Here is a 69,523-nt window from a genome sequence, read left to right as displayed (position 1 = left end):
AAGTTAGAACAGAAGTTATAACAGGAGGACTGCTGTTCTAACACCTTTTTAAACTGAGTCCTTGCTGTTATATAATCATTTCTATTACTAGGTGTTGGGGAGGATTTAAACTTAGCATAAGTCACAGTTAACTTCTCCTGAGACTGCAAGTATAATGCCGAAATATCTTTTTTGAATTTAGAGACATAAGAAATAATCTCCCCCCTCAGGACAGATATATGACCTTAATTGTTATGTACATGATCTTGTCATTTCGCCTCTATCATATTTCTAAATGCAATGGAGGAAGAAAGATATGATGGGAAACTCCATTGGGGCCAGTGTCCCATGTCCACAGACAAAACTATGGTGCCCCACACTAGAGCATGATCAGATAAACTTATTGGAGCATCCCAGTATCCACAACTTTAGAGAATAGGATTGAGGTTGAGAAGATATAAACAATACAGGATAAGGTACTATGAGTTGTAGACAGACAAGTAAAATCTCTATCGGTGGGGTGATGCACCCTCCAACTGTCTACCAAGCCTAATTGGGAAATAAAAAAAATGTAAGCCCAGTTTGGGTGGAGTTGGTGTACGTTTAGGATTATAAGATATATCCATAGAGGGCATTGCAGTCAAATTTAAATTTTCCCACAACCATTAGTTGAGTCCATATAAGTGTTCAACTTAGTCATCAATCCCTGGAGGAAGACTTTAGAATAGGTTGTAGGGGCATAGATATTGCACAACACAAAAATCTCAGACTTCACTGATACCATGCAAATAACATATCTCCCATCAGGGTCAACAACAGTGGACTGAATTTTTGGATTTAAACGCTTTTTTATCAGCATTGCTATACCTCTGACCTTGGAGGAATAAAAGGCATGTGCCACTACAGAAAATCCCAATATGATAACTTAGCTGTTTCTGCATCTGTCAACTGTGTTTCTTGTAACATTGCTATATCGTCTTGCATTTTTTTAGGGGAATTAATTCTGCCAACGTTCCAGTAACACACTTTTAATTCAGGCATAAATCAAGGAATTGAGAATGGAAGTCAAAGTGAAAATATATACTTTTCTAATCCAACATATAAAGCAAAGACTTATGGCCTGCCGCACTAAGTTTACCAACTCCACCTCAGAAAGACAATTGTAAATAACATAAAGAAATAAACAAAAAATACTAGAAAAGTTCACAAAAATGTAAAAAAATCAACACAAATAAAACAAATCATACAGCAGAAAAACTTGAGCATCTAGTGGACACGGTTATAAAACAATTAAATACAGTAATGACAAATAGACCATAAAAAATCTTAGATATACGGCTTATATAATAGGCTATAAAATACTAGAAGAAGTGCAAGCATCAATATGTTAGCCAGACAAATAACTCATAAGTATAGTGTTATATACTAACTCGCTGTCTGTTAATTAGTTCTGGTATAGGCATGCACCTAAAGATAACATATATATTGACAGCCATGCTACATCACCCTTAAACATAACGGTAACTACAGTATAATTATAATAATAAGAAAACAAGGAGATTCCTTATTCCGTTAATAACTTAAGAAAATTAAGTCATTCTTGCAATGTCTCTGAGAACATCAAACCTAGTAAAAAAAACTAAAATGTCATTGATATGGTTATAAGAGAAATGTACAGAAAATACATTGCGAGTTCTCATCTGGGTTATGATGTAGCCACTCCCAGGAGAATACTATGATGACCATAACAAGGATAATTCAACTTTTATCTAAGAAGTATGCAATTATCAAATGAGCATCAAAAATAAATGAGACAATGGGCAACAAAAGAACAGTAGAGATAGTACAAAAAATATACTTAATTATTCTGATCCATGTCAGAAAGTCAGTCTGTTCTTGAAGATAGGCTTGTGCATCGGCTACAGTGGTAAAGTCTCTGGGACCTTGTGATGTGAATAACCTCAGCTGAGCAGGATAGAAGAGGGCCAGCCTGCAAAAGCTTAGAGCAGACTGGAGTCATCTCTCTGCGGGCTCTGGATACTTCCAAAGAATAATCCCTATCAATGGAAATACGTTTACCATCCCAGGAGAGCGAGACTTGTTTCCTGACAGTAGACCAAATGAGTTCCTTATGGCGGAAATCTAGAAACTTAAATATAACTGCACGAGGTTTGGTATGATGAGAATCGTGAAAAGTTCGTAATCGGTGTGCCCGTTTAATTTCCATGAACCTTAATTCCTCTGAGAGGCCAAGAAGCTCAGGAAGATCAGATAATAGAAATTTGGTAATATCGGTGCCCTTGATAGATTTGCTTAGTCCCAACAGGCGGAGATTGTTGCGTCTCGACCGATTTTCGATGTCATCAAACTTGGAGAGTAGCTGTTGTTGTGTGGTAGTTAGCGAAGACACTTATTGTTTCAGAAACTTGTGAAAAAATCCCGCACCAGTGTCCAGAAAACTAGATATATATGATATTATCTTGTATTACCTTAGGTTCAGAACCTCATAAATTCCATTCATCTTCATATAAATGGGTAATTAATTGCCTCCAATATAAATTTCTATATTACTCTTTTCAAATTTTTGAGGGTGCTACCTTGATGCTATGTAACATAGACACATTTTTCAAGAAGAAAGAAAGCATCCTATACAGTGCACTCAGAACCAACTTATTCTAAAACTTATACTTTTATTGGTATATAATAAAATAACATATGAGAATTGGTGAAATATTAAAATAAGATAGAAGTCTAAGGAAAAATAGTGTGTTTATTATTTATCTGCTGCTATTTGAAAACATGTGATTCTGTTGTATCTTTTATTCTAGGCTCAAGTGCCCTATTACCTGCACTGATAATTGAAATGTTGAATTATCACAATAGGATACTGTGTTTAATGACAAGTTGTTTCAAAATACGCTGATACAAAACTAACTAAATTAGGTTGTATCCTATGATCTACATAGAAGATATATCACTTTTTCATTGTGTCCCTCAATATCTCTAGCATGTATAAATAATTTATTTAGGTACACCTAGCATATAACTGATGTTCATTAATATATATAGCGTCACTTAATAATGACTGATATCCTATGAGCTGTAACCTAATACATATGTTTGAAATAACGGGAGACAGGTTAAATATTTCGATTACAGGCTTTATTTTTCTGATACATTGGGCAGCTCATCCGCAGCTGTTCCCTAATTTTAATTAATGCCTGTCACGGTAATTAATCCTTAACCGTTATTAGGACTGAAAGCACATACGAACATAGGATATAGGGAAAACAAAATTAATTAATATTCCGCTTGCAGCCTCTTATTTAGTGCTATAATGCAGCGGTTGTTCCTTTATTTAGATCATTAACCATTGAAACAGCAAAGCTCCGCTTACTGTTACTGATTTTATAAAATACAATACTGCAGAGTAAATGGTCTCCAGTTATCACGGCAATAAACGCCGCTTATAACATATGCTTAGGAGGCAATACTATAATGCAGCTTCTCATCGGTTGTTCCGCTGTTTAGATCATTGGCCTTCGTACCAGCAGTAACGCCGCTTGCTGCCACTATATGTATAAATTACAACGCTGCTACTCAGCGAATGGTCTCATATTATGGCTGTTAATTGTCACGGCAATAGGCACCAGATTATAACTATTATTAAGGAAACAAGATAGAGAATCCCGCTTGCAGCCCGTATTCTACTAATATAAGATGACGCTGCTCGGCGGTTCTCTCATGTTAACTTGTCCTAATCACAGCGCTGAATACCGAGTTTCAATGGGACACAACACATTTCAACACTTTCAAGCCTATGGTGAAATGGCCGTTGGCGTCCTAAACGGCTGCTATAAACTATGTGATCTTGTACTGCATCATACTGCATTTAATATGAAAGTGTTGTAATGTGTTGTGTCCCATTGAAACTCGGTATTCAGCGCTGTGATGTTTTCAAATAGCAGCCGATAAATATTACACACTATATTTCCTTACACTTCTATCTTATTTTAATATTTCACCGATTCTCATATGTTATTTTATTATATACCAATAAAAGTACAAGTTTTAGAATAAGTTGGTTCTGAGTGCACCATGTAGGATGCTTTCTTTCTTCTTGAAAAATTTGTCACACTTATTTTTTCAATTCAGTGATATCATGAAAATTAGGCCCAATATGGTTCTCATTTTCAGAGACTTGATGTGATATACCAGACAACTGTGATTTTATGTATGCTATTGCGCCCATATATTTGTCAGCCTGTAATTGCAGTAACAGTTCAACAGTTTCTTGAATAGCTCTTACTATCTCCGTGTTTGATAAAGAAACCGGAGAAGCTGACTTGGCCACTGGAGCTACAAATTAATCCATCTTCATATAAGAAGTAATAAGTGTTCAGGGGCGCAATTTAAAAAAAAGAGTTTCAAAGAAGTGTGGTCTTGCAGAGCCAACTATGGCCACTAGATGGCAGACAAATCACCCTACATAGAAAATCGTAGCTGTAGAAAGGAGATAAATCCCGCCCCCAAAAAAATTTGAAAAATTCAATAAAAGTTCAATCTTAAATTCTCGTGGCTCAGGAGAGGAATTCTAGTAGTACAGAAGGATGATGACCCGAACAGCAGTGTCACCAATCTGCTGCAGCTAATAGGTAATAAATGCTGTGAGACAAATTCTGTCTTGAAGTGTCAGCCAAAGCCATGGAGCTGAGGGGAGGTAAGCTAGTAATACCTTTGTAGCAAGCTGAGAGAATGACCCAGGCAGAGGCTGCAGTCTCAGGAGACAGGAGATTTGTTGCTGTGTCCGTTATGGTGCTGCCTGGTCGTCAACAGTGGGACTGTCAGAATGCTGCAGATGAGACTGCCCCAGCAAACATGTCATCCACCACCACGCACTCCAGCGGGATCCAGCGTGTCTCCAACAGCACCGGCAGTGGACACTCCGCAAGGCAGGAGAGAGCGGGGCTACAAAGGTCAGACCACAGGTGGGTCCAGCAGCACTACACTGCTTCATGTGCCGGGAGGAAGCAAGACCATTGCCACAGCATGGAGCACAGGCCCAGACACCGGGAGCACACAGTAGGTGGCCGAAACCTATGCGAAGGGAGGCCCAGGTGCAGCGGAGGTGCCCGGAGGTAAGTGCAATGCTGCGGGTGATATATGGGGTGAGAAATTAGAGCAATTAAGGCAGTTTGCTGGGAACTCCACAGAAGTGTGCCCAACCTTGTCGACAGCTAAGCCACACACCCCCATCGAGCCAAAAACATTTTTATCTGAATTTGCACAGGCTTCTCAAGTGCAAAATGACTATATATATATAAATATATAGAAACAATATATGCATATATTACATTGCAAAACCCAAATATAAACAGTTATACATGTATGCATATAGAACTACATAGCTATATATATATATATATATATATATATATATATATATATCTCAAGATCTATTTTACTGGAAAATCCAACTATATATTTAGCAGTAATTGGGCAGCTTATCTTGACTCATGAAGTTGCAGTATATATGTCAATATAGCAGATGTAGTGCACCAAGACAAATACTACATATCATAGAGTTGCTGCTCATGTTACTTGCAACCTTTCAGGTTGTTACTGTAGCTTAGGTAGCAACGGATTTTGGATCTACAAGATAAGATTTGTTTGACTAAAGTGAACTTAGACTGTACTGTGAGAGCGATTGACCCTTGAATTGAATTTTGTGGTTTGCATTAAAAAAATAGAAAACCGTTGATTCTTATTGTTTACAAAGATATTTTAAGATCAATGTCTACAATATAAAGTATACATCTCAATATTAGATGCCACTACTCTCTTTGTAAAATTAGTTCTGCTGAGCAATAACAGACATCCATGCAAGCGAAGTTGCGGGCAAATGCTAGTACACCAATAAAATAATGTAAAAGCATCCTGCAATATAATAGAAAATTTAATGTTATAGCAGGAAAACCAAACTGACAAATTAAAAAAAAATAAAACAAGGCCCCTCCAAAGTGTAACTAGGATTAGTACTCATATCCTAGGATGGAATGTGCAAAATTAGAAGACAACTAGCAGCACTAGGCTTTCACAGGCTGGGCTGCTGAAGCCATAGCAGGGGAACTTGCAGCATGTGGTGACCCTTCCATAATGTCCTCCGGCCTTAGCTTGGTCAGCACAGGGCTGAATTCCCCTATGAAAAACCAGCCCTATGCTGTCAACTCTATGAATCTTACTACAGCTATAGGTGTAAGTTAAAAAATTTCATAAAGAGAAATAAAGGTGTTTTGGGCTGAACTACTGGTCCCAGCAATACCTGGCATCCAAGACACTCTGGGATCTGTAGTCAACCTGTAAAAAACACACAGTGACAAAGAAACATTTAGTTTTTTAAAAAAGACATCCCTACCCACTTACTGTACACCCCTATCCACTTACACAATTATCCAATTTAATGCTCACCTAGCTCCAGGTATATATGTGTGTGGGGGGTTCTCTTCTTTCTTCCCTATTCAAAATCCACTTGGCAAATAAAAAACCATATACATGATGCTTACACATACATGATGCTGGACTGTTCCGTGAATGAACCTTATCACAGAATGGCATGCTCTGAGCCTTTCATTCTAAACAGAGTGGCTTCTCTTTGATTGGTGAAAGTGTGGGAAAAAAACCCATTCTGATTGGTTAGTACCCCACATAGCTATAGTTTCCTGTAACCACTGGTGTAAGCGTGTGATTTTTTTTAATTGTATATTTTTACAGGTTGAACACAGGTCCCAGCAGGATCTGGATGCCAGGGCATGCTGGTACTTGCAGTTCTTTCCTTGCTATAATGGCTGTCATGTGTATGCTGGCACTAATACTTTTGCTGGTTACTGGAGCTGGAGGAGGAGTACCAATTTTTCCTTTACATTTTTTTTCCCCCCAACAAGCCATTCCCAGCGATTTGTGGCTTTTAAACTTGAAGTAGTTTTCACGCAGTTTGGGGTCATCATTTATATCTCTGGGATTTAGTTCCAATGATATGGGTGGCAAAATTGATATAAAATTGCTGCAAAAAGTTGCTGCAAAATCATTTCCTATTACATTTTACCCCCATTATATATTACATGTTCCCTCCTCTATCATCACTATTTAACTACTTTAATGTCAATATTTTTTATTATTGTGCTGATATATCTCCTCTCACCATAGGGGAGATGTATCAATCCTCGGAGACAGATAAAGTGGAGTATTTGCTTCTAACTGTCATGTCATAGACTGTGCTAGATACATGGCAGATGCTGATTGGTAGCTTTGGGCAATTTCTCCACTCTATCTATCACCAAGGATTGATACATCTCACCCTATAGACATGTACATTCTTGTTTGTTTTACCAGTGTATGGAATATATGTCTGTATTGTATTTTTTTATAGGTAGAGTGTTTAGTCCTTTCATACCAACAAAACATTTGTAGCTTGAAATATTGTCTAAGGACTGAGTTATTGTCTAAGGACTGAGTTATTGTCTAAGGTCTGAGTTATTGTCTAATGACTGCGTTATTGTCTAAGGACTGAGTTATTGTCTAAGGACTGAGTTATTGTCTAAGGACTTAGTTATTGTCTAATGACTGCGTTATTGTCTAAGGACTGAGTTATTGTCTAAGGACTGAGTTATTATCTAAGGACTGAGTTATTGTCTAATGACTGCGTTATTGTCTAAGGACTGAGTTATTGTCTAAGGACTGACTTAAAGGCCTGTAGAACTGGACTGCACATAATGGGACTGATGTAGATATGGATGAAATTGCACTCCTGAGTGCAGGCGAAGATTGTGTTCAACAAAAAAGTTGCAGATATATTTTCTAAACACTTTTGATATTTCCTGCTATAAAGTTTATACCGTGTGTATTATTATATAATGATACAATTTTTCCACTCAGTAAATTGAAAGCACAGAATAATATTTCATGCTAACATATATTTTCACAAAGCTTCTGCCATAAACAATATGTAAAGCCATAATAACAAAGCCAATATGTACTTACAGATCCTACACGTTTCAAACCTTTCTGAGATGGACTGAGGATAGAAATGAGAGGCTGTAATATCCCTGTGATTAATCTCCAGTAACTTCAGAGAAGTGGTTACAATTTCCTCACACTGGATAAGTATCTTCTTCTTATATTAACACTATCATAAAGTTAGACCTGTATTAAACATTAAGTGCTTATTTACAAGATGAGCAGACCTGTTTTAGTACATATATACGTGTGATTTGCTATGTATATTTAGATTGATCTTTAATTCAATTTGATAAACTTTTCTTCTAAGAAACAAGTTTACTTGTATATTTTATGACATCAGAGTTTCCCGGTAGCCATTTTGTTTTGCATAGTGATCAGCAAGTGTGACATTTTGACTAAACTGACTTCTATGTCGCTCATCATAATGACGTGGTTTATGTGATTGATAATGAGATACAGATGGCCCTACTAACACTGGCTGCACCCGCAGTTTCCTGTGTAACTAAACATATTAACGGCAAAATCATTAATCCATAAAAACTAATTACAAGTCCTGTAATTTATGTACGGGTGCAGTATTACATTTTGAACGTGTTGACATTTAACCATGTTCATCATAATAGATGTCTACAAATATTCGAATGCTTGAATAAGCCTGAAAAGATATAAGCACACTGTTTTTTATTTGGTACAGTACTAGTTAGAGCTGGTTTTTTGTTGATAGTTTATAATTGGTAGAGGTCTGTTGCCAATCATTATCTGTTAGCCTATTAGCTGCCCCGTCGAGTCGGGGTTTAGCAATAGTATATTAAGGCTGGAGGAGGTGTCAACTTCCTCTTTCCAGTTTGTGATCCCACCCACCCACCATATTGAGAAATTGGTTTGTACCTATATTTATTCGTTGTGAGTACTTGGTTTCTACCAGTATCTATTCGTTGTGAGTAATTGGTTTGTACCAATATGTTTTCGTTGGAATTTATTTTGTTTCTCTTTCCAACAGATGGGGCGCAGCGGGCGGAAAGCAGTGCTCCTTGGCAGCTCAATTTAGCGCAGCAGAGCTTGGCTAGCATTCCCCCTTTGAGAGAGGAGAGTCAGTTACTACTTTAGGTGAGAACCAGGTCTTCATCCTAGGGAGGGACCAGCACTGTACTAGTTAAGGGGAGGAGGTACTACCCATGATGGCTTGCACACAGGGTGTAAAATCTCCACCCCATTTTTGGTAAAGCAAACAATTAATTACGAGCTGTAGACTGAGGTAGCACTGCTTTTTCACACCAGGACTAATTAATTCAATTCTAATTTGATATAAATAAATTTGGCTGTGACCTCTTTTTCCAATTCTATATAGTTGTCTGTGTCTTATTTATTAGTTAAGTTAAGCTTAAGAGTGGTGTTAAAATAATAAAACTATGGGTGACTTAATACTTATTGTCGCCCTAATGACATTCTAACTGTCAACATTCAAAACCTGTCAAAATTTCTGATGTCGACCTTCTGAATATCAACAAGTCGATCGGATACCTTATGTACATGCTGTTTGTACACCTTAACCATTGTTAGCTAATTAAATTCCCCACATGTCTTAATATTTAAACTGCAGCCATCAAGATTGTAGAGTGCATTGCTGGGAAAGGAGCCTTTTTGAAAAAAAATATTTATTTTAACAGACGCTGCTTGCAATAATTTATTTCATAGAGTAAATGATCCAAATATGTAGAGATGTTTCTGAATAATTTAGACTATTTAATATTTACAAATCTAAACATTGGTTCCCAACCACGGACTTCCCTCTCATCCCTCTCTGAACCTCTGCTCTCCTGACCTTCGTTGTCAGTTATAACTGTGTTCCATTATTTGCACCTTTCTTAATTCCCCTGTTTGCTGAACTTGCCAAATATAGGAGATGAAGGGTGAGTTATACCCCTTTCACACTTACTGCAACAACCCATGTTACTGTGCAGTGTGAAAGGGTAAATTTGAAAGTAGACTGAGCATTTCTACCCTGGTAATGAGCAAGCTTGAACACAGGTTCAACCCAACTCATGATGCAGTGTGAACGAGTAACCCAGGTCGATGCGACTCGTGTCCCGTTCACAGCATAGGAAGAGTCGGCGTTTGGAGGTGATCTCATCCCTAATCTCCAACTCAACATGCGTTGGGCTGCCAGTCTGAAAGGCATCTCAGCTGATTCGCACCCAGGATGAACACGTGAACAAAATCCAATATGCAACATGGCATTACGATATGAAAGGGGTATTACAGAGATGATGAGAGAGGGTGAGACACAAACCAGAAAAGTGTTTACAAATGGGTATAGTTGTGTGAGAGGTAGTATTATTAAATCTTTGCTTGCAGAAGGCTACTTTGGATGTGTGACTGTGCCACATGTATTTACAATCACCGACAAGTCATCTGTCTACATGCCCTTGTTTTCGTGATATGTTACTTTTGTCCAGGTTACTTGCACTTGACACTCCCTACAGCAGGGGGACTTGGGTTGGTGTTGGAGAGGGCATGTAGTTTTGGCCAAAGTACTGTACAATAAGGATATGTTATGGCTGTGTTGATGTAAATTGTCACTAAAAAGTTACAAATCTAACTGCTTGGAAGTTCTAGACTTGTGGGTACTCAAACCCTGGTGCAAGTTGTGGGTTGATTATAGTGATGATGCCATTTCTGATTGCTTGAATGTGTCTAAATCACCCAAAAATGCAAATAATGTTAAAATGTTGCAATTGTGATTCATATATTTGCTTAACTTTTATAGATATCTAATCAGTGATTAAACAATCTCACATTTAGACTTACAGCTTGTAATAAGTAAAATGGGGTGCATGTAAAAAAAATAATAATCACAGAACACCAGGGACCATGCTATAATAAATACAGGTTTTTATTCTTTTGTATTATTCTTTTGTAAAAGATGTCTAATATTTTATAACGGAGTATTCCGTTTCCTCAGTCTTCCTTGGCTGCCTCAGGACTTGACTTGGTGGATGTATTTCAACTGAAGTATATAAAATATCATCTGACTCCTCATTCTGGTTCCCCTATAAAATGAAGAACAAATGGTGGGCTATGAATCTCTTTGAAATACATCAATTATATTATTTATTTTTGTGACAGATTAAATCTATACCTTTAATCCAACTTGATACCTGTGATGATGGGAGTAGGTGAATGAATATCCCTTGGTTTGCTTGAGGTATTAGGCCAATATTGTGTTTTGCAAATAATCCATTCAGACATTAGTGATTCAAAAGAAAACTAACCTACAATAGCACAGTACAATTTATACACTAGATCACTTGTGTCTTTTTTTTAGATGTAGGAGGGTTACAATCACACAAACACGCACACATGCTCAAATAAATAAATATATATATATGACAAAAATAGACACCATATACTGTAAATTTAGCTTAATATTAAATGTCATGCCACACATTTATTATTGCATGTTAGATGTGTGTCTTCATCCTAATGTAACTTAAAAGCATACTATAATGGTGACACATACAGTTGGTGACTGAATCGGAGTACATCATTTTAATGGATGGGGTCTCCAATGAGTTCAATGGCTATTTAAAAGCATAAGGTCATAGGCCAATAAGTTTTACACAGGTCAAAAAAATCAGAAGGGATAATTGATAGTCCATAAAAACTTGCAGTAAGAGTTTATTGTTTCTTATAAAACACAATTATTCCTAATGAACACTGTAATGATGACATCATCACTGCCAAATAATAATCAGTGACATCAGGTCTCATCATTTATACAGATATTATTGGCAAGAGTGTATCTGTATAAATAAGCACCAGAGGAGGGCGCTGTTGTGTATTGCCACATGTTATCAGTAAGATTATGCTTTTAAACCAGCAGATATTTAATTGACTATATGGAGAGAAAACGTCATTTGATGAACACTAATAATAATAATAATAATAATAATAATAATAATATTTATAATATCACAATAAAGCAGTTTCTCTTGAAATAAGGAGTTTACAGGTGTGTAAAACCTAGAAGTGTTTCAAAACAGCACCGATAATGACCAAAGTGATGCTTACCGTGGTCAGGTTGGTATTTGTGTCTTGTTCTTTTGTATTATAACAGTTTTCCCTATAACATATAAATGTTACACATTTAAAGGACAATACTTTCAGATCTATTCAATTTTAACAATTATCATTGTAGCACCCACCTTATTTGATTACAACTATTGAGCAGTAAAATTCTGGGCACCTAGCAGAGGCTGCATTTCTATACATCACTGAATGGGAGCTATCTGCAATGACCTGTACAACATCTTACTGGTCTAACACCAGCTCTATGGCAGGTACCGCAGCAATATGTTCAAATTCAGGGATCCAGCACAAATAATATTGCTATGTCAGCTATTAGGCATAATGCAATTGTTTATGCAAAACTAAACCATATATTATAGCAAGTAAAAAGTGCTGAACAATGCTTGTGTGCACCTACAGAATGCTGAGCCTCATCTGGTGCCAAATATAGAAAGTTCAGTTAAATCTTGTATTGTCCAATATGCTGAGCCATATCTATCATTAGGCCTATTATACAAAGCCGTATATGGGCCATGTATAATATGCTAAATTGTATTTGCTTTCCCGTTAAAAATGTCTATGATCAATATGATATCCAGTCCTGTATATGGTGCTCACTCTGATGTGAAGGCCCATATCTAGTGTTCAGTGTACTATGGAGCCCAAATCAATGGCGATTTTAATATACAGATTCATAGGTTGTCCTCAGTTGAGTATACACACTCCTATTTGTTGTCTATCATTATATGCACACCTTTATGAGACAATCAGCCTAATATGTAGGTCCATGTCTCTGGTGCCCATTCTAATTTACAGACCCACATCTGGTGGCCAGATGATATACAGGCCCATATCTGCTGCTCTGCTTAAATGTAGATCCAAATTTAGAATCATTTAAAATAAGAAGCATATACTGACGTCCGCTACCTCCCTTGTTTAAGCTCATTGAGAAATTAGCCAATTAGCTTTTTTTCATTCATACACCAAATTCTGTCAGCCAATCATAGTGCACATGAGCTTGACCATCAATTGCCAGTGATGGAACTTGTTGTTTTGAGAGGGTGAGAGAGATTGGTGGAAGAGTAATTATTACTGTCACCATGAAGGATTAATGATGGAAGAGCAGGATTAAAATTTCTAAAATGCTGAATTGCTATTTTATATTCTTCTCCCTTTCTTGAGGACCTGTGACCCACTTTGGAAAGCTGAGAGGACAACCAGCATCTAAAAGACAATACAACATTGCTTTGCCGACCACTGGTGGAAAACTCTGCAATATTGTCCAAGGTCAAAAAATTTGGAGAAGGCGAGTTTGATACTGCTCAATATTACGTATATATATCATCATCCATACACAGTGTGTATATTGACCTGTATTGGTATCTCATAATTGAAGCTACCCATTAAACACAAGAAAGATATTTCCCAAAGTTTGACGAGAGATATAATTATCTTTGTTCACTATAAAGAATCTCAGTAGATGACAACCCTCCAATTTCAGTGTTCCAAAATTGAAAAGATCCAAATGTTCAGCCCCTCAGACCAAGCAGTAGTATCATTCATGGCATAAGCAGGGTCTGGTTTTAGGGTCAGGAGATGACCCCACACACATGCAGAAAGATAAGACTTGTAATTATCTCCCAACTCCAATTAAAAGCAGAATAGATTACGGTCCCCCTATTTTAATTGGATTATTTTTGGGGGTATTGCAGATATGTTTGGGCAGTACGTGTTGCAGTACAAGTACATATTCCTGCTTAATGACCCCTTTAAGCAATATTGATAGAGGGACAAGCGCTCTACAGCCAGAGTGAATAAGATGTAGGGTGCAAAGAAGAAGAAAAATGAGAAACAAAGGGCAGCCTGGTGGCGTGAGTGGTCCTCTAGCTCACGTAATGCTATTGCGGGTAATATATAGGTGCATATGTGGGAACCCTATAGGTAGACACAGATGTACATACCACCGGCACACCCACCCTCATATATATGTATAGGAGTGGGAAAAGGGAAGAAAGAAGCTGCAAACTAGCTGATTGTGTTATGAATATATAGAAATACCCAGAGTATGTTAAATTCAAATTGCAATAATGGGAATGGATCAATGTTTGTAGAAGTATTGACACTCTTTATTTATATTGGAATGGAGTCACAGGGCACCGGACTCTTTGTGCAAATAAGCACATAGAAAATATCAGATGAGCTAATGATGGACCTGTATTGGTCAATGGAGATCTGTGAAAACTTGGGGTAAAGTCACTTAATAGGGGATGAGAATGGAGTGGTGAAGTCTAGTTGTTAAAGTCTGGTACTACGTGAGGTTAGTGGGTAGTGTCTGGTGGGGCGGCATCCCGTGTCCCCCAGGTTCACTGAACTCACCCTCACGTCCTTTATGTCCACCTCCTGGTGGACTCCGGATGCCTGAAGGTGACCTTAGATCCCAATGTCTTGTGTACAGGTCCATCAGTAGCTTATCTGATATTTTCTATGTGCTTATTTGCACAAAGAGGACATGATTCAGAGCAGCTCGCTCTGAATCAGGGCCGGTCTTTTTTTATTTTAGAACGGCCTCCTGGCCGCTCGCATAGCTGTTGGTGACCACCCACAGCTATAGCGAATGGCCATGATGATGGTCGCAATGGTCAAGACCATCACGACCATCAGGCTTGCGATGAGACCCTTGTGGTAGGGTCTCGTTGCCGCAAGCCACAGAGAGATTTCGGCTCTAACAGAGCCACTTGTGATGTTGGTGGGGCCGGCCCCAAACGGCAGGCGTTTTCATGGGAACGCCTACGTTTGGGCAGCCACCCCCCCAGCCTGCCCACCAAAGGGGGCATGCTGTCACTCAACATTGACAGCACGCCCCCTTTGGTGCGAGACCCGGAGCGACGGATTGCCTGTCGCTATCCGGGTCTCGCGCATGTGCACGATGAAGCCGGCTCCATCGTGCGCATACGCTCTGGGCCACCATCGACTCAGTTGCGAGCGCTCATCGCTTGTGACCGGGTCAGAATCAGGCCCAGAGTCCGGTGCCCTGTGACTCCATTCCAATATAAATAAAGAGTGTCAATACTTTTACAAACATTGATCCATTCCCATTATTGCAATTTGAGTTTAACATACTGGGTATTTCTATATATTCATAACACAATCAGCTAGTTTGCAGCTTCTTTCTTCCCTTTTCCCACTCCTATACATATATATGAGGGTGGGTGGGCCGGTGGTATGTACATCTGTGTCTACCTATAGGGTTCCCACATATACACCTATATATTACCCTTTAAGCAATAGTTATGTTTTCATTGCTATATAGGGAAAGCCACAGGTGATTCTTTATTTGGGATATTTAAAATAAAAGCTGGGCAAAGTTTTATTAAAATATTTTGTGATAACAATCCATTAATGGAATCTAATTCCCATATGCTATTTAGTATCTTTCCTCACCACCCACAAAAATGTAAAAGATGGGGGGATAGAGAGAGTGTGAGCGAATGAGAGAGGAGCAATGCCGCACATCCACTAGCAGACCAAAAAACGACTGCACAATTACGACATTGTAATCGTGCAGACGTTTCACAGTCTGTGCTGTGCCTACACTGTATGATCAGTCATTCAGCGTAGGCACCCTCCATCATTTTGGACATGCCCAATCTGTCATTCGCGACAGACTGATCGCCATGTTCACCCGATGATTGATGTCGGAAACGACCAGCAGGAGTGCGCATCGCTGGTCGTTTCCGACATAGAAGTGCACGATTTGTGCACAATTACTGAGCAATTGCACGATTACGACGTCATAATTGTGCAATCGCTCAGTAATATCGACATGTGGATGTGCGCCTTAAAGGTTACGATGAGCTCATCTTAATCTAGTAAAGAGATGGAGACGTCAAGCACAGTCTTCCGTGAATAAGCAATGCAGAAAGAGAAGACAACATTGTATTTTGTGAGAACTTACTGTGATCTGGTGGAACGTTCTTCTGGTTTGTCCTTCTGTACAGACACGTTCGCGTACATTTGCTCCTCCATTAGTATCTCCTCCTGGACCAGCGAATTGTGCAATCATTAAAAATAATAACAGTAAATAACATTGTTCAGTCTGTTTCACCAATTAAAAAATATTACTATGTTGCAAACACATTGTGCTATTTACAATACAGTCCTGCATTATTCATCCTTTACAGTATACAAGCATTAGTCGATTCTGTTAGTTTTGAGCAGAGGTTCCAAACTGCTAATATAAAAAATATCAATTTAGAACATGTATGACTCATTCTTCCACACCAACAGCGGTAGTGAGCCCTTGTTCTAATATTCTGGTACGTATGGCCCAAAAGGAGTGCAACGTTATTTAATAAACCATTGATTGTATCATTATCAGGTACTGTATATTTGTAAATACAATTGGCAGTTTGCAACAATCAACATGTGCACACCAATCACATTAATAGGAATCAGTGTAAGGTGGCAGAGATTCTGCTGCTGAGAACTGAGAGGAAAATTGCTGGATCTAATCAATTTGGATCAGAGGTGGTTCAGCCCTTGTATACAGCTGCCAAAATATAATTATAACACACATTGCTTGTGCCAATATTTAAATCAGATTAACAATATGCTGGATACATGGAATAGTAAAAAATGTTTTACTGCAAGATTTGTAGAATAAAATTATACTACTGTGAACCTATCTATGATTTAAAGATTGAAAAGAATAATGCAGGTAAAATAATTACCTTAATATTTTCCTCAGTTCTGGTCTCTTTTGATACAGATGACTTATCTTTCTTTCTGGAAGAGCGAAAAATATATATATTTTTTATTAGAATTTTAATTAAGTTATTCAGGCCCAGCCCCAAATCCACCCCTGCTGGCTGTTGATGAAGGAAGGCGAGAGGCAGCTGGAGCGACACAGGGAGGTAAGTTTCTGGGGGAAGGGAGGCATAATGTGTATAAGAGGTACTACTGTGTGGCATAAAATGAAGGGGCTCTGTGTGACATAAGAAGAATAGACTCTGTGTGGGGGCAAATGTACGTGTTTTTTTTACCTCTGGGGGAGTCTGACTTATATATGGTCACTTTTAAAAGGAGTAATTTTGGTTTTAATACGAACTTCCATAGCCATAAAGTGGAAGTGAAAATTGGCAGTCTGCCAAAAACCTGTGTGAAAGTTACAAAAGTAATCACTTGCTCAGACTGTGGTAGGGTTAAGAGATGACCCCACACACAGGCAGAAAGATGAGACTTGCAATCATCTCCCAACCCCAATTATACACAGAATATGGTCCCCCCTATTTCAATCGGATTATTTTTGGATATTGCAGATATTTTTGAGCAGCACGTATTGCAGTACATCTTTCTGCTAAATGAACACTTCAAGCAATTACTATATTTACATTGCTATATAGAGAAGCCACATATAGGGAAAGTCACAGATGAGTCTTTATTTGGGATTTTTAAAATAAAAGCTGAGCAGAGTTTTATTAATATTTCTTGTAGCAACAATCCATAAATGAAACCTGATTCCCATTATGCGATTTACTATATTTCCTTATCATCAATAATAAAAGGAGGTCAAAAGGATACTTTTGTAGTTTTCACACAGGTATTTGGCAGACTGCCAATTTCCACTGGAGTCAGTCCCAGAACCTGTGTAAGTTAAGAGTGTCCCCATTTTTGGGGATAGTGTGATAGTGCATGGCCTTGACGAAGTTCAAACATAGACAAAAACTTAATCGTGGTCAAATTACACCAAAAATAAAGAAGAGAAAAAGGAGTTGTCTTGTTTGAGGCGCACAATACATTGGTGTATAAATATTAAAGATGAACTTTTATTATTTGCAAATAAAAATAAAATAGAAACAGCTAAATATTAAAACTTCATATGTATATACGAACATAAATTGTGAATACAATAATATTAAATTAAATATGGTTAAAACAATTCTCGTTCTGTGTTTCTTTCCCCTATTCCAGTGAATCAGTATAAATTGTTTATTTGTACAACAGTTTAGTTCCTATACTTTCCTAATAATAGGGTTCATTGAAGTAACATCATAGGGAAGTCATGTGAATAAATATAAGCCCTATGGTGAATAAGGAACTTACCTACACAAATCAAATATTGTCAACCTTTATTGGCTGAGATATGTATAACTGCTGATTCTGTGGTCATGTAAATATAATAAATGTATTATCTTTGCATTATAATGACACCTTTCTATCATCCAGTTAAGGAGTATAAATATCACATGACCTTGTTATCAATCTGTATATATAGTACCTTATTCTATCTAATATTGTATCCACCTACAGATGTTGCTTAGGAATTAAGATACTATGTTTCTCATGTTGGTAACAAAATACTCGCAGTATGTTGCTATTAATGGCATGTCAAATAGCAGTATGACTTCCTGGTGCTAGCACTGGCTGGCTTATAATTACTTAATACTTAATTCTGTCTCAGTAAAATATAATATATTGATAATAAGTATAATATTATTGTGAAGACATGTATACGTGCCACTGGTATAATTCATCAGTGCACAACAATTGATCCCCTCTAAAATATATGCGGTGACAAAAACTAGCTATTTTTTATGCTGGGTCCGTCACCTGCTTCTGATAGTTATAAAAAGAATATAATATACGGCTTGCGGGTGTATCCTGTTATTGTTACCTAGCATGCCTTTGCATACTATGCATGCTGTCAATATTACAATACACTTCAATTAATTCCCTTTAAAGTTGGTGAGGTAATAATACCCTGCTGTTGGTCCATCACCAATGTATACTGTGCATGCCATCAATCTTATGTCTAAACTAATTCGTGTAAAGTGTATATTAGTCAAATAAATCTACAAAATCATATTAATACAAATCATATAGTGTTTATATATACTCAGTAGGTGAGCTATAATTAATTAAATAACTATATCAATAAATGGATAACCATCCATCATATACCCCTAATCTAAACTAATATCCTTGTCAATAAATACATATTGTGATATCTCAATATCCATTCACAAACTATTGAAAAGAATCAACCAGATTTGTTGGAACCTTCAATAATAATTGGAAGGAAATCAATCAAATCCTCCAAAAACATTGGCAGATTCTACACACAGACAATGACCTGGCCAAAATATTACCAATTAAGGTACAAACAAGTTGGAGGTCACAAAATTATCGGGAAACTAGCAATTCATTCATGCCAACACTATATACAATATCCTTTTCTTCAAGTATAATGATTCATTAGGGAATGACAGTTATGCTGTTAAACGGATTACTTCCACATGTTATGACTGACTGATTAGTCAAAAACATGACGGGAGATATACGAATGGCTCAGGTAATGAATCTGCCCTCCATACCACATGATCTGTAGTGAACGACATGATAGGTGGAGGAATGGAATAAAGAGGCACAGATTGAGGCAATCAGGTTAAGCCTTGAAAAAGCATTAACCTAGCGAAGCACGCGTCAGCGTTCCTCTCGCTGTGTTTTCTATCCCCCATGTGTTATGCAATTCAATATGTGTTTATTTGTTAGTGTGTCATGTTTGTGCTAGTGTACATATGGCAATAGCGGACTATACCCGCAAGCTATATATGCATAGTGGCTGTTTTCATTGTAACTGGTGACAGACCCAGCATCAGTGTTTGTTGGGCATTATCTCCTCTATGTGCATAAGATTGATGGCATGCACGGTATACATTGGTGATGGACCAACAGCGGGGTATTATTACCTCACCAACTTTAAAGGGGATTCATTGAAGTGTATTGTAATATTGACAGCATGCATATTATGCAAAGGCATGCTAGGTAACAATAACAGGATACACCCGCAAGCCGTATATTATATTCTTTTTATAACTATCAGAAGCAGGTGACAGACCCAGCATAAAAAAAAGTTGGTTTTTGTCTCCGCATATATTTTAGAGGGGATCAATTGTTGTGCACTGACGAATTATACCAGTGGCACGTATACATGTCTTCACAATAATATTATACTTATTATCAATATATTATATTTTTCTGAGACAAGTAATTATAAGCCAGCCAGCGCTAGCACCAGGAAGTCATACTACTATTTGACATGCACTAATAGCAACATACTGTACTGCAAGTATTTTGTTACCAACATGAGAAACATAGTATCTTAATTCCTAAGCTACATCTGTAGGTGGATACAATATTACATAGAATAAGGTACTATATATACAGATTGATAACAAGGTCATGTGATATTTATACTCCTTAACTGGATGATAGAAAGGTGTCATTATAATGCAAAGATAATACATTTATTATATTTACATGACCACAGAATCAGCAGTTATACATATCTCAGCCAATAAAGGTTGACAATATTTGATTTGTGTAGGTAAGTTCCTTATTCACCATAGGGCTTATATTTATTCACATGACTTCCCTATGATGTTACTTCAATGAACCCTATTATTAGGAAAGTATAGGAACTAAACTGTTGTATAAATAAACAATTTATACTGTTTCACTGGAATAGGAGAAAGAAACACAGAACGAGAATAGTTTTAGCCATATTTAGTTTAATATTATTGTCTTCACAATTTATGTTCGTATATACATATGAAGTTTTAATATTTCGCTGTTTCTATTTTATTTTTATATGCAAATAATAAAAGTTAATTTTTAATATTTATACACCAATGTATTGTGCACCCCAAACAAGACAACTCCTTTTTCTCTTCTCTTTTTTTTGAATATCGTTGCTAGTTGTCCGGAGGGCTGCACCCCCGCAGTATAGTACTTATGTGTGACATGAGAGAAATATATACATGAGTTGAAATCAGGGGTTCTTCTGGTCCTCTTACCAGATTTATAAATAATATAAGTACTGGTGCAGTGGATATTTTGGTTTTGTCAAACTACACCACCCTGCCACATTTGGTGAAGTTCGGTCCAAAACTCTTCTCATGCATAAAGGAAAAACAGATAGACAGACAGACACATTCTGGCTTATTATATTTTCATCGATCCATTTCACTGACAATGTGTCTATGAAGGCCACATCGGGATCCTGTGTTCTGGCTCCATAAATTGGAAGATTATTGTTATGTCTTGAGGCCATGAGATGCACTTCCGGTAGACCCCATTTGTCCACTAGAAGCTGAAAGACTTCTGGATGTAGAGACCATTCTCCTGCATGCACGTCGTGATGGTTGAAGAAATCCATTTCCCAATTGAAAATTCCCAGGAGGAACACTGTGGAGATGGCTGGGAGATTGTGTTCGGCCCATGTGAGAATGCGGGACACTTCTGTCATTGCTGACTGATTTCGAGTGACCCCTTGGTGACTGAGGTAGGCCACAGCCGTGGCATTGTCAGAATGTATTGTACTGGCCCATTTTACAGAATATTCTGAGCTAGAGTGAGAGCTTTGTAGATGGCTTGAAGTTCCAGGATGTTTATTGGTAACACTGCCTCAACTGGCAACCATTGGCCCTGGAAGGAGTGTTGGCCAGTTACTGCGCCCCATCCTTGGAGGCTTGCATCCATTGTGAGAAAAGCCCACTCCGGGATCCAAATGGGATGATCCTTGTTCAAATGGGAAGTCTGAAGCCACCAGTCTAGGGACAGGTAAACCTCTGGGGCTAAGCCCATCATCTGAGATTTGAGCAGATGGGGTAGCCCGTTCCACCTGGAAAGTATCAGGTGTTGTAGTGAAACTGGGTGAACTTCGCCATTTCAAAGGTGGACACCATTTATCCCAAGGCCTGCTTTGCAGAGTGAATTGACACTTGGCAATTGTGGAGCAGTATGTGTAGTTTGTGCTGGATTGCTGAAATCTTGTTCGCCATTAGATTGAATCTCTGAACTCAGGAGTCAAGGAGGGCTCCCAAGTGTAGCATCCTTTGAGAGGGAGTTAGTGAAAATTTTTCCCAGTTGATCAGCCAACCATGCATTTGAAGAAAGGCAATTGTTATCTGCAGATGGCGGTGAAGAGTCTCTGGGGAGCTGGCCAACAACAAAAGATCATCCAAGTATGGGAGCAGTCTGATCCCTTGACGACGAAGAGAAGCCGCCATAACTGCCATGATCTTGGTAAAGAGGCTGAAATTGGTAATTTTGCTGTATCATAGCAAATCAGAGATATTGTTGATGAGAAGGCGCTATAGGTACATTTAGGTAAGTGCTCTGAATGTCTAGAAATACCATAATATCCCCAGTCTTCATAGTTAGAATAATGGAATGGAGGGTTTCCATACAAAACCTGGGCACCCTGATAAACTTGTTCAGAGATTTGATGTTGAGGATAGGCCGATGAGACCCATTGGGCCTCTGAACTAAGAAAATGGTAAAATACTAGCCCTTGCCCTGTTATAAGGAGGGGACCTGATTTCAGAAAATACTGAATGGCTTTTTGGAGCAGCAGGGCCCTGGTTGGGTCCATTGGAGGTCCTGTGCAAAACAACTGCTGAGAAGGTCACCTCAGGAATGAGACGGCGTGTCTGTGGAAGACCTCTACCCTTACCCAGCCATCCGATGTGGTTTGATGCCAAACCTGGGCAAAATGAAGAAGTCAGCCTATCACCCTGGGAGCCCCTAGGGAGAGGCCAGCTCCATTAGGCTGTAGGCTTGTCCTCAGACTTGGCAGGTGGACGTCTAGTAGCTCAAGCCTGTTTGTCCCTAGGCTTGGAGGCTGTGGTTGATGTCTGCTGTTGTGGAAAGGACTGACCCAAGGCTTTTCCTTGAGGGCAAAAGGACCGAAAGGATGATGTCCGCGGATTTGTATTATATGCAGAGGGCAGGAATGCCATCTTGGAAGCTGCTAAGATAGTTACAATTTTATCCAGTTCTGGACCAAATAGGATGTCAGTAGAATAAGGCAGAGACTCCAGAGACTGTTTTGAGTCTGAATCTGCTTTCCAGGTACACAGGTGTTTCCTCTAAGCATGTGGGGGAAATGTCTCTTATAGGGCATCTGCCCAACTCTCAATGGCTGTTGCCACCCAGGCCATAGCCCTAGCAGGACGAGTAATAAATCCTGTAAGAGAATATATGGATCTATGACAAGCTTCTATACGTCTATCTAAACTATAGTCTCCTTCAAGGAGGTTGCCGTATGGATGGGTAATAGGATGTGCAGGCTCGGTTTTACTCGGATGTACTCGGTTCATATCGCCACTTTACCGCAAATTCGGATTTATTATATTGGCTATCCAAAACACATGATAGGCGATAGCCAATAAAATGCCGTTTAAAGATCCGAGTAAATCCGAGTAAAACCGAACCCGCTCACCCCTAATAAGGCATTTTTTACCAGTCGTGTTACATGAGCATCCACTGCTGGGGGAACTTCCCATTTAATACCATCAGTAGCTGGAAGAGGGTTAATGAAACTAATGCATTTTGGAATTTACCTGGCATATTCCATGCTTCACTCATGTGATCAGATAGCTGGCCAGAGTGAGGAAACTCTGGTAAAATTACTTTTTGTCTTTTAAAAAGTGCATGTTTTTTTCTTAGGAGCGGGTTCATCTTCTTCTACAGTATTTGTGAAATAGTTTGTACAGCTCTCACAAGAGCAGTTTATTTTAGAGGGTGGCTCCTCTTCTCCTGAGATGCAGTCAGAGTGAGAGAGGTCTGCATCTCCTGCCTCCCCAGATGATATATCAGAATCAGATAACTGTGTACAGACTGGGAAGATAACACAGCACGTTTAGTAGGCTTAGTAGGTAGCGGCTTTTCTTTTTGCAGCATTTGCTGAAAAACCGTAGAGGTATTAGCCAAACTCTGTACTGAGGTAGACAGTATATCTACCCATGGGGGAGTACCTGCAGTGACCATCCCACAAGGAGAGCTACCACTGGGACTTTTATGTGGTCTGCAAGTTTTGCCAGCATCTGTGAAAAGGTAGCCCAGAGTTGGTCCTGAGGAAGAAACACCCGGGTTGAGGGTCCTGGGGCTGTGAATTAGTACAAAGACCATCCTGAATGAGGTCCTCTTGGACTAAGCCCGCTGAGCAGGACTTACAAGATACCAGAGTAGGAGCAGCACAAGCAGGCTGCTTGTTATTCTTTCCTCTGCCAGACATAGCCACAAGAATAATAATATACAGTGCAATGAACACCCTGCAGTATGTGTAATATGGCACAGTTTAGTGTGCAACCGCGCTTTATAGTATGAGATAACCCTCATAGTAATATAGGAGATGTGAGGTACAATGAACCCCCTATACCTTAGTATGTTCAGGGTATAGTTGAATAAAGGGAAAGGTATAAGCTGACAGTATGGAAAGTAGATATTAGCGCTAGCACAAGTCACATGCAAACACAGAAAAACATTACATGTCTGCAATCAACTACACCGCAGTGGCTGGTAGGATATAGTGCTGTATGACCTGTCCTGTGGGAGAGGTATACAGGAAGACTGGACCCAGCATTCCTGGAGACTTGTTGGCATTAAATGGCTGCCGCGCATCTCTGAGGGTGCAGAGGGAAGAACAGCCCAGGTAACACCAAGACTGCAGTGGAACAGCGTCCTGGGCTGGTGGAGGGGCTGCAGGAAGAGCGCCTCCCCCCTTGCCAACATTAACCACCAGGTCCCCTGGCCTCTACATATGCCCTGTGCCAGTGAATTATAGGCCCTGGTGGTCTAGTGGAGTCATGGGCGCACCAGTGACCACAACAGCACCTCTATTCTGTCTCCTAAGGCCGGAAGTAAGACTGTGTAAAATGCAGGTCCCTGCGAATGTGGTTCTGCCTTACATGTCCCCTGAATTCTGGGCTGGGGTCCGGGGAGCCTGCTAGCTAGCCCCTATCGGAGCCCCGGCGGGAGTACCTAGCACAGGCTTGGTGTCATGGCGCTGCGGTGGGGTTATGGGGTGACAGCACAGATGTCCGGAGGACAGTCTGGTGCTGCACACCTGTTATAGTAAAAGTAGAAAATAAAATAAATCCTAAAATAAAATCTTGGGCTGCTTATTGCACCCCTCTGTTATAATGGTGATCCAGCTCCTGCCTGACACCAACAAAACTGATGTTCCCTCAGGCTGTAGGCCGGGTATAGGGGGAAGGACCAGAGCATCCTGGGACAGAAAAGCTTTGCTGTTGGTGTCCAGTCCTCCAGATCCCACCTACGCCCCAATGTCTCCCTGTGGAGCCCTAGGGACCCTGAAGAAGAAACTATTAATAACATTGTCTCTTGTATATAATGTACCTGTTAAATATGCACACGATGATAATTAGCAACGATATAACCCCAAGTCCAACTGCACCTCCTATTATCACAAATAGATATACTTTTCTGTTTCCAGCTGCAATACAAACATAAAGAAGTTCTTTTTAATAAATGCATTTATCATGATAATATATAGAAAGTAAATATAAAATATTTATACTTTTTTATAATTTAGATGAAGATGTTGAGCAAATTCCTGTAAATCCCGATATCTTTAGCTACAATAACATCATATATTAAAAGGTCAATAACTAGAGTGTTATGGCAGACTCACTAAGCATTAGAAATGCAGAGCGTTGATTCTTGGACACCACAATCTTAAGTAGTTACTTTATAAGTTCACTGAAAATGTACAAGGGAGCCACCTACAGTCAGTAACTGGAATTGCAAAATCTATAAAGCTTTTTAACTGAGAGCCTGTGGCAAATGCAGGTATAATGAAGTGGAATGGACGTGGTTAAAGTCTGGACCAGTTAAGTGCTAACTATCGGCCTTATTCAGAGCTGTGTGTAAACCTGATGGTTTAATGATCGGCTCATGCGCAGGATCTCTACTGCGCATGTCCCAATCACTGACTGCAATGGTGGTCGCAGTCCCCCTTAAGCAACAGCATGATTGACATGTCTGCATCTTCTGGCACATATTTCCTGACTCAGCTACCCTGCATATGTTACTCAGATGGGTGATGACTGCAGATGATTCAACGCTGCGTCCTCGGACGCAGCAGCAGATCACAGAACCCAGTAGAAGGTGTCTCTTTACACAAGATGCAGCATTAGCATATTTACACACAGCCGCAGCTGCAGTGCGTGTGGCATCCGTCTGTGGATCAGGCCTTATGCCCATTGCAGTGGCAAACGCAGGATTTCTAAAAGGGGGTTTCCAAATGCTTGATTTTAGAGTGAGTTTGGCCAGACCATGAAGAGGCCTGATTCAGACCCGCTAGTCCTCTATATGCAGTCATAATTCCAGCATATAGAGGACCAGCACTCACAGTAAACCATTAGATGTGTCAGTATGGCCATCCTGCCTGAGCTAAGTGTTTTTATTTTAGATGTGGGCACAATCCCAGACTATTGGAGCAAGTCCAGGAGCCATGAGGAGCAGCAGAAGAACCTAGCATTGCCCTGGACATATATGTACATATTGGGCTCTATTGCAGTACATCCCTAACAGTGCATGTTTTCCATATCTCCTAGTTGGTGCAAAGGTTGTTTGTCACTGGCTGATACATGTTAAAAGATCCACATGTGGTGCTAATTATTTCATTTGTGATACTGAGAAGAACCTGCAGCACTAGTAAAATTCTATTATATTACTATTTCTATTGTGGTCATGGTGTGGGCTGGGGAGGGGGGTTTCCAGGCAGATGGAAACCCCCCCTGCGTTTGCCTATGCATTGTGGGTTGATCATGCTCCCTCCCTTAGTCACAACCCCGCTGACTGGAAACATATGTGATGTCAGCGGTCACAATGGTGACAGACAGTAAGTTGATTAATTAGACAGGTACTGTATGTTGACATGTTCATCATGTCAACATGTGCAATGTCAACTTGTAATATATTGAAAAAGGGGCGACATTTTCAAAATGTCGACATCTATAGTATTCCTAACTCTAAACTTAACACTAACCCTAACCCCTGACCCTAATAGTAATATTAATCAAGTTGACATAATAACATTCAGCAACCTGGTGTCGACATAATGAATATTAGCATAGTAAGCATATTACAGCAGGGTTCAACTGGCCTGCAGGGGTTGGACTCGCCTACAGGGGTACAAGGGAATTCCCCGGTGGGACCCACTTCCAGAGGGGACACCACTTGTTCTAGTGTCAGGTTTGAGACTATGCACTTGAATTATACATTGTTACTCTATTATAGGGTCAGTTATATGGTCTCTAATATCTGCCCAAGCCTCTGTAAGGACTGGCCTCATGCCTGTGTGGTAACTGACCTCACCACCCTTACCACTAGATTCCCCAGATGGGTCCTTCATGCTCCAGTCTGACACTGGTCTCATGACTTATGTTTTATTGACTGAGGCTTGTCTGAGCAGTATTTTAGGAGATAAAAACAAATCAAACCTATGAAAGGGCGATGACAGTAATCAGGACCTTATATTTGACGGTTACACTTTTCCCTATACACATATTTATCTGGGCTTGAATCTAGCAAAACTGTGATTCAATTAGAGAAAAGCTGCATACACACGAAAAGATAATCTGTCCAACCATCCAACTAGTTGATTGGTTGGAATGAAAATATGGTAATGTATGGGAGTAAATGACATTTCAGCAATTTGCTCCCAAACGCCGGAAAATGGACTAAAACTGTTGTTTGAACAAATTGTTTAGATCAAACATTTAACAAACTTGTCTGACGACCATTTTCATCTGTTTTCTGGCATTCAGGAGCAAATTGCTGATCATCAGTTACTCCCATACGTTACCAGATTTTCATTCCAACCAATCAACTAGTTGGATGGTTGGACAGATAATCTTTGAGTGTGTATGCACCTGTAGATTCCATAGCTGAATGTAGACATGAAACTGGGCCTGATTAAGAGGTGGACGCAGTCAGTGTCAATGCCGCACGCAGTTGGCCAATGTTTTAAGTCTGCGGTTGCATCCGAGTCGCACTGTGCATTTGTCCTGATGGATAAAGCTGTGAGATGCAAATTGAATTTGGACGCAAGTGCTATGGATTTCAATGGGCGTTCCTGGGAGATATTAGGTTGGTGGTAAAATAGATGTAGTAGCATACACATGAACGTCATATTCAGAGGGAGAAATTGCGCTACTACCAGCTTCAATGGTGCAACTGATGGTGCAGCGAGACGTATTAACGCAACTGAAAGTGGGCATCTTAGTATGAATATATTCAGTTGAAGCATCAGCATGAAGAAGCAGCCGCGTCTTTCTTCACCTTACAATTAGCCCCTATATATGTACTGTATCAAGTCGACAAAATATCATATATGCAAAACTACGTTGTACTGCTTGTCCTCGTATTCTACAATTCACAAATTACCTACATTGTGTGGTTTGTGTTTTAAATTTTTGTCTTTTAATTAGACTTAGGGCCATATTCAATATGGGGCGAAAAGTCCGTTATGACGTAATTTTCGTCTGTTTCAGTTATCCCCATATTCAATTTCAAAGCCTTTTCGCCGGTGCGAAAAGTCTTTTTAAAAATATGGGGATAACTTTTCTCCATGTATTACATGGCGAAAAAAAGTGCAGAATTGGGGTTTTGGGGTGCAGACTTTAAAAAAAATAGCCTGTACCCCTGGGCGTGTCCCCTAAAAGTATTCGGTGTCAAAAAATAAATAAAATAAAAAGTCCTCAGGACACCCCAAGAAATGTACTTTCATTTTGGGGGCGAAAAAAAAAATATTGGGGATCAAAGTTTTAAACTAGGATTGATTCATGGGGGGGTTTCTCATGTATGTGACAGGTGTTTACTAGAATGCGGCTGGTAGCAGCAGGTGCATTTTTGAAGAATTTAAAAAAATTACTTTAGGGACTTAAAAATATGCTTGCACCCATTTTCATGTACCCCAAATTTGATGGGACTAGTTATTTAAAAAAAAAAAGAAGCTAAGTGCTATTCTTCACCCCTTCTTCACACGCACATTTATGCACCTGCCGCGGCTATTTAAAAACCCAATTACCTTCAGCAGGCCAAACCAGGGGTACCCATAGTGATCACTCATGTCAGACCATCTTTAGAGGGGTGCCAGGATGATTTCCCGAAAATTGACAGGACTTTTCCATACTTACCTTTCCGTCGGGTCCCGTTTTAGCCGGATCCAAATTGAATACGGGGATAAGCGGGTACACGCCCGATACTTTATCCCCGCAGAAACCTCCGATGATGTCGAAAAGTCCAAGCTCGGACTTTTCACCTCTAATTGAATATGGCCCTAAGTCTGTCTTCATGTTACAGTTTGGTGACCTAACAATTTCCATTAAAGTTTCATAAATCTCTTCCCTTTCAGTTTGTGGAATAATTTGCTGTAATGCTCTAATAGTGGTATTATTAAACGTGTTCTTTTTAAGGGGCCTATTTACTAAGCTGTGTTAGGAGATAAAGTGAACGGTGATAAGGTACCAGCCAATCAGCTCTTAACTGTCATTTTTCAAACACAGCCTGTGAGATGACAGTTGGGAGCTGATTGGCTGGTACCTTATCACTTTTCACTGTGTCTCCTAACACTGCTTAGTAAATAGACCCCTAAATCTTGAACAAATATGTCCTCTAACACTGTGGCTTCAGGGCCTGATGCAGCAAGGATCGCTATTTTGCTTATACGCACGCAGCTGCATTGCTAATATCAGTGGTGCTATTTAAATGTGTGCATTCACATGCATTGACATAAGGACGCCTACTTCCCCTCACTCACATCCGTATACTAGGGGAACATAGCGAAACAATCGGTAACATCAGACCCATACGCACAGTTAAGGAAACCCTGACCTCACTCAGGAATTGCTAACTTCTGCGCACGCTATGAGACCTCAGGAGGCGTCAGGCATTGCAGTGGATAATTTATGCTGACCCCTGCAACGGCGTTGAAACACACTGGTACGCCTGCATTCGCCTGACCACCCCTCATCACCACCCACAAACGGCACTTCCTGTCAATCAGTCTGCTCGGTGTCTGCATAGCCTCTACAATCGCAGTTTTCATCGCAATTGCTAGTTCACACACTGCAGTGCATTCTCAGAGCACAAACATCGACCGATTGCGCGTGTATTATCCACTGCGTTCCTTGCTGAATCAGGCCCTCAGTCGTGCCAAACTGCCCCTCTCAGCACAACAGGTCCCAGGAGCATCTTAGTAGCACAAATAAAACAACTGGAAGTTATAAAACGACATTGTTAGATTACACTGATCAACTTGATGTACGACATCGGGCATCTGTACATCTGTGTGCAAATTAGTCTGACCTAGTATATTAAGGGCTTCGATGCAGCTGCTAAGTTCTGTTTCATCTGTGACTTTGTACGTGTTTAATACTAATTCCTGTGTGGTTGAAGTCACAACCTAGAATCTCAGGCACACTGTGAGCGTTACTTCATTGCGTTTGCAAATAACATGCAAAATGCGAATAAAATGCAAAATTTACAGGAAAGAAGGTACACTACATCTCTCGCATGGGTTCAGACGCACTGGGCGTTTCGCCCCATGTGGTGTATAGACACTAGGAGCCTGATTCAGACTTGGGAATAGAGTGAGATATCTCTCTCAACTGTGAACCTGAACAAACCATATTACAATGCAAGGGGTGTAAATACATACATTTTTTTTACATGTGGGGTACATACTGGCTGCTTTTACATGTAGCCCACAAACACTGCACAGCTTTATTATTGCTCTACAATTTAGATGTCAGTTTGGAAACACTCCTCCCAAATCTAAATCTCTCTACACATTTGAAATCTGCCCCCCCTGCAGTGCAGCATGGTTTCACCCAGATGACCAGGTGAGAGAGATATCTCTCTCTGGGCCTGATTCAGAGCCGCTCGTAAGCGGCCGCTCATTCGTTCCGAGCGATGTTCGCACATCTGCGCATGCGTATGGGTTATAATGCGCATGCGCTAACCAGTCAGTGCGGACGGAAATCGTGTGCTCGCAAAATAGCGAATGCCTGCTAATTTGAGTGACAGAATGAGGAGTTTGTGGGTGGTAACAGGGGAAGGTGCTTGAAAACGGGGAGTGGAGATCTGAACGCAGGCGTGCCAAACGGTCAAAACGGCTGTTTTAAGGGTGTGCATAATTAACAAAGCAGCGTCATCGACCACGTCACTCGGTTGTCTTTTAGACTGAACTGCTCGCATTATTGTGGTAGGAAAATGCTACCACAAGAATAGCGAGCAGTTCATACGCCATTCGATATACTCGATTAATCTAATAAATAGCAGAGATGACGTATGATGCGAGCGGCCAGGGGGCGTTTTTTCAAAATAGCGAGCGCATGTTTCGTTTGCTCGTTCAGACATAGAGGCCTCAACAGTCCGCAAAGAGCGAGCGCTTAATTTAAATATCCGGCCCCTTTTTCAGAACGACCGTCCACAAATAGCGTCCGGCTCTGAATCAGGCCCTCTATTGCCAAGTCTGAATTAGGCCCCAGGTGCATGAGGACTAGGGGTGTGCACCGGCCACTTTTCGTGTTTTGTGTTTTGGTTTTGGATCTGGATCTTTCTTCGTGTTTTGGATCTGGATTGGTTTTGCCAAAACCACCCTTCCGTGTTTTGGGTTCTGGGTTTTGGATCTGTATTTTTTTGAAAAAAAGCATAAAAACAGCTAAAATCACAGAATTTGTGGGTTTTTCTGCTCCTATGCTATTATTAACCTCAATAACCTTAATTTCCACTCATTTCCAGTCTATTCTGAACACCTCACAATAGTGTTTTTATGTCCAAAAGGTTGCACCGAGGTAGCTGGATGACTATGCTAAGAGATACAAATGGGCGACACAAACACGTGGTCCATCTAGGAGTGACACTGCAGTGGCAGACAGGATGGCAGTTTGAAAAACTAGGCCCCAAACTATACATAATGCAAAGAAAAAAAAGAGGTGCAAGATGGAATAGTCCTTGGGCCCTCCCACCCACCCTTATGTTGTATAAACAGGACATGCACACTTTAACAAACCAAACATTTCAGCACCAGGGTCTGCCACATGACCGTGGCTGAAATGATTGGTTCGTTTGGGCCCCCACAAAACAAGATGGCAATTAATCTGTCCCTGCACAAACTGGCTCTACAGAGGCAAGATGTCGTCCTCATCCTCCTCATCCACCGATTCCTCACCCTCTTCAGTGTTGTGTACATCCTCATCCTCACAGAGTATTAATTCGTCCCCACTGCAATCCACAACCACAGGTCCCTCTGTATGTTCTGGTGGCTGGTCTCCCTGGAAGAGTTGATAATTCATTTGATGAACATCATCTTCTCCACATTTTGTGGAAGCAACCTCCTACGCCTTTCGCTGACAAGGTTCCCGGCTGCACTAAACACTCTTTCGGAGTACACACTGGAGAGGGGGCAACTCAGGTAAAATAGAGCCAGTTTGTACAGGGACCTCCAAATTGTTTCTTTTTCCTGCCAGTACAGGTACGGACTGTCTGACATGCCTACTTGGATGCTGTCACCGATGTAATCCTTTAACAGACAGACGCACGCTTGTCGCTGCTGCTTTGAGGATGCAAGTGCGGCTACAGCCCACACAATTCACAAAGACAGAAAAAAGAAGAAGAATATTTTTATTGTTTGTGGAGCGCACTTTGAGGGTTACACCACCCTTTAACAGACAGACGCACGCTTGTCGCTGCTGCTTTGAGGATGCAAGTGTGGCTACAGCCAACACAATTCACAAAGACAGAAAAAAGAAGAATATTTTTATTGTTTGTGTAGCACACTTTGAGGGTGTCACCACCCTTTAACAGACAGACGCACGCTTGTCGCTGCTGCTTTGAGGATGCAAGTGCAGCTACAGCCCACACTATTCACAAAGACAGAAAAAAAAGGAAGAATATTTTTATTGTTTGTGTAGCACACTTTGAGGGTGTCACCACCCTTTAACAGACAGACGCACGCTTGTCGCTGCTGCTTTGAGGATGCAAGTGCGGCTACAGCCCACACAATTCACAAAGACAGAAAAAAGAAGAAGAATATTTTTATTGTTTGTGTAGCACACTTTGAGGGTGTCACCACCCTTTAACAGACAGACGCACGCTTGTCGCTGCTGCTTTGAGGATGCAAGTGCGGCTACATCGCACACAAGTCACAAACACATTAAAAAAATAGTTTTTTATTTTTTGGTGCACTTTGAGAGTTTCACCACCATTTAACAGACAGACGCACGCTTGTCGCTGCTGCTTTGAGGATGCAAGTGCGGCTACAGCCCACACAATTCACAAAGACAGAAACAAAAGAACAATATTTTTATTGTTTGTGTAGCACACTTTGAGAGTGTCACCACCCTTTAACAGACAGATGCACGCTTGTCGCTGCTGCTTTGAGGACAGTATCATATGCAGTGACAGTAGACTTGTCAGAAATTGTTGGCACGTCCTTCAGTCCGGACCTGATGTCCAAACCAGCCATTGACTTATGACACAGGCGCACGCTTGGCGCTGCTACTATGTTGATGCACGTGCGGCTACATCGCACACAAGTCATAAACATATTAAAAAAATATTTTTTTATTTTTTGGAGCACTGAGAGTTACACCACCCTTTAACACACAGACGCACGCTTGTCGCTGCTGCTTTGAGTATGCAAGTGCTGCTACATCGCACACAAGTCACAAACAGATTAAAAAAATAGTTTTTTATTTTTTGGAGCACTTTGAGAGTTACACCACCCTTTAACAGACAGACGCACGCTTGTCGCTGCTGCTTTGAGGATGCAAGTGCGGCTACAGCCCACACAATTCACAAAGACAGAAAAAAAAAGAACAATATTTTTATTGTTTGTGTAGCACACTTTGAGGGTGTCACCACCCTTTAACAGACAGACGCACGCTTGTCGCTGCTGCTTTGAGGATGCAAGTGCAGCTACAGCCCACACAATTCACAAAGACAGAAAAAAAAAGAAGAATATTTTTATTGTTTGTGTAGCACACTTTGAGGGTGTCACCACCCTTTAACAGACAGACGCACGCTTGTCGCTGCTGCTTGGAGGATGCAGGTGGAATCTAGACGGGATTTGGAAACGGGGACACACTACCTCCATCAATTGTCTAAATCCCACTGCTCTAATGGCGGATACCGGACGCACGTCTAACACAAACATAGCAGTCAAGGCCTCAGTTATACGTTTTGCTTCAGGATGACTGCTGTCGTACTTCATCCTCCTCGCTAAGGACTGTTGGCGGGTCAATTGTTTAGTAAAAGTAGTGATGTTCCTACTTCCTCTCTGGGATGATGAACAACTCCCAGCAGCAGCAACAGCACTAGGAGGAAGTGGTTCTTGAACTTTCCCTATTTTACTTTTATCGGAGAAAGTTTGGTCCTCCATTTATGTTATATTGATATATACGTGCGGCTAAAGCGCACACAAACACAGAAAATATTTTTTTATTTTTGCTGGAGAGTACTGCACTTTGTGGGTTACACCACCCTTTAAGAAATGAGCAAGCTGGCTCTTTACTTATGGGACACAGGCGCACGCTTGGCGCTGATCCTTTGTTGATGCACATGCAGCCACAGTGCACACAATTCACAAACACAGAAAATAATTTTTTTTTTGGTTTGGACTGGAGTGTACTTTGGGGGTTACAGCACCCTTTAACGGTCAAGCCAGCCGGCCCTTTACTTATGACACAGGCGCACGCTTGGCACTACTTTGTTGATGCACGTGCGGCTACTGCGCACACAATTCACAAACATAGAAAATAATTTTTTGGGGGGTTTGGACTGGAGTGTACTTTGGGGGTTACAGCACCCTTTAACGGTCAAGCCAGCCGGCCCTTTACTTATGACACAGGCGCACGCTTGGCACAACTTTGTTGATGCACGTGCGGCTACTGCGCACACAATTCACAAACATAGAAAATAATTTTTTTTTTGGTTTGTACTTGAGTGTACTTTGGGGGTTACAGCACCCTTTAACGGTCAAGCCAGCCTGCCCTTTACTTATGACACAGGCGCACGCTTGGCACTACTTTGTTGATGCTCGTGTGGCTACTGTGCACACTATTCACAAAAACAGAAAATAATTTTTTTTTTGGTTTGGACTGGAGTGTACTTTGGGGGTTACAGCACCCTTTAACGGTCAAGCCAGCTGGCCCTTTACTTATGACACAGGCGCACGCTTGGCACTACTTTGTTGATGCACGTGCGGCTACTGCGCACACAATTCACAAACACAGAAAATAATTTTTTGGGTTTGGAGTGTACTTTGGGGGTTACAGCACCCTTTAACTGTCAAGCCAGCCGGCCCTTTACTTATGACACAGGCGCACGCTTGGCACTACTTTGTTGATGCAAGTTCGGCTACTGCGCACACAATTCACAAAAACAGAAAATATATATTTTTTTGGTTTGGACTGGAGTGTACTTTGGGGGTTACAGCACCCTTTAACGTTCAAGCTAGCCAGCCCTTTACTTTAGACACAGGCGCACGCTTGGCACTACTTTGTTGATGCACGTGCGACTACTGCGCACACAATTCACAAACACAGAAAATATATATTTTTTTGGTTTGGAGTGTACTTTGGGGGTTACAGCACCCTTTAATGGTCAAGCCAGCCGGCCCTTTACTTATGACACAGGCGCACGCTTGGCACTACTTTGTTGATGCACGTGCGGCTACTGCGCACACAATTCACAAACACAAAAAATATTATTTTTTTAGCACTTGGGGGGAGCACCCCTGATGGACAGAGCACCCCCTGGACAACACTACAGCACCCCTTTAGGACTGGGACACTGCACAGGACTTTGGAGTGGACACAGCCCCTATGGAGAACTGACTGCACAACACAGTCCAGCCAGCCCCTATGGACTTTGAAGTAGTGGACACAGCCCCTATTAACAACAGCAGCACAGCACAACACAGCCAGCCCCTATGGACTTTGAAGTAGTGGACAACAGCAGCACAGCGCAGCACAGCACAACACTACTCTGCACTACACTACACCACACTACACAGCCCAGCCAGCCCTAACTCCCACCCTCCCTCTTCACTGTTCACAGCCGAGTGAGAAAATGGCGCCGACGCGGGTACCTTATATAGGATCCAAAACCCGCGAGACTCGGAAGGCGGGATGATGACGTTTTGCCTCGATTTCAGATCCGAGTCAGGCGGGAAAAGTCGAGCCTGACTCGGATCTCCCTCGGATCGGGGGGGCTCGGGTGGGTTCGGATTTCAGAAATCCGAACCCGCTCACCCCTAATGAGGACACATCTGTATCTTGTTAAAATTTTAATTTTAAACTGAATTCTTTCAAAGAATAACACTTCAAAGAGCAAATTAGCACCAATCACCGTTGTTTTCAGGGCGACCTTTTTAAAGTTGAGAAACGGTCATGAATTCATGCAATATGGATAGCGTGATTAGCAAATCATTACCCTCACCATAATTTCAGTCCACATAACCTAAACTGACATTTTCCATTGTTATCAACTTACATTTGTCGATATCTCTGCAACTTCCTCTACTCACAATTTATCTGTTTCCTCATCTTGTCCTAGGAATTACTCATGTTCAATAGACATTTTTTTCATGTTTCTAGAGACACAAAAACTATTCCCCATCTCAACAACAGTCAATACTTCAAAATCTAATTTATTTAGCCATATGTATTTGAGGGAATTGGTACGACATACAGTATCATATCCCGACGCCAGAAGCCTGAAGTTCCCGACAGGAGTGCTAAGTATACTATCCCTATCCCTCTCCTTCTCTCTCCCCTAACCCCAACCCTCCCTCTTTGGTGCATAACCCTAACATCCCCCCCATGGTGCCTAACCCTAACCTCCCCCTGGTGGTTCCTAACCCTAACCCCCCCTTACCATACTCTACACCTAACCCTCCCGGAGGGGTGCCTAACCCTAATCTCCCCCCAGGGGTGCCTAAACCTAACCCCTTATCCCCGGAGAAAGTACAATACTTACCGGGGTCTGGACGTTTGGGATTCCAACATTTAGGATGCCAATACCAGTATCCTGATCTCATTCGGGATATTTGCATTGGCATTTTGTTGGGCGGCAGGATTTCGGCATCGGCATTCCGTCTGCCTGCAATTTAACTACATCACATATTTGAGGTAGTACTCACATTGATTGATAAAATGAAACACCTGAGACTCTGCTGTGCCCATTGCATTGCTTGCAGAGCAGATATATGTCTCAGAGGTCACGTTCTGCACAGTTATTCTGTCATGATGTTCTGTTAATGATATGTTGGTTTTTCCAATCTTGTACCATGCGTAATGTGTAACAGGAGGATTAGCATGGCTGGTGCACTGTAAGGTCACGTTATCTCCTTCTTCTGTCTCCTTCTCCACAGCTACTGAAATAGTTGTGTTCTTTGGACTATCTGTTAAAGGATAAACACATTTGAGTTGTATAAGAACCAACAATCATCACCCAATAGAAAAAACTTTTATATTTGCAGCCTAAATTGGGGAACCCTTACTGCACTTAGAGCTATCAGGTCACAAGCAGAAGAAATTGACAGTCTTTGATTTAATTCACAAAATATCTATTCCAGCTGTATTCACTGGTGCAGATGGACCCCAAGTAGAAGAGGCTTAATAAAATGTGTGTGTGCTATAAATTAATTGGAAATTCTATGGAACATGTTCTACAATTGACCCTCACCTCTTATTAGGTGACGTTGGAACCTTTTGGAGAGTATTCTTCTCAGTCCCCAACTTGAGACCATGAAATCCAAAATAGAAAGTCCTAATGCACGTTATATAAGATATGACTCTAAATTATTGGGAAATGTGCTCACATTTTGTATTATTATTATTATCCTATATTTATATGGCGCCACAAGGGTTCCGCAGCACCTTACAGTGTACATTATTAACAGTACAAACAATGCAGGACAGATACATGATTTACACTTTGCTGCATAACACTTAAATAAGCAGCATGGTGTCAGCAACCAAGGGTTGGGTGCTGTTGTAAATGAAAGTATAATTAACTGAAGGAGAAGCACATGAGGTAAGAGGGCCCTGCTCGTGAGAGCTTACATTCTAAAGGGGAGGGGCCAGACAGACAGGGGTGACACAGATGGGCTGGATACAAGGGTGACAGTAATATAACATCTATGGAAAGGTTTGTTTAAACTTAAGAGGAAAAGACAATGAGTTGAGCAAAATTACACCAAGCCTCAAGATTTGGGGGTCGCAACCATGGTCCATTTGAGGGGGCATCTTGCTGTGTCGCTCTGTATGGCATAGTTGAGTGGATAAGCAGATTGCATGGGGAGATCAGGAGGGATGTGGGCAGCGTTGGGGATCCAGGTGCAGGCACGATCCATAGGCATGTTTGAAGTGTGGTGGTAGATGAAAGCAGTCCTTAATAGCAGGAATTGTTGATTTGTTAATTTCTCCCTCTGTTCTCCTCCTGTTTAACTCCTGAATAACTCCGGCTTCAATTTAAAAATTCTAATAACACTTTAAACTAAGCATTTAAAATCTGTGCACTCTTGCAATAGCAGCCTCAGCTATAGCAGCCTTGTAGATAAGTAATAAGTATGGCTAAAACCAGGTGTCCACACTGATTCTACCCCTCTCCTAACAGCCTCCTCAAACAACAAAGGGTCAGCAATCAAATAAACTAATTGTGAGAGGACAATCTACAAACACAGATACAGAGTAGTTCCTGCCTTGATACAGATTTTAAAACTATATGAAATACTCTAAAGTAGGGGTGAGCGGGTTCGGTTTTACTCGGTTTTACTCGGTTCCTATCGCCACTTTACCGCAAATTCGGCTCGATTTTATTCGCTAACCAAAACACATGTTCGGCGATAGCCAATGAAAAGATCCGAGTAAATCCGAGTAAAACCGAACCCGCTCACCCCTACTCTAAAGTTAAATTACCTATCAATTTTAAAGGTTGAGAAAATAAAAACCAAGCAGCAGTATGTTGGGTGCAGTAGTTAATTACCTATCAATTTTAAAGGCTGAGCAAATAAGTATAAGAATTATAGATGGGCGTTGACTCCTGTGTTTTGGTTTCTGGATCTGTATTTGTTTTAAAAAATTATAAAAACTGCTAAAATCACATAATTTGGCCTGTTTTTGTTCCTACAGTACATTATTATTAACCTCAATAACATCAATTTCCACTAATTTCCAGTCAATTTTGACCACTTCACAGCTCACAATATTGCTTTCATCCAGTTTAAGAGGGGTATTCAATATGAAGCGTTAACTTCACTGTCGAAGTTAACGTTTCATATCGGAGTTTTTTCCTGCGTTAAAGTATGGTGCGCGCTCCCGCTTATCCCCGTATTCAATATAAAATTAACAAAAACGGGAAACTCCGAAGTTGGATTTGCGTACCCCCGTTTTAGCCTTTAATTGAAAGTCGGGGATTTAAATAGCCGCAGCAGGTGTTTTTTTACTGACATTGAAGAAGTGATGCAGAAGAGCACTTTGGTTATTTTTTTTTCGTTTTTTAAGTGCTACCATCAAATTTAGGGTACATGAAAATGGGTACTAGCATATTTTGATGTCCCTAAAGTAAGTTTTTATAAATTCTGCATTTGTGCACCTGCCGCTATAATTCTATTCTTTAAAACACCTGCCGCATACTTGCAGAATAGCCCTGAACCTATTTCCCTATTGTTAAACAATTTTTCCCCATTTTTTTTTTTCACCCCAACTTTTAAATTAATTTTTTGGGGTGTCCCTATTTTTTTTAAAACTTTTTTTTGACACAGTTCTTTTTTAAATGTCAGTCCCAGGGGTGCAGGCTATTTTTTTTAAGCCTGCACCCCTAAACCCCAATTCTGCACTTTTTTTCGACACCTATTCAATGGTGAAAAGTTATCCCCATTTTTTATCAAAGACTTTTCAAAACTGTGATAAGTCTTTGATATTGAATACAGTGTAAAACTAAAACCTGCGATAATGACGTCATAGCTCCGATATTAACGCAAAAACGATGTTATCGTACCCATATTGAATACCCCTGTAAGTCAAAAAGTTTGCACCGATCTAGCTAGCTAAGCGACAGTACAAACACATGACAGTTCAAATAGCACTGCAGTGGCAGACAACATGGCAGTTTATTAATTTGGATGACCCCATATTAGAAAACAAGAATGTTTTAATTTATCAGAAACTAGATCAGAGGCCCAAGGGAGATGGCATATGGATGTAGTTGAAGATAGGGAAAGGAAGGAAGGAATTTTATGAGAAAAGAGGGGAATGATTTAAATAGAAAATGTTCCCATTCATATCAATCTCTGCCCCAGTTACACATATAGGATACAGAGTTGCACTACACTGACAAACAGGATGGCAGTTTAATAAACTATAAAATGTTTGTTGTCTATGCAAAAAGATAGTCAGCAATGTCCCAAACATTGCATAATGCAAAGAAAAGAGTAGCAAGATGGAATTGTCCTTGGGCCCTCTCACCCACTCTTATGTTGTATATTAAAAGGAACATGCACAGTTTAAAAAAAAATCACTTCAGTGACAGGGACTGTAGATTGTTTAACAGTCAATAGGTTTTTTTTTATTACTGTTAGTAGTAGTATTCGTGGGCCCCTTCAGGGATGAAGATCCACTACTAGCAGCAGCAGTAGGCCTAACACTGAAGGATTCTTCTGAGGAATCCAGGATAGGGGAGAACTCACTTAGCCTTATTAAATTGGATACAAGACTAATTAAGATCATGATTGAGAATATTAATGATGAAGGTGTTGGTGGTGGAGATTTCAGGTGCTTGGATCTAGTAGAGAGAAGGGAAAAAACTAATGCTGGACAACTTGATACTTTTTTAGCATGTTTCTGATTTTGCCAAGAACTTATATGCATGTACTGCAAATTACCTAACATGGAGGAGGTTCCTAGGTGGTTTAAGTACCTACCTCTACTTTCTGTGACTTTACAAACACTATAGTTGGCAAGACAATTATTGTCCACATTTGGGTAAAATTAATTCCACACATAAGAGGTGGATTTTTTCATTTTATTCCCAGTCATGGCAATCGTCTTATCTTATCATGCACAAGAACTGCTTCCACTGGTGCCTCACACAAAGAACATCCTCATCATCAGCATCCTCATCCTCAATATCCTTAGTGCCTGTGTCACCTACACATATATCCCCCCTTTGTAAAGAAACATATCAATATTGTACTGTACCATTAGTCAGCCAAACCCATGAAATGGTGGTGATTTAAGGCTACATACAGAAACAGTGTTTCAACATGATCTATTGCAAAATTTTATGTTACAAAGTTACTATTTGTCTAACTGTCTGAGGCGGGATGTAGTCAGCATCCCAGCATGTGGGATGTCGACGGTCTGAATACCAGTGCCAAAATCTCAACAGTTTGGGATCCCAGCACTAGTATCCCAACTGCCGTCATTCTGAAGGTAAGTATCAGGGTGTTAGGGGGAGGTTAGTGTTAGGTAGCAGGGTTAGGTTTAGGCACTAGGCAGAGGGTTAGAGTTAAGCACCATGGAGGGAGGGTTATGATTAGGATGCGGGGAGGGGGAGGTTTGGTTTAGTTAACAGGGAGGGAGTGTTAGGTTTAGGGTGCGGGGAGGGAAGGTTAGGGTTAGGCACCGGGGAGGGAGGGTTAGGGTAAGGTTTAAGGTAGGGGTTAGGAAAATACTGTTCTTCCCTATGGGTTTCAGGATTCCAGCTGTCAGGATGCCACTGTCGGTATTCTGACCTGCAGCATCCTGACAGCCGGGATTTCATACCCAACCCACTGAGGGATATGATTACAGACACCACACAGATATTTGCTCATTCACTGTTTATTATTAACAAAATCTTTTATTGCTTTTGTAGTTTTTGTATGTGACATTCATTACTGATGCTCTATATATTTATGAGCACTGATTGTATTAATGTATAAATAAAAGGCAAACAATTTTTAGTGAAATTTCATCTCACATTTTTATTTTGAACTAGACTATTGTGCAGGGTGTTTTTTTTCTGTTATTTTTCTAATTTGTATACTCTTTTTTGGCTGGCAACCATATTAATAGCAGCTTGAGACACAGTCTTTGTGTTTATTCTATAGTATCCTTAATAGCACCTTTGGCTATATCCTTCTCTTTTTTTACAGTTTGTTTTTTAGCACTGATTTTCTGTTTTAATTTTTTGTTATCTCTTCTATACTCTGAGTGAAAATTGCTTGCATTGTCATGAGAGGCAGAAGAAGATGCCTCACTGACAGCTGTTGCAGAACTACCACTCATAAACAAAGGTCAAGGCCTGAGCCTTTCCTTGCCACTGTGTGTGGTGAATGGCATGTTGGCAATTTTATGTTTTTCTGCAAAAAACTTTCTCCTTATTAGAAGTAATTTTTTGTTTACCACTGTAAAATATCGATTTTTTTTTCAGATGCCCTAACACTTTAGTAGATGACACTGAAGGACTAGTATGATATTTGTCATGATGACTGGAGGCTGCAGTTGCAGCACTAGTATTTGGTTAAATCTTCTGCTTCTTTTCTCAAATTATCATTATCTATATCCACGAACACACAAACATGGTACAAAAAAAATATTTAAAAAAATATACATATTTTTTTATTTATCTTACTAAGTAATTTTAAATTTGCAGCTCAGCTAACACTGCATGGAGAAAGTGCTTTTACATATACATGAACAAACACACTGGGGGACAGCGAACAGACATACAGTAGTGCAAACAAACAATAGGAGAAAATATATAATTTTTCTTTTTTTTAATTCTCATCTCAAACTGCGTGCAGTCACAGTACTTATATGTACATGAACAAATGCACTGGGAGACAGCACACAGGTTGTATAAACAAAAAACAATTTTAAAAACTTTGTATTCATTTTTTTTTTACTTTTCCACAAATGACAACTGTAGAGTCATACTGCTTATATCGCAGTGAGGTATGGCCTGCAGAGTCACAGTGCAGCACCACTGTGTGACAGTTAGACAAGTTATAATACTTCCTGTACTATAAAAAATATAAAAAAGCTTCAATGGTGTGACCTATGGTGCAGTGATGGTGTGTCTTAAGATTCACCAAGATTGATTAGCATATCTGCCAGTGAGCATCCCAGTAGAAAGAACCTCAATCACGACATTAGCATAAAGATACAGGCACGTCTGTGTATCTCTGAATCAAGGACAGTGTAAGTGGTTTATCAAGTAAAAACCCATTTATACATTTCTACTATTACAGTATCTGATTCGCTTTTACATGTAGGAGGCAGGGAGAATGGCATAACATTACAAATATTTGTTACAAATTATTCGAAAGATACATAGACATACTGTAGACATAAGGAAGAATCCCAACTGTAATTATCAGAAAATTATCAAAATGACAATTTTTGCAGCAACAATTTTATTTAGTCTTAATCTTAATGTACTTAAGTCCCAAGCCTAAGCAAAGAGCTTTTCACTAAGACTATCAATTTGCCATTTGCTTGTTCATATTTTTATTCTGATATATTTTAGTCTTTAGTTATTTAGGTAAAATTAAGTTATAGTTTCATCTTGACAAAAACTTCTCTCTGTGATGTAGAAGCTGTACCAATTTGATACTGAATTCCCCCTCCTTTAGTTACAGTTCACAGGAGACCTGTACACATGAAGTATCTGGAGCTTGTGACAAGGGAGTCCATCTCTCAAGTTGGGAAAAAAGCAATATGAGAAGCCAACCTACATGTTTCATTTTGACAACTTCATGACAAAGCAGAGGAAACAGGGGTGGGTTTCTCCCGGATGTTCTGGGAGCAGCTGTGTTTCTGAGGTAAGTTGAGATGGTTGATACACATCGGATCACCACACATCCTCGCACCCACCTCCACTGATTTTTCCTCTGTTAAAGGTAAATAGAGAATTGTACCTGCACCCCTGAATTGTAATCTACAACCAGAGCACCATTATCACACTGGTTGCAATCGTATCTCAGGGACCTCGTTGGGTACTGCAAATCAGGGCCTGTACCTATATCTACAACTTAAAAAAGACATTCCTACAGTTATAACAGTTACCTAACCCTAAAAAAAAAGTGTCGACCATTTTGTCTCAATCATTTTTGTGTTGACCTTTTGACCATGTGGGCCATTTGTACCTGTCGACCTTCTTACATGTCGACTTTTAGTGTGTTAACTTTTTGTCCCTGTTGACCATTTTACTGTCTATTTATAGTCTTGTATCCTCCAGAAATACAAGCCAGCGCCTGACAAATACTCCACAGCACCTCAAACAGGACATTGTGTCCCCACTATACCCATTATATCAATACACAAGATCGCCTACCATCCCCATCCATTCCCCAGCTGTCTGTGTTGTACATTTCTGTTACAGTATGACATCATGCCACAGTGGTTATCTTATTAATGTTGTCACACTTATTTTGTTATATGTTATCTAATATCTGCTCCTACTGTTATAATATGTATGTCTTATAGCTCCTGCTGTTATAATAGGTTTGTCTAATAGCTCCTGCTGTTATAATAGGTTTGTCTAATAGCTCCTGCTGTTATAAAATGTATATCTAATAGCCCCTGCTGCTATAATAGGTTTGTCTAATAGCTCCTGCTGTTACAATATGTATGTCTAATAGTTCCTGCTTTTATAATATGTATGTCTAATAGCTCCTGCTGTTATAATAGGTTTGTCTAATAGCTCCTGCTGTTATAATAAGTTTCTCTAATAGCTCCTGCTGTTATAATAGGTTTGTCTAATAGCTCCTGCTGTTATAATATGTACGTCTAATAGCCCCTGCTGTTATAATAGGTTTGTCTAATAGCTCCTGCTGTTACAATATGTATATCTAATAGCTCCTGCTGTTATAATAGGTATGTCTAATAGCTCCTGCTGTTATAATATGTATGTCTAATAGTTCCTGCTATTATAATAGGTTTGTCTAATAGCTCCTGCTGTTATAAAACATTTGTCTAATAGCTCCTGCTGTTATAATGGGTTTGTCTAATAGCTCCTGCTGTTATAATAGGTTTCTCTAATAGCTCCTGCTGTTATAATAGGTTTGTCTAATAGCTCCTGCTGTTATAATATGTTTGTCTAATAGCTCCCGCTATTATAATAGGTTTGTCTAATAGCTCCTGCTGTTATAATATGTATGTCTAATAGCTCCTGCTGTTATAAAACATTTGTCTAATAGCTCCTGCTGTTATAATGGGTTTGTCTAATAGCTCCTGCTGTTATAATAGGTTTCTCTAATAGCTCCTGCTGTTATAATAGGTTTGTCTAATAGCTCCTGCTGTTATAATATGTACGTCTAATAGCCCCTGCTGTTATAATAGGTTTGTCTAATAGCTCCTGCTGTTACAATATGTATATCTAATAGCTCCTGCTGTTATAATAGGTATGTCTAATAGCTCCTGCTGTTATAATATGTATGTCTAATAGTTCCTGCTATTATAATAGGTTTGTCTAATAGCTCCTGCTGTTATAAAACATTTGTCTAATAGCTCCTGCTGTTATAATGGGTTTGTCTAATAGCTCCTGCTGTTATAATAGGTTTCTCTAATAGCTCCTGCTGTTATAATAGGTTTGTCTAATAGCTCCTGCTGTTATAATATGTTTGTCTAATAGCTCCCGCTATTATAATAGGTTTGTCTAATAGCTCCTGCTGTTATAATATGTATGTCTAATAGCTCCTGCTGTTATAAAACATTTGTCTAATAGCTCCTGCTGTTATAATGGGTTTGTCTAATAGCTCCTGCTGTTATAATAGGTTTCTCTAATAGCTCCTGCTGTTATAATAGGTTTGTCTAATAGCTCCTGCTGTTATAATATGTACGTCTAATAGCCCCTGCTGTTATAATAGGTTTGTCTAATAGCTCCTGCTGTTACAATATGTATATCTAATAGCTCCTGCTGTTATAATAGGTATGTCTAATAGCTCCTACTGTTATAATATGTATGTCTAATAGTTCCTGCTATTATAATAGGTTTGTCTAATAGCTCCTGCTGTTATAAAACATTTGTCTAATAGCTCCTGCTGTTATAATGGGTTTGTCTAATAGCTCCTGCTGTTATAATAGGTTTCTCTAATAGCTCCTGCTGTTATAATAGGTTTGTCTAATAGCTCCTGCTGTTGAGCATTTATACAATTATGGGCTCAAATAAATCACTTTTTAATTATTGAACAAAACTGTGTGTAGATCTCATTTCTCTCAATGCAACTGGATTTTCTGTTACCAATATTTATCCACATCCTCCACACGATGCTAAGTTACAACTGAAGTGACATAAATATATTGCTAGTAATGGCCGGTGGTTCAAATCCCTACAGTGACAGCCCGGCAGAGGTGGAAATCCCGATCGTCCATTAAGGTGAGTATGCTAACCTAATTCCCCCCTAACCCTCCCTTAGGAGTGCCTAACCCTAACTTCCCCCCAAGTGCCTAAACCTAATCCCCCCTCTAAGTGCCTAAACCTAACCCCCGCTTCCCCACCGCCTAAACCTAAGTCCCCGGGGGGGGTGCCTAACCCTATCCTCTCCCAGGGGATCCTAACCCCCTCTACCCCTAGCCTAACCCTATCCTCCCAGGGGGGTTCCTGACGCTAAGACCCCCCCGGAGCCCTAAACCTAACCCTCCCCCCGCGGCTGTCCGCGCCTGGGCCTGGTTTACCTGCGATCAGTAAGCCAAGTGTCGGGCTCCCGGCGTAGGTCTAATGACAGGCGTCAGGATTTTGACGCCTGTCATTAGACACTTGCCGAGATTAGACAGTTGGAAAGCTGGCGGTCAGGATTCCATCCATCAGCTTCCCGACTGCTTCCCCATTGATTCCAGCACATTGTCAATTCCTTATGAACTGTCACATGGAAAGGTGAGAGTTTCATTCCTTCTATACACCGTTCACTTTACTACCCACTGTGCATGCAGTTTGGGTCAACGTAAGCCCCCCTACCACACATTTATTTTATTTGATGACTTTGCATTTATTACTAAATAATTTGAACCATGTACCATCTTGGACATTCTTAATGTATCAAAAAGTAATGCTGATTGCAGAATATATTGTGTCTTACATTTTGAATTCAGTGTAGCTTTTGTTATTTTCCCAGAATTACATTATTAATAATAATCAGTGTAACGAGCAGCTACTTAGATTGATTATGTCCTACTGTAGTTAATTGGTATTTGCAAAATTACAGTTTTTAGATTTTTTTATACATTCACTGTGTATTTCATATGTTCTGATATTAGATACCTTAAAATACAAACATGAGCTCATTGTTTACATATATTGAATTAATATTAGAGATGAGCAGTTCGGTTTGGCCTTGGACGATGCCTGTGAAAGATGACACTTTACCTCGTTCTGAGATCCTAACTTGTCAGGAAGATCTGAGCTAAAACTGAACCCGCTCATCTCTAATTAATATACTGATGGTGCACAAGGCTAGGAGGTATGAAGATGGGATTAAGCATGTCAGGAATCACATGTTCTGGTTGCTAAAACCAATTTTGACAGCACCCTCTTCCCTTCCTTAAGCGCTGATACTGTTATTTACAGTATATGGTTAAAACAACTTATTGCTAATGCAGTACCACTAACATTCTATTTCCTCCCCCAACATAGATTTCATTTTTGTATCCCTATGTCTATGCATATTCATGGCTCCTAAACACCCCATTACCACTACCTGTACACCCATCCAGAATCACACGGCACATACCTCATAGTGCACGTCATTCTCCTCTAATCATTTGTTTAAATAATAGAAAACTTATAAATTGACTGCAAACCATATATCTAGCTTATTTCTTGAACAAACTATTACTCATATCCATCATCTACAACCAAATTAAAGTATATTATAAGTAGCAGGTTGCTTACATTTAATATTCACTGATATTGATTGGGTTGATATTATATTATTGGGAAATGTAGCCGTGCATTCCAACATAGATTTATATTCTGTATAGGAAGGGATATAACTCATTGCAGTTTCCATGCTCCATTTTCCCCAATATAGATATTTATGCCTCATTGTTATCTCATGTCCAACCTTATTCCATGTGAGAGTGGGGGGTCTGGAGGCACAGGTGTGATTTACAGAACAGACAATTTTAACTATCTTCTTCTCCTCCATATCATCAGTCCCTGTTATTAATGGTTTGGGTGGGTTATCTGAAAGCAGAGAAGTAAATATTTCAAGCATATTGCGTATTACGGTTTGATAAAAAAAATAATGCATATAACATACTATACAATTGGATATACATGTATGTATCTGTCACTTATACAAAATAAGACAGAAATAGAGAAATGCTGGATATGTGGAGCCAGGTGTTTATAGTAACAAATGTATATTTATTATAACCAGAATATCTAATAGTCTTAATTTATTAAAATAAATGATATTAACATTAAAAGTAAATTAAGCCTATTAGAAATACTGGTATTAATATACATTTTTTGTCTACTAACACCTAGTGCCACATAGCCAGCATTCCTCTGTTACTATGTTTGGAGATTTGCACACCTCTTTCTTGTTGTCCGCTGGTGTAGTCTCATTTGTCTAAGAGATTGAATACTCATTTACTTGGAATATTACACTTTGCAAAACACAGCAAGGAAAAATCCATCTGATAGGGTTTGAAATGATTACCCATTAGGGGCTGGAAGTAAGTCAGTCTCCTAGTATAACGACTGTCAGTTGATACTGTGAATGTGTACAAATTAAACTTTGAAATCCCTTTTGGAATCTTTGTCAATAGAAAGTTGACAATCCCACTCGCACACTGGCCCTGATTCAGAGCCGGGCATTTTTTTTTTGGAGCGGCCTCCAGGCCGCTTGCATAGCTGTGGGTCACCACTCACTGCTATTGCAAGCGGCCAGGATGATGGTCGCGATGGTCAAGACCATTGCGACCATCGGGCTTGTGACTAGACCCTTGTGGTAGGGTCTCGTGGCCGCAAGCCCCAGAGAGTTTCTGGCTCTAATAGAACCGGAAGCTCTCTCACTGACATCACTGGTGATGTCAGTGGGGCCACCCACAAACGGCAGGTGTTCGCATGGGAATGACTCCGTTTGTGAAGCCACCCCCACGCCACGCCTCCAAAACGGTGCAAGCTGTCAATCAAAATCGACAGCAGTCCCCTTTTGGTGCAAGAACCGGAGCGCCCGTCGCTAGCCAGGTCTCGCGCATGCGCATGTTGAAGCCGGCTCCGGCGAGCGCAAGCGCAGTGGCCTAACATCGACCCGCTCGCGAGTGCATAGCGCTTGCGAGCGGGTATGAATCATGCCCACAGTCCTCAAATGTGCTTACAGCAGCAGGCATATCAGTGTAACCCAGGATAGTCTTTGTAATCAGAAACCTGGCTGCAACCAACTCTAGTGGCAATGGCTGCAGCAACAAAATAGGAAAACCTGCCAACCATCTCTCAGTATATGTTTATTATTGAAATATCAGTAATGGCTCAAGTTAAAAATAGCATTGCAGGAAGAATACTGTAAAATATATATCTTTTTATTTTTTTAAATATCTTCATATTGGCAATTCATATTTACTAGCGCAAAGAAAACACCAGCAGGGTGCTGCTACTCAGAAGGTTAGTTCAAGTCTTGTGACTAAAAATATAAAACACAAAAAGATAGAAGCAGAAAGGTCTCCCAAGATTTGGTAATCTGGCAAATAGGTAAATAATCCTGCCTTCCTGGACATTCCTAAGAACACTGAGATAAGCTCAAATATATTTTCTTCACAGTAAATGAAAAAAAACTAAGGGGAGGCGCTAATCAATTAATTAAAAACATAACAACTAGCAGCAAAACCAAAAAGAGCTTGTGCCAGCTCTAATAAACCAACATGAAATTTTACAGACAATAGTTTTGCGCTCTTAATCTTGCAAATTTATTTCAGATAATTGGATATGGTAAAAAGAATAAACAAGGTGCCAGTTTTTGGGATAAAAATTACTTTATAAAGTATTGTCCTAAAAATACATTTAGACTTACAACAAGTAAATCACAACTTATAAATGCATATAATACATTTTTAGAGGATGTTCCTCCAAGATATTGGCCATTGTAGAGGATAACTGAAAGTAGATTTAGACTGGTCAGCCATCCATATAAATCTAGTATTATCAGCAAAACAGTCTCTGTCACTGACGCGTTTCGCATCCACCTGGGAAGCTTTATCAAAGAGCACCTTTTTTATTTCTTTCTACCATATCCAGTTATAGGTGTAGGAGGAAAAGGATCATTTATTTGATCTGAAATTAATTTGTAAGATTAAGAGCGCAAAACTATTGTCTGTAAAATTTCAAATATATTTAGTTGGCTACTTTAAATTTTCTCAATTTTTATATATCTTTTATTGCTGATTTATTACATTTGTTTTAATTGCTTATGTGTATGTTGCCCTGTGCAAATCTTTTTTGAACAAGTATTTTAAATGTATAATTGTTGAAATAAATAGTTTTTATTTCTTAAAAATGTTAAATATATACTCTCTTGGTCTTTTAATATATGCATTCCCTACTATGCACTAATGATACTTTATATGCACTAAGAACACTTTGCATTGTTATTTTTAATAATTAACTGGATATATATCAAAACCAGGTTTTATACATATTGCACTAATGTTTGCACATACACACTTTATTCTTGCACCTTAAATAATAGATCAAAACAAAAATATTTATGTCATAAGGCACATTGCACTTTCTAGACGCTCTATATTAAATACACCCGATAAACACATTTTTCTGTGACAGGATCCAACTGGCACAATCTTTTTAATGGAGCCGACACCCTTTTGTAATTAGGGGAGTGCAATAGAGACATCATTGAATAGTCTCCGTCTTAAACACCTTTTCTTTTATTTATTTATTCTCGATTATCTCCTTGTTTGGAACCTCTCAGTAGTTTTATAATTGGCGCCGAATTGTAATGCATTTATATATATATATATATATATGTATATATATATAAACAAGCAAAGTAAACGCGGCTCTCGGGTTTCAATAAGACTCGTAACATCAAATTTCCTGGGGTCAACGTTTCAATGTCTGTGCATTTTTGTCAGGACAGACATGCACAGACATTCAAATGTTGACCCCAGGAAATTTGGTGTTACGAGTCTTATTGAAACCCCTGAGTGTTGCGTTTACTTTGCTTGTTCATTATAGCATGTTGACATGCTCATGCTGGCACCGGGGTATAGTTACGCTGATTAACAGGGAGAGCCGGATTTGTGGACTGTATGTATATATATATATATATATATATATATATATATAATCCACAGAAACAAGGCAGCACTTAGAGTATTCTTACTAGGTGAAACAAAAGCAGTGTTTTAATAATCGACAATTTCAGGGAATCGGATCCGCGTCTTCAGGATACACACACATGAGTAACACAAAACATTAAATTAAATAATCTTACCTCCATACTACCCCCTGTACTGTTGCCGCAGCCACCACCCTCAGGACTCAGGATCTTCCACTTCCGGGATTGTCTCCGCGTTCACCAGAAATGATGTCCCGCAGCCTCGGCTAGTGACCATGGAAACACTGTAAACATTCAAGCAGGGTTAGCTGTAACCACCTTAGTGCCCATGGTTACTTCATCATATCATGAATTCAGTGAACATTCATAGGCAATATAAACATATAAATCTGTAGAAAAATATAAAATTCAAAACCAATCTACATACAAAAAATACAATTAAGACCTAATTGTCCTATTGTGATATTGTGCATGATGATCACTCATACCAATATCCCCTCACAGACTTTATATACAGAATGTATAAATATATGTGCTGATATCAATAGATAAAAAGTTAAACTCCTAAAAAACATCCTGTTTTAAGACATGCTCAAAAAATCTGCATGAAATATAAAAGAAATAGACATCCCATGTAGGAATTAACACCCAAAACATAACAGTCCTGGAAACCAAATAAGGATGGACATGCCGATACCACCAAAAGACCATAGACGTAAAGCCACAAAAGAAGCATAATAGACTGGGCATTCTAACACAAATAAACAACTTATTTTAATAAACCATATACAGCTTAATCAACAATACCAGGACCATCAACTTACAAAACACACTCTAAAATATCCAACATTGATTATTATAAAGTTATGTGGAGGAGAATAAGCCCCTTTCTATAAAAAGTTAGATAAATCCAGAGAGTCATTTAACCCTCTGGGACATAATGTGTCTAACGGAAGATCCACCTAGACTCCAGCTGCATCAATCTCTTAGATCTGTTACCCCTCATACTGATTGGGGTAAGGCCTTTCATTCATTCCAACCAACTTTCCAGATGAGTTTGGTTGGAAAGTTGATTCTTATAAATTTCTTAGGACACTACAATTAAAAGAACATTTTGGTAAACAATTACCTTCCGTAGTATCTATCAAGTTTCCTGCACAAATACGGAACATTGGTCCCAAGTCCCAGTTTGATCCTGTATCCTCAAATGCTTCACTAAAAACCTTCCATCAGATGCTTGAGGCATCACTATATGAACATAAATCAACTATATGTAACAACTTTTCATCTAAGGAAAGGCTTGTCCTCCAATCTCTCTCTTAAAGACAGGACATTATCAGGTGCAGATAAGGGAGGGAATACAGCAATTTTGGATCTGGTTGATTATCAGACTGAATGTGATCAGTTGTTAAGTGATGTAGATACTTATTGTCCATTTGAAAAAGATCCTACTGGTGTTTATAAAGTGGAACATGATTTCTGGTTGCAACAAACAGTAGTAGCTGATATCATTCCTGAAATGGTTTGTGATAAGATGTTTATCAAATGTGCTATTGTTCCCATCTTTTCATCATTCCTAAACTTCATAAGGATGCACAGAGGCCTCCTGGGAGACCAATCATCTCAGCCAGGGGGTCTCTGTGTGAACCTATAGCTCAATACTTGGATGTATGGTTGCAGCCTTGCATCTAAAATACCTTTACGCATTTAAAATATTTGAATATGCTTCTAAGGAACTTTCTGGATATGAATTGGGCAACAGAGGATTTGTGGTTGGCAACGCTGGATGTTGCCAGAATATATACCTGCATACCCCACAAGGCTGAGCTTGCGACTGTTAGGCATTTGATTACTAATAATTTAGCATATGAAGGCCCAGACATAGATTTTTTTATGTCTTTGCTAGAGTTTACATTAACTCACTTTTTTTTCTGTACAATGGGAAATTCTTTCGACAGATGATGGGCTCCGCGATGGACTCATCCGCAGCTCCGTCTTTTTGCAAATGCCTACATGTGGGAGGTACTGTAGAAAGATATTTTTTTTTAATGTGCAATGATATCCTCTAGAATCAAGTTATACTATAGATATATTGATGATGTGTTGATTTTCTGGGATTCTAACAAACAAGATCTGGAAGCTATTGTTGATTCCCAGAATGTGTCTATAAGTCCGATCAAACTTATTTAAACTATGGAGAAAAACAGTGTACACTTTTTGGGTATCTGTATAACAATTAAAGATTCTCAAGTGAAGACAACCCTGTTCTCTAAACCCGCTGACAGAAATACCCTCCAGCAATATGACAGCTTCCAACCCTGCTCCACTAGAAAAGGGCTTCCATACTCTCAGTTTCTCTGGGTTCACCAGAATACCCTGGAAATGGAGGAATATATGGAAGAGGTATGTATTTAGCTAGAGGGAACCTTTCAGAGATCTCAGGAAAGCCAGAGATAAGGCTCTCTAAAAATAGAGAAGAATTATTAAGAAGGGTACAAATCAAAGCTTAAAGTAACAAAATCTCATGGATTAACCAGTATAGCACCTTGAGCAAGTATATCAAAAGCAAGGCAAAACAATTGTGGAAGATGGCGCCCATCATCCCCTACTGCATGATACCACTGGCACCCCCATTGGCAGCATCCCCCGCTGTCAACACCACCACTGCTGACACACCTGCACTGCTGCCCCATGTGCTGAGGACACCGTCAGTGACCCACACACTGCCGACACTGCCAGCACTCCCACACTGAGGACACCACCAGCACCCCTGCACTGCCAACACTGTCAGCACACATGCACTGAGGACACCGGTGGCACTCCCAATCTGCCGACACCGCCAGCACCCTGCATTGAGAACACCCCTGCACTGCCGACACAGTCAGCAAACCTGCACTGAGGACACTGCTGTCACCCCTGCTCTGTCGACATCTCCGGCACCCTGCATAGAGAACACCCCTGCATTGCCAACACAGTCAGCAAACCTGTACTGAGGATACTGCTGGCACCCTGCTCTGCTGACACCGTCGGCACCCTGCATTGAGAACACCCCTGCACTGCCGACACAATCAACAAACCTGCACTAAAGACACCACTAGCACTGCCGACACCGCCGGTACCCTTCACTGAGGACACTGCCAGGACCGCAGCACTGCCATTCCATGTACTGAGGACACCATCAGAAACCCCTGCACTGCTGACACAGCCAGCAAACCTGCACTGAAGACACCACTGGCACCCCCGCTCTACTGACACTGCTGATACCCTGCACTGAGGACACTGCCAGCACCGCAGTACTGCTATTCCATGTACTGAGGACACCGTCAGCAATCCCGCTCTGCCGACACTGCTGTCACAGTAAGTGCACTATTGTTGTATCCAATCCACACTGTATAACACACTGTATCTGTGTTGAAATTAGAAGTTGAACTGCCACATGTTAGTGCTGCCCACTGTGTCACAATGCTTAATCAGCCAGCTAGCTGGATGCAACCTTTTGTCCTTAACTAGATGAAAAAAATAATATTGTGAGGTGGTCAAAATTGATTGGAAATGACTGGAAATGAATGTTATTGACGTCATTAATGCTGTAGGAACAAAAAAAGGCCCATTTTATGTGATTTTAGCAGTTTTATTGATTTTTTAAGAAAAAATCCAGATCCAAAACCAAAACCCGAAAACAAATCAAGGAGGTGAGGTTTTTGCAAAACCAATCCAGATCCAAAACCAGTGGAGATCCAGATCCAAAACCAAAACACGGGGGTCGGCGCACATCCCTTTTAAAACATGGGATGGCTACATTACGATATAGGATGGTGGATTATGTACCCCAATCAGTAAGAAGGGGTAACAGATCTAAGAGATTGATACAGCTGTAGTGTAGGTGGATCTCCCGGTTAGACACATTATGTCCCAGAGGGCTAAATTACTCTCTGGGTTTATCTAACTTTTTATAGAAAAGGGCTTATTCTCCTCCACATAACTTTATAATAATCAATGTTGGATATTTTAGAGTGCGTTTTGTAAGTTGATGGTCCTGATTTTGTTGATTAAGCTGTATATGGGTTATTGACAAAATGTAAGTTGTTTATTTGTGATAGGGTTCAACTCATTTATGATATTTAGGACCTCATTCAGAGTCAGTCGTTAGTTCTGCTCTCTCGTAAGGGAAAAGGGGCCGGATATGCAAATGAAGCGCTCGCAAGTTGCGTCGCTAAGATGGGATCGTTAGCTCGATGAGCGTGGGTAAGAAACAGTCGTAAGACTAAAAACACGCCCCCTTCTCGATCGCAATACACATCATCTCCGGGCATATAAGGATTAATCGAGACCATCGGGACCCATCAGAGCTGCTTGTAGAGCTTAAGGCTGACCATACCCTCTCTCAAGCACTACGATCTAGTCAGTGTAAAAACCTCCATGTCACGTATGCCATGACACTACTTTGTTAATTATGCACTCCCATTAAACTCCGTTTGCATAGTCAGGCTCGCCTGCGTCCGGATCTCCACTCCCCCGTTCACAAGCACCTTCCCCTGTTACCACCCACAAACGGCTCATCCTGTCACTCAAACTAATGACCTGGCTGTGTTCAAGGAAAGAGATATTTCCAATCGCAACAGCGAGTTTGCGCACGCACATTGCGAATCTTACGCATGCGCAGTTTAGCGAACATCGCTGGGTAAGACCGAGTGGCCGTTTACGACCGACTCTGAATGAGGTCCTTAGTCTATTATGCTTCTTTTGTGGCTTTACGTCTATGGTCTTTTGGTGGTATTGGCATGTCCATCCATATTTGGTTTCCAGCAATATTATGTTTTGGGTATTAATACCTACATGGTATGTCTATTTTTTAACCTTTTTTAGGGGTTTAACTTTTTGGGGTATATTTACTAAGGTGCGGGTTTTTAGAAGTGGTTTTGTTGCCCAAAGCAACCAATCAGTTTCTAGCTATTACCTTCTAGAAGGTGCTAGATAAATGTTAAGTAGAATCTGATTGCTTGCTATGGGCAACAAAACCACTTCTAAAAACCTGCACCTTAGTAAATATACCCCTTTATCTTTTGGTTTCAGTACATATATGTATACATTCTGTATATACAGTCTGTGAGGGGATGTTGGTATGAGTTATCCCTAATACCTTTTGATCATCATGCACAATATCACAATTAGGACAAATAGGTCTTAATTATATTTTTTGTATGTAGATTGGTTTTGAATTTTAAATTTGTCTACAGTTTTATATATTTATATTGCCTATGCCAGGGGTCCCCAACCACGGTCCTCAAGGCACACCAACAGTCCAGGTTTAAGGGATATCCATACTTGAGCACAAGTGACTTAATTAGTACCTCAGATATTTTGATTTAACCATCTGTGCACAATCATGGATATCACTAAAACCAGAACTGTTAGTGTGCCTTTAGGACCGAGGTTGGGAATCACTGGCCTATGCACTAATGTATGTTCACTGAATTCATGATATGATGTAACCATGGGCACTGAGGTGGTTACAGCTAACGCTGCTTCAATGTTTACAGTCTTTCCATGGTCATTAGCCAAGGCTGCAGGATGTCACTTCCGGTGAACGTGGAGACACCGATCCTGGAAGTGGAAGATCCTGAGTCCTAAGAGAGGTGGCTGCGGCGACCGTACGCGGGATAGTATGGAGGTAAGATTATTTAAGTTTATGTTTTGTGTTATTCACGTGTGTGTATCCTGAAAATGGGGATCCATTCCCTGAAACATTGTTTATTAAAACAACTCAGCTTTTGTTTCACCTATCAAGACGACTCTGAGTGCCACCTTGTTTCTGTGGATTATATGTCGGGGGTGCTGTCCTCCTAAGGAAGGCACAAGAGGAAGTAACCCTGAAGCAAGACCCGAGCACCGGGTCATGGTTTTATATATATATATATATATAAGCAATGTGATGGCATTAAGCAGTTGAGGGTTTGTTTGCTATCTATGGTGTATTATTAAATACAGTATTTACAATTCTATACTTTTATAATAATAGTTTATGAGGTCTATCCCATGTTCTACACATTACAGAGATTGAATATATCACCTGTGATGTACACTCTGGTGAATCTTCTATTGTTGATGTTATAGGAGTTTATATCTTTATTTATACCAGGAAAATAGTCTTCTTGTGTCTGCACATTATTGATCACCAGTGAGCAGCTCTGGCTTGTGTTCCCCACAAGAAATGTCCGTCCTTTGTACTCCTGTAAAATATCATCAGGGGTTCTGTTGTTGAAGATTTCACCTGTGCTTCTTCCTATGTACCAAAAGAAGTTATAATCCTTAGCATGAGTGGGATGGGTGAAGGTGCAGGGGATCTCCACACAGGTACCTCTCAATGCTTTTATATAGTAAGGGTTGGTAAAACTCCAATCCTCGCATGATGAGTCTTCATAGCAACCTGAAAGAGGATACAAAGGTACAGTAGATATGGATCAATACATGCAGTATATCTGCTATCCAGGTCACTGATCCGCTTTTCTTGTATAGAGTAGATTTCTCAGAGATTTGTCCGCACTTAGCCAGAATGCTAGAACAAATGTTGGTAAGATGTTATGCTCTTAGACTTGTCAATTCTGCAGAGTAGCTTTTGGATGGTGTCTCCGGGGAGCTAGTGAGCGTATATGTGTGTCGGGTGGACAGGATCTATCTTCACCTGTCCAGGGTGCAGATGCCGGGCTTGTTTATTACTGTCTGGTCTCCCCGGCTACTGTGGGTGGACCTAAGTCTTATACCAGTGTGCAGCTGGAGAGCTGGTGAGCATTGGTACTGAAGCAGAATATTGATGAAGCTGTAGCTTGGAACTAGCGCACTCTCCATAGGTTCCACAGTGATAGTAAAGTAAATAAAAAATATAGAAATACTGTCACCTCATTTTCCATATTTTAATTTTTATTCTTTATGTTTTAAAAGATAATTCCATTTATCAACCATTTTCTGGGTACCCTGTAAACTATTAGAGGACAGTATCTACACAATTTCATTCTAACAGCGATATGTTTTTGGATATTAAGTGTGTGTGATTAATTTCTAAATTATCTATGAGTCATACATGTAATATATTTTTTTAATAGGTTCAAATTAAATACTATACCTTTCATCATTTTCAGATAGTCTTGAGAATTATTTCAGTAGATGCCAGCTTACACAAGCGCAGTTGATATTTTTACTTATCATTCCCACAGAGCTTCAGTATATATATTTTAGGTTGAATGCATGGTTTGTACTGTATATTATAACCCAAACTCTATACAATTCAATTAAATTGAAATGCATAAAGACTACAGAATCCTATCTCCTCTCACTCCCATTGTTCCACTTCCTCTACCACCATCTACCATCCCTCTTTGGTACTTATTCTTTGTCTCCTTCTCATTGAATCTCCATCCCTTTTCCCACCATAGTCCTGTCAGCCATTTCTCCTAGTGAACACCTCTGCCTCCTTCTCTCTCAACATCTGTCTTTCTTTAGCACTCTCCCACAACCTATTTTACACCCCCAACCACTGCTCCATCTCACCTATACATTCTTACCAAACATGTTTAAGTTCATCTCCTCTCTCCCCCCTCTATCATGCCAAACATCCTGATATCTCTTCCATCATTACACCACTTCCCTGTCTCTACTTCCCTCTATATCACACTCAGCTTGTGCTGATCCTTCTACATCTCAGGCTCTGAGGATCCTATGTCTCTTCATTTTGACTGCAGTTACTGAAATGGCAGAACCTATACCAGACAGCTTGATAGCCCCTATGGGAAAGCCAAGTGTATGGGAACATTTGCATGAATGAGACCTCCAAGTACCGTGTTGACCCTATGAGTCTTCCCAAAGCTTAAATCAATTTATTCCTGACTCGAATCTAGATCAGAATTTAAAATGATTTCATGTAAATAAAATGTATCCAGGATTGATATAAAAAGGCATGAGAAGCTATGAGGTGTATAAATGAGCATTAGGGGGCTCTTTATTAGAGTGGTAAGAAAATGGCCTCAAATCTGACAACTAAAATGGTTGTAACCCTACTGTGGTTTTGGTCATACACCCTAGTTATGCCCCCTCTCCAAGAATCAGAAAATGAAAAGGTGGTAACATAACTATGCTTATATGTGGCTATAACTAAAAAGTTCTGTATTTCTTATTGCTTTTATTGTTTTTTATATATGACGCACATTTACCTGATACTTTTACTTTGACACATTGTGAATTATTCAGGTTGTAGGAATTTGTATGATTATCTATTCCTGGATAATACCATTCTGTCTCTCTCACATCAGTGATTTTCAATGAGCAGCTGTTTGTGCCACGATGTACAAGTGATGTGCGGTCTCTGTACTCTATTATTACTTTAGATGGGTTTTCACCATTGTAAATCTGTGGGTATCTAGAATATTGGTACTTAAACCATATCAGATGGAGCTCTCCATGGTCAGACGGGGTAGTGTATGTGCAGGGAATCACCACATCAGAACGCTTCAGGGCTAGAATGGTCTCTGGGAACTGGAATGTCCATTTATCTCTCTCGGAAACTGAAAAACACACTTAAAAAAACAAAAATAAATTGAAAAGGAAAAATGCACAATAATCTAAAATGTCATCAGCATTCAAGCATAGGGTTATTTTGTTATACTTAAATAAGATAAAAATAATAATGAGACAGTGCTAATAAAAGTTTAGGAATTTTCAGACCTCCCAACAGCAACACAAATATTAGAGATGTGTGGTTCAGTTTTCCTGAAATACAAACATACCCGAACTTAGGGATTTCGAGTTGAATCAAGCCTCAGTTCTGAACTCTGATTTAAAAACTGAACTCGGGTTTTGGACTGCAAATGAAGTTGAACAGGTCTAAATTACATGACTTTAGCAGTTTTATCGATTTTTATTGCTTTTTAGAAATTTTTAAGGAATCCAAAATCTAAACTAAAGCCGAATGCGAACCAAAACATTTGACCAGCCCAGTGACAGTCTGCTTCACTGCTCCTTAACTCAAAATGGCGCCCGCCTCGACGGATCCCAGCATCCTCACTGTCCTTACTGTGCATGTCAGAAATCAAATCTCTGACCATGCACAAAGGAGTAAGGGGGGGCAGCCACGATCCTGCCAGCCTGGATGCGGAGATGTGACTGTGTCACCGTGTCAGTGACACAGTGTGACATAACAGACCGTTGCACTGGTGCTAAGCCGCGATAGCACTATTGACAGGCAGCAGCACCAGCTAAGCCCGGCCGGCTCAAGCACTAGTCATGTCATTAATTGGGCGGGAATTTTAGGAATCAGGGCTATGTGTACAGAGGGGCGATAACCCTTGTTGCCCCCCCCTGGATCCGCAGGTGCACCCACATTCTCTTGCTCAACCAATACCCTTGTCTAGCGTCACTCCTCAGACCTGATGTAATGGATGGCTTAAATTTGTTTCTATTTTGGTGCCTGTGATGTTGTCAGATGTCGCTTTTGCACAACTCTCTGTCCATGCTCATTGGTCAGGATAAGCATCTCCATGTGTAGATTATACTGACACCAATCGGCCACACCTAGGCCCTCATTCAGAGCCGTACGCTCTGAGCAGAGCGCACGCTCTGAATGAGGGCCGCCCTCCATGAAAATGGAGCATCCTCCTGGACGCTCATATAGCTGTGGGTCACCACCCACAGCCTATACGAGCGTGCATTTTGATGGCCGCGATGGTCGTGACCATCGCGACCATCGAAACTGCGAGCCGGAGCCTGCGGTTGAGGTTTTCAACCGCAAGCTCCGGAGTGATTTTGGCTCTATCAGAGCCAAAATCACTCCCACTGACATCACTAGTGATGTCAGTCGGCCGGCTTCTGACGGGAGGCGTTCCCGTGGGAACGTCCCCGTCAGGGAGGCACGCCCCCGGCACGCCCACCAAAGGGGGCGTGCTGTCAATCAACATCGACAGCACGCCCCCTTTGATCAGACACAACGAGCGAAGGACTTTCCTTCGCTCGTCGCGTCTGGCGCATGCGCACGACGGAGCTCCCTCCGTCATGTGCATGCTCAGTGCAGAACATCGACCCACTTGCGAGCGGACAGCTGCTCGCGAGTGGGTCTGAATCAGGTCCCTTTTGTTTTAGGCACGCATTTGGGTGCACATGTGACCATGACGCTAATGAGATTGCAGCTGTGATTTCGCTCGCAACGCAACTGTGAAAATATGCTCATGGTTCCAAATATAACCCCAGCATATGGATGCCCACTGCTGATTTCTTACCTGCATATGATGTTGAATACCTGCATAAATATCGGTAACATAGATGCACATCGAGTGGTCATCTTACCCTTGTGGAAGGTCTGACCAACCTCAGACCTGGGAGCTCTCCTGACACGCAGAGGGCTCTCATGCTGCATTGGAGATCGCAAGGACTAATTTATGCTCGCCCATGTAATGGCGTTAAGATGGTCAGATACGCCTGCATTTTTCTGAATGCCCCGTGTTACCATGCCCAAACACTGACAACCCTGTCACTCACTCTGCGATGCATTTCTTTGTGCTTTCGTAATCACAATGCGGTTGCAGCACAGGTGCAGTGCAGCTTACTGTATACTCATACTCAAGGGCATATAGTCACTTGATCTGCATACATAATCACCATTGCATTCATCTCTGAATCAGGCCCAATCTCCAGATCATTGGCTATAGGAGGCTCTTGGGCTTGGACAACTCAGTCTGCTGGAGCAAGCATTCACAGCCTGACAGAGATCCTGAATGCGGAGACCCGGCGTGGCCCAAGACTCACTCGGGGAAGCGGCGGTCATTCCGGAGTGACTGTCCTGAGCCGGCCCTTACTGTCCGGTACCAACAGCCCAGCACACCTCAATATTTCCCCAGGCCCGCGCTTGCTGGAGGGACCCGGCACTACCCCCCCCTCCCTCTTACATCAAAGCAGCCCAGCACGAGCTGCTGTATGCTGGGCTGCACTGGGAGACTGCTCACAGCTGCTAAGTAGCAGCCACAGCAGTCTTCTATGCCTGTGGAGAGAGCGATCACACTGATCACACCCCCCACTGTCTATGCCCACAGTGCCCACCCGTTTTTTCTTCAAAGGGGGGGTGGCCATGGCTCTCACTATTAGGCCATGCCCCCTTCTTTCCCCAGGCCTGGCTTGGCTACCATATGCAGCCTGCACTGTATTCAACCCACACTGTATCCCACACCGTATCTGACCCGCATAGTATGCAACCCGCACTATATTGAACCCATACTGTATCCAGCCTGCACTGTATTCAACTCAGACTGTATCCCGCACTGTATCCAAACCACACTGTAACCAACCCACACTGTATCCCGCATTGCATCTGACCCGCATTGTATCCAACCCGCACTGTATCCCACACTGTATCCAACCCGCACTGTATACTGCACTGTATCTGACCCGCATTGTATCCAACCCGCACTGTATATCGCACTGTATCTGACCCGCATTGTATCCAACCTGCACTGTATCCCACACTGTATCCAACCCGCACTGTATACCGCACTGTATCAGTCCCGCATTGTGTCCAACCCGCACTATATCATGCACTGTATCCAACCCGCACTGTATCGAATCCATACTGTATCCAACCTGCACTGTGTCTGACATGAGCTGTAACCAACCCACACTGTATCCCGCACCGTATCCGACCTGCACAGTATCCACCCTTCACTATATCGTGCACTGTATATGACTCACACTGTACCCCACACTGTATCTGACCTGCACTGTATCCAATCCACATTGTATCCCGCACCCTATCCGACCAGCACTGTATCCAACCCGCACTATATCGTGCACTGTATCCAACCAATACTGTATCTGACCCACACTGTGGCCCTGATTCAGAGCCGGACGCTCTGACAGAGCGCTCGCTCTGAAACAGGGCCGTCCCTCTGAATTTAAGAGCGGCCTCCTGGCCACTCGCATAGCTGTGGGTGACCACCAACAGCTATAGCGAGCGGCCAAAATGATGGTCATGATGGTCAAGACCATCGCAACCATCAGGCTTGCGACGAGATCCTTGCGGTAGAGTCTCGTTGCCGCAAGCCCTGGAGTGCTTTTGGCTCTATCAGAGCCAAAAGCACTCCCACTGACATCACTTGTGATGTCAGTGAGGCCGGCCCCAGACGGTAGGCGTTCCCATGGGAACACCTCCGTCTGGGCAGCCACGCCCCCGGCACGCCCACCAAAGGGGGCGTGCTGTCACTCACCATCGACAGCACGCCCCCTTTGGTGCGAGACCCATAACAACGGCTTGGCCGTCGTTATTCGGGTCTCACGCATGCGCACGACGGAGCCGCCTCCATCTTGCACATGCGCACTTGGCCAACATCGACCCACTTGCGAGCGCTCACGAGCGGGTCTGAATTAGGCCCAGTGTCCGACCCACGCTGTACCCTGCACTGTATCCGACCCGCACTGTTTTTGACCCGCAGGTACAGAATGCTGTTTTTATGGTTGAGGAGATTTTGGGGAACTGCTCAACAAAAGGCTGATTAATCAGGGCTTTACATGGGCACAGAGTGCCAGTAATCAGTGGCCCAGCACCCCCAGGAGGTAAATACAGATTGGGCACTGAGAATAGGCATGTGCTGGAGTTTGTGCACTTATGTAGGGGGCATTCACATCTTCTTTTGCTATTTACATTTGTTTTTCGGGGTTTATTGCTTGTTAACTACAACTTGGTTTGAGTGAGGATATTCCATGCACAATTTTCAGTAAATTTCTGTGTTGTATTGTCTTATATTGAACGTACTTGTGATTTGGTTTGATTGGTTATTGCTAATACATTACTAATTTGCAAAACATTTGTAAACAGAAATAACTGCCGTGTGTTTGTGCCTCTGCTCTGTTGCATAGTTTAGCCGGTCAGCCTTTGGCCTATGTTGACGAACAATATTGTGAGCTGTGAGGTGGTCAGAATTGACTGGAAATGACTGGAGATTAAAAACAAAATGCTTTCTGCACTGTAACACAGGATATAGAATTGAGGACTCCAGGCAGGTACTTGGTAAAGCAATGTATTTATTGGCATCAGACACTGCACTTTCATATACATGAGCATAGGCCTGGACACACACAGGCACATAACAGAAAATAAGCATATAAACAAATAAAGCAAATGCCCCAGCACTCCACGTGATTAGTAGTCAGTAGTGACTTGCAGCCACAATCAGCCATGCTCTCCCATCATAGCCCTTTCCCTGGCACTACAACACTATGTCCTACAACCTGGCTGCTATTCAGCATCAGGGCTCAGAGCAGTGGGTTTGTGAGAGTTTTAAACTCTTCCTCTGCTGCTCAGTGATGAGTTGCAGCTGGGCCTGTGCAACCCAGAAAAACCAGAGTTCCAAACTAGTATTGCAGCTGCAGAATGTGCTGGTCATGTTTTCCTCTCCCTTGGAGGGAGCTAATCCCACCAGAATGTGGGCAATTCACATGAGAGACACCCCCTCTCACCACAGCACGTACTGTATGTGTCCAACTTCTTTTGTGTGCATGTGCAGCTAGTAAAAGTATATTTTAAGTGAAACAAATGGGTGCACACCCACCACTACATGAGCCACATTATCTCTATCATGGCAGGAATGTTACCCATACTAGTATAATGGGATCTGCAGTAATATTGACAATTTAAACATTTGAAATATAATTTACTTTTGATAAATTATATATTAGACATGATCTGAATTGTGCAAGTAGAAAAATGTACAATTTTAATAATAAACATATGGGGAGAGGGCCAGACTGGGACTAAAAATAGGCTCTGGCATTTACAGCATGCAGGTCCACCTCGCATCCACATCTGGCTCCTGGCATAAACTCCTCCCCTTACTATTTCTGACTCCTCCCACTTCTTAGACTTTACTCTTACAAATTCAATTCATTTCAAAACACCATACATGTGTACTTCATTCTCTGTATTAAAATGAACACAATAGAGCTCATCCTGCGGGGAATTAAAAAATGTACCATAGTCAGATATTTGGTATCAGGTTGGGTCTTAGGTAAAGCTGGAATCTCATTGGTGGAGGTCACACACAAAGAAAAGGGAAGGCATTCCCAATTGACCAAGCCCTGGCTTAGCAGTTGTAGGTGATTAGTGTTCACTGTAGGATTTTTTAGGGCAGGGGTGCTGAACGCAGAGGATGACACATCTGTGCACATCAAAGCAGAGGCATACTTATACATGTTGGTTCCCTGTGTACATAAAGAGCATTGGTGCCCCCATCCACAATTTGAGCCTCTGGAGCATGTCAAGAAACAGATGTGGTCTAACTGGGAAGGAGCATTACCACACAATAGTACCCCAAATGCAAATTATGCCACACATTGGTGTCCCTTTGTCACATTATGCCACGCAGTAGTAGTGCCCCTTCTACATTATGCCAAAATAGTAATGCCCCCAGAACATTATGCCATACAGTAATGCCCCAGAACATTATGCCATACAGTAATACTCCCATACACATTATGCCATACAGTAATGCTCCCAGAACACATTACAAAATAGTAATGCCCTCAAAAAATTATGCCAAAACAGTAATGCCCCATAATATTATGCTAAAACAGTAATTCCCCAGAACATTATGCCATACAGTAATGAACCTAGAACAGTATGCCATACAGTAATGCCCCCAGAACATTATGACATACAGTAATGCTACCAGAACACATTATGCCAAAACAGTAATGCCCTCAGAAAATTATGCCATACAGTAATGCCCCCAGTACATTAAACCATACAGAAAATACAGTAATGCCCCCATAAAATGATGCCTAAACAGTAATGCCCCCATAACATTATGCCAAAACAGTAATTCCCCAGAACATTATGCCATACAGTAATGACCCCACCACAGCAACCCACCTCCCCCCAAGGGAGACTGTTTCCGATCCGGGTGCTGCTGGCCACCCCACCTCCTATGGCTGCCACCAGTCTACTCATGACCATGCCAAAGCCACCCTCACTGGGAGAGTTGGAAGATCTGACTATAGTCATCCTCAGCTCCTCATGCCAGTGTGTGGCCGTGTCATGATGTCACTACATGGCCTACATGATCCTACACCCACTGAGTACAGTGCTGCCAGGCAGCCCGGCATGCCAGCCCACAGGAGGTGCCTGGACTCCGACCTTCCCCTGAGATTCCCCCTGCTGCCGCACTTTTCCTGCCCGGCTGACACAGAATGGCATCACTACAAGGCTGTTTCATGATGTCATTCCACAATGATGAGGCCATACGCATATGAACTAAATGAGCATAGTGCAGTGCTGCCTGCGGACATCCAGACTGGCCCATCTGGCCATCGGCCCTTCTGGCATTTTCCAGAAGTGCCAGATGGCCAGTCCATCCCTGTAAGGTGAGATTTATCAAAGCTGGTAGAGAGATGAAGTGGAAAGAAGTAAAGTACCAACTAATCTACTACTAGCTGCCATAAGTTTGTCATCTTACCTTGAAGAACAAGTAGGGTTAATGCCCCTTTTAGGTAGAATGAGCACTGGCTCATTATCCCAAGCAGTGTTCAGGTCCTTTCACTGTTTCTTTTATTGCTGGAATTTTTTACAATGAGTTCTTTCAGAGTTCCTATAGAAGGATACAAGAAATTAGAAACAACCAGAGTTGGACTGGTTCATCTGCTGCTGATAAGTGATTGCTGGGTCCAAAGAGTTGGGTGCCTCTCAACATTGTCCCCTCAAGGCATCGGATCCCGATGAGCAAGTCCAACTCTAAACAACACATTGTGGCAATTTTAACATACTGACAGATTTGTTCAACCTTGTAGAAGGGAGGACACCTAATAGCGAGTTGTTATCTAATTACCATGTGTTTGATAGATTTTGTACAATAGATTGTCTTTCTTTATGAGCCCAGCTCATAGATGGTTACAAAAGGAAACTTCATGGACAATTTTGTTTTGACTATACTTATGTATCATTTGCTACAAATAAATAACATGCTGGAGAAATGCAGTTATGATTTTAGTGGAAAATGACAAAAAATATGCCAGCAAATTTGTGGCTCTATTTAAATTCCTAATCCACCAAGTATTTTCTGGTGACATCATTATTCAAGTGATCAGTGAAATTAGTGAGTGGCAAATCATCCCCATCCCAAATAAAAAATAGGCAATCTATGTATCTGCCATAGTGGGATATGTTCGCCCCGAACTTGCTGTTCCAGATGTGTTGTTCTTCAAATAGTAACAAGTATAGATTCATAAAGCTCGGGTAGAACCTATTCCCCATGGCAGTACCTTTACTCTGTAAGTAAAATTCTTTATTAAATGAGAAATAGTTGTGCTCTAATATAAACCTAATAGAAGACAAAATAAAGTCCCATGTTGCCCCTTCAACATCTTGGTTTTGTGTCAAAAAGTGATTGACCGCTAAAATCCCAAAATTGTGTGTTATATCAGTGTACAGTGATTCAACATCGCATGTAAGTAGTGTGTAAGAGTCTTTCCATGGAATCATATTTAGCTTTTGAAAAAAATGGGTGGTATTTTTGATGGTTAATATATTCTATAAATGTAATATGTAAGTACCATTTAGGTATTTGTAATACATTTTTTTAGTCTACTATAGGGATCTGAAATTGTTTTATTGATTATTTTATAATAACAACTTTTATTCCTATATATAGACCTAAAACTATGGGCAACCTGAGGAGTTGTGATACCCATATGAGTGGATATGAACTAGATAGTTTTTATTATTATGAATATATGGGTTGCATCAAGTATACGGTAGGTATTTTTTAATTGTAACTCATTACTGTTTTTTACTCATTTACTATTATTTTTCCATATTTCTTTTATCTCTATTCTTTATTTATATATCATTGCACTAAATGTATATAATGTCTATTTTGTATTGATATACAAAAATAGTCATCACTTCTTTATGTGCACTAATTGTAAGTAGTATCTGATCTATTCCCTGATATGTTGGAATATGTGTGAGAATAATTGAATAATGAAGTCAGACTAATATATAATGGCTCTGTATCTTTATTTCTCCATTGTAGTAATTTAGCCATTTGTTCCATAATAAAAATAATTTTAATGATTTTCTATATGTGCATATGCATCTATTTTTAATTTAATATCTACACGTAATGATTTTCTACATGTAATGACTGACACTCCTTTTAAACCGATGTGAATATTTTTGACACCATAGACCAGCTGCACAATTAAGTTGATCTTTCCTAATAGACACAATTAGTGACATCCTTTAATATGGGTTAATGTGAAAAGTCACCAATATTCTACCTTCCTTTTTGATCCTTTTGAAGAAACGACCAGTTATATAAGTCGAGAAACACGTCTGACTCTGTTTTCTCCTGATCCATTGTTACTCACAGCGGTACCACAATTGAACATTATAAAGCCTTTCCAATTGGATCACTAGGATATCCAGTAATGTGGTCCAAATGCACTATCTGTGAAGCACTGCAGGAACCAGGAAATATCTACCCTGAAGGAAAGCACCGCAGGGTGCTAGGCGGCCACCGTTTTTATTTCCTAGTGTCCTGACTAGCTCCGACTACACTAGGAGACATCAAACAGACCATAAATAAGGTTTTATGTGAGCCAGCTAAACAACTCACAGGTTATCACCCCGGGTCTGTATACCATAACTAATTTTTTCAATCCTACACAGCATACAACAGGAGCATTGGACATCCACAATTCCCAGAGCTGGTAATTTATGCCGAATAACATACTAACTTGTATATTCTGCTCACTCCTTACAAAGTATTAGCCATATATGAATGTTTATTTTGGTCAATAAACCAGAGCATTAAACAAGATATATCTTGAAAACATGTCCTATGTCTGAGGATTGGTATATACTTACTAACAATGCTTCCACTTTTTGGAGTTTTTACTACAATTTATACTGAACAGACTATGATTTGAAACAGTTTAATTTTGTATGTGTCCCTTTTCTTCATATTGGGATATATACATCTTTTCAAATTTTTACTTTTTGATCATTTAAGCTTATATGCCTGTTTTTAAACAGTGGTGTCAGAGGATTGTGAGTTATTTATACATTGTATATTGTTTTATTTTCCTCATATGTAAGTATTTTGATATTGCCAAAGTTTTTACAATTTTTATTAATTATTTACTGTGTCATGAATTTTGATACACAATATTTGAAGTAAAATTGTTTTTATAGCCCAATTGCACTTCCCCTGTTTTTGTGCTTGTTTTCATTGTTATTTTAGATGTGCTGACTACCCCTTTGGAGGG

General features: G+C 40.6%; 1 protein-coding gene across 1 annotated transcript; it reads right to left on the bottom strand.

Annotated features, from left to right (window-relative positions):
- Positions 1–10,922: 10,922 nt before the first annotated feature.
- LOC148509088 (uncharacterized) lies at positions 10,923–66,766 on the bottom strand. Its single transcript, XM_088443648.1, has 10 exons — positions 66,712–66,766; positions 59,434–59,796; positions 57,300–57,644; positions 47,821–48,114; positions 37,085–37,345; positions 25,267–25,363; positions 16,794–16,848; positions 16,019–16,101; positions 12,067–12,118; positions 10,923–11,045 (listed from the first exon to the last, which is right to left on the bottom strand). Exons 1-10 carry the CDS (start codon positions 66,764–66,766, stop codon positions 10,923–10,925), a joined length of 1,728 nt encoding a protein of 575 aa, XP_088299774.1.
- Between the last annotated feature and the right edge of the window lie 2,757 nt (positions 66,767–69,523).

This window comes from Taudactylus pleione, unplaced genomic scaffold (genome assembly GCF_031769625.1).
Source record: "Taudactylus pleione unplaced genomic scaffold, aTauple2 ptg000332l, whole genome shotgun sequence".
Lineage (NCBI taxonomy): Eukaryota > Metazoa > Chordata > Amphibia > Anura > Myobatrachidae > Taudactylus > Taudactylus pleione.
Note: the sequence above shows the minus strand (reverse complement) of the source record. Positions and strands in the feature narration are given on the sequence as shown.

What these genes read in the sequence shown, in the direction of transcription:
- LOC148509088 (XM_088443648.1), bottom strand. Translation starts at nt 66,766, where the DNA reads ATGAGCCAGTGCTCATTCTACCTAAAAGGGGCATTAACCCTACTTGTT. An exon ending in CACCAGAGTGTACATCACAG is followed by an intron (nt 48,115 to 57,299) that starts GTGATATATTCA and finishes CTCTGCTTTCAG; the next exon opens with ATAACCCACCCAAACCATTA. An exon ending in GAACTGAGGAAAATATTAAG is followed by an intron (nt 16,102 to 16,793) that starts GTAATTATTTTA and finishes TCGCTGGTCCAG; the next exon opens with GAGGAGATACTAATGGAGGA.